Source organism: Gymnodraco acuticeps, unplaced genomic scaffold (assembly GCF_902827175.1).
Source record: "Gymnodraco acuticeps unplaced genomic scaffold, fGymAcu1.1, whole genome shotgun sequence".
In the NCBI taxonomy this organism is placed as follows: Eukaryota; Metazoa; Chordata; class Actinopteri; order Perciformes; family Bathydraconidae; genus Gymnodraco; species Gymnodraco acuticeps.
The window spans coordinates 88,297-151,450 of NW_022990720.1; the positions used below are offsets into that span (position 1 = coordinate 88,297).

At 42.1% G+C, this 63,154-nt stretch overlaps 2 protein-coding genes across 8 annotated transcripts; both read right to left on the reverse strand.

Moving 5' to 3' along the window:
• Positions 1-29,613: 29,613 nt before the first annotated feature.
• On the reverse strand, positions 29,614-45,279 carry ahcy (adenosylhomocysteinase). Its single transcript, XM_034231658.1, has 11 exons — positions 45,108-45,279; positions 42,099-42,289; positions 37,903-37,978; positions 35,914-36,066; positions 34,489-34,601; positions 33,654-33,861; positions 33,342-33,429; positions 33,113-33,230; positions 32,892-33,014; positions 32,366-32,437; positions 29,614-30,525 (listed from the first exon to the last, which is right to left on the reverse strand). The coding sequence occupies exons 1-11, from the start codon at positions 45,133-45,135 to the stop codon at positions 30,394-30,396; spliced, it is 1,302 nt and encodes a 433-aa protein (XP_034087549.1). The 5' UTR covers positions 45,136-45,279; the 3' UTR covers positions 29,614-30,393.
• Positions 45,280-47,762: 2,483 nt separating this feature from the next.
• Positions 47,763-56,262, reverse strand: LOC117556356. 7 transcript variants are annotated; one of them, XM_034231648.1, is made up of 4 exons: positions 56,215-56,262; positions 49,396-53,665; positions 49,063-49,282; positions 47,763-48,924 (listed from the first exon to the last, which is right to left on the reverse strand). In XM_034231648.1, exons 2-4 carry the CDS (start codon positions 49,940-49,942, stop codon positions 48,912-48,914), a joined length of 780 nt encoding a protein of 259 aa, XP_034087539.1. In that variant the 5' UTR covers positions 49,943-53,665; positions 56,215-56,262; the 3' UTR covers positions 47,763-48,911. The 7 variants fall into 7 exon arrangements, 5 of the variants coding, with proteins under 5 accessions (XP_034087539.1, XP_034087543.1, XP_034087542.1 ...); XM_034231652.1 differs by lacking the exon at positions 56,215-56,262 and having other exon boundaries at positions 49,396-50,589; positions 53,067-54,816; XM_034231651.1 differs by lacking the exon at positions 56,215-56,262 and having other exon boundaries at positions 49,396-50,589; positions 52,257-54,816.
• Between the last annotated feature and the right edge of the window lie 6,892 nt (positions 56,263-63,154).

The window sequence follows — 63,154 nt, forward strand, 5'->3', positions numbered from 1 at the left end:
GGTAATTAAAAAAGCTAAGGGGGATGATCTTACTTGGTGTGTGTTTTGCTCCGTTCACCGCTACATCACAGCGGGAGGAGCTGCAGGTGAGCAGAGCTGCGGGTCTCCGTCCTGTCAGATTAGACTTCACTCGCATTTATGTCCATATCGAGAGAAAGATAAATAATCTGAATTCAGTGTGCAGTTTACTTTGACGCGGGGGTGAGCAGCAGAGGTGGGGAGAGGCGGGGATATTGCCTCATCATTATCAGAAAATGATCGTATAGGCAGGGCATACACACGGAGCCGTTTGACCCCCCAGAGCTTTGCGTATGCCGTTCTATCCACCTTGGGACCCATTATCGTTACCGTAGTCGTTTAGTGCCGTATTCTGTCGTCCTAGTGTGGCCGAACGGTTTATATGACACTAAACAGTAACGGAAACTACCGTTATCGTCCTCGTGTGGCCGGGGCCTGAAGCTCATTAGCTAGCCAACATGTATCTAGCAAATGTTTAGCAAAATATTAGAAGTGAGGCTACTAGACTAACGTTAGGTCTACTGTAATAGCCTCACTTTTAATAGTTTGCAAAACATTAGCTAGCACTAGTGTTTTGCAGTTGCTAGCAGCTTATTGGGATTGTATGCTAGATAGACAGATATAATAAATTAAGCATTATTGTTAGTTAAGCATGTCAGCCTGCAGCCCCACTTCTTGTCTCTCTCTCTAACTCATTGCAGATGACTGCACTAAAGAAAAGGGCACAGAGAGGAAACCAGTTGTAAGATGTTTAAAAGTTAATTAAACATAATATATGCTTAAATGCATTTCAAAGAAGTTGAGTTGTGTTGGAGTTTGTGTTATTTTACATTTTGACACCAAGATTTTCAGATTTTACTGCAAATGTATATCGGTTCAAAATATCGGTTATCGGTCTCCTTGATTACTAATAATCAGTATCGGTATCGGCCTTGAAAAAGCCATATCGGTCGATCCCTACTTGTTCAAAATCTGAAAAGGAAAATTAAACAATTCTCAAAATGTTTAACAATCTGAAACGGAAAAGTTAGGCAAATATTCAAAGACTTTTGTAAAAACCTGGAAAGGAAGGTTTAAACGTTTAAAACTTTAACCATCATTTTAGGTCTGTCTGTGCATGGGTAATACATTGAAGAGTAGTGTTGTTAAGCGTGATTGCTGGACAATTAAGGATAGTAACATTATCTGTTATAATATTAGAAATATCTTATTGTTCAATACCTTTATAATCTGAAAATATCAATTAATTTATTTTGTTTAGTGTGAAAGTGTAATCTGATCTGACAAAATGTATTTATCACCACTATTTAACACATGTCTGTTCATCGGAAATATAAAAACAATCATTAATTGTACATCTGTAAACATCTGGTCATTCAATTCAAATGTTATCTTTGTACGAGAGCTGGAAGAACATGTCCTCCTGACTCGTTCTCCTCCTCTCTTTATGACACAGAATGTTTGGTGTGTAAAGGCATCCTGATACTGTATCGATTAGCACTGAGGTGCTGATTGGCTCAAAACTCTTCTTCATCAGAGTGCCATATTTCAACCCCCCCCCAATTGCTCTGCTTTTGTGTGGCTCATTCAGTGAGCACTGTAGTTGATCCCCCCAGTGAAATCATCTGCCTGCATTCCTTCTGCTATCTGCTTGAGAGCAGTGCAACTGCCTATTCCAAGTGGCACATCCAGGTGCCCCCCCGTGATGGGAGAGGTTAGGAAGACATCTGCTCCTCCAAGAAACATGGAACCTTGTAGCCTCTGAAGCCCTCGCTCGTCCTGCAGGGTTGTCTGCTTGAGCCCACCGAGCAGAAAGATGAAGAATGGTAAATGGTAAATGGACTGTACTTATATAGCGCTTTATCCAGTCTTTAAGACCCCTCAAAGCGCTTTACATACTACATGTCGTTCACCCATTCACACCCATTCATACAGAGCAGTGTATGTTAGGACATGCACTAACATACATACACATGCATACACATTCACACACCGTTGGCCATGCCATCGGGAGTAACTCAGGGTTAAGTATCTTGCCCAAGGATACATCGACATGTTGACTGCATGGGCTGGGATCGAACCCACAACCTTCTGGTTGAAAGACGACCATACTCCCTCGCAGCCACAGTCGCCCGAAGAAGCATCCCATCTCATCAGAAAGTTGAAGATTAGAATCCTCTCATCTCGAACGACCTCGTGCCTCCTTGCCCGTGGCTGGGGTGCTCTCTGCAGCCGGAGAGTGTGACCCTCTCTCTCTGACCCTTGGCCTTCAGAGCTGTCCTAGTTATTGGGGTAACACTTGATAGGGATATTTTCCTGAGTGCAGACAACTCAAGGTAATCGATTAGCACATTATCATTTAATTACAAAAATAGGATAGGCCCCTCAGAATTATTTGGGAGCCTTCCTAACACATGCACATGCATAAATGTAAGGTTTGTGTTAGTCATTTAACATGCAAGAATCATATACTCATCAGTCCAAAGCAGAGAAATGTTATTTTAAGTTAAAGGTGAGCTAGTCCCTGTGGATATCACCCCTTCTCAATGATTCTAAATGTTATATTAATTCACCATTTACCGTTTGATAAAAGATTAGTTTATCAGAAATATTTTCCTCTTCCATAAAACATAGGTTTGAGAAATAAATGTTCCAATATAAAATCAATTACTCAATATAATTGACTCTTCCCTCCCCTTTCTTACATATGTCTCATATGAAATAATAACTTAGGAGTCTATTTAAGCATGGTGTAGTTTATAATCTATTAATCGAGAAGACTCAGTATCACCTGTGTGCAGCTTACAAAAAAACAAACAATTGTGAGAAACATATATTATGCAGGAACTGTATACCTTTGTTAAAAAAACAAAGCATATCTGATTTGGGAGGAAAAGCTTCTTCCCCTTAACATCTGAGTTACCACTGAAAGCATAGCATAAATGATAGTGGGTGTCTGAGGGTGTTATTACTGAGAAATGTCAAACACATTCAAAACCTTACATTTGAAAACAGGTTTGCATTCCTCCACTTAAAATGACGTTATCATTGGAAACAATAAAAGCTAATTGTTTTGATGTAGAATCTATCAATTGAATCGTTAGAGCAGAACAGAATGGTCGTATTGTAGCCTGAGTACTGTGCAGCCTTTAGTTTCACCAAGTGGAAACATTGTCCATATAATGTGAATACATGTAGAACTAGACATTAAGAGGCCCCTGACATTAGGCCTATTTTAAAAATAGTAGGGGCTTTTAACAGCTTGCCAACCTACAGGCATCCTCTGCATAGCAGTATGAATAGCCTTAAAAAAACAACTCACTCTGCGGTAACGAGAGTCATATTTCTGAACCAAATGCCCTAAATTAAGCCGTTAGTCCCATCTGACTGACCCAAGGGTTGGTGCTGGTGTGACCGGGAGGCTTCCAGGTGTTCAAAGCAGATGTCAAGCTTTCAGTTCATGGCTTGGTGGGGGGAGTGGCCCACGTGAGACAGTATTGTTCAGTTTGAGGAGCGGCATTGTCTCTGGAAGCAGGTAATGGTGTCCATTCTCAGACCAGACCATTAATGTCATTTCATGTAGAGCAGCCATAGCATCTCTGTGACTGCACTCAGTCGGACTGTCAGAACTGGGTGATTCTTAGTGAAATCGTCCAAGGCCATAGACAGAATGGAACCACGTACCAACAAAAGGGACACAAGGTCATCAATGTGTCTCTTTACCATTGGCCTAATTGCACAACAAATTAGTGGGAAAAATGTGGAGCACTAATCCATCATGTGAAATGTTGAGTTAATCTAAATAATTCCTTATGGGTTGAAATCAAAATTAACATTAGAACTAAAGTCAGTCAAAATTGGACTTGCACGGATCAGAATCTAATCAATACACCATTTCCCAGCTCTGTAATGAAAAGGATAACAAGATTAGGTACATTACAGGAGTGTTAAAACACCCAAACATGCACACTTATCTTATTCTAGTAGAGATTAGAGGACAAGGTCTAATGTTGTGAACAAAATGATCAAGTCAAAGTTATTTTGTTTATTGTTATGTACCTAATTTAATTTAATAATTAATCTTGAATTACTAATAACTTTAAAGAAGGCAACAATTTACAATTTGGATGAAGTGATTACTCATCCAAAGTGTGTGTGTGTGTGTGTGTGTGTGTGTGTGTGTGTGTGTGTGTGTGTGTGTGTGTGTGTGTGTGTGTGTGTGTGTGTGTGTGTGTGTGTGTGTGTGTGTGTGTGTGTGTGTGTGTGTGTGTGTGTGTGTGTGTGTGTGTGTGTGTGTGTGTGTGTGTGTGTGTGTGTGTGTGTGTGTGTGTTTGTCTGCCCAAGGTTTAAAACATTTGGGACAGCACAGCAGTGAGAATGTTATGAGAACCAATCTGTTGTTTATACTAAACTTGAAGGAAGCTAGACTGGAACATTTTAAATAAATCAAAACACTTGCACATTAATTAAATACATTTGACATTTAGCTCGAGCTGGGTTCAATACTTTTCTTTATGGTATTTAAAATTGGGCTCGAGTAGAACCCCTGGATTTGGCTTGCAACACAAAGTGATACTGATCTCTGTAGGACTTGGAAGTGTTATGATTCAAAGTGCCTGTGAAAGAGAGGCCCTTGGAAAACAACACCTATTTTGTAACTGTAATTACTTATTTTAAAGAAATTGCAACATTATACTTTTAAAGAAGTGCTCAATTAATTTAACACATTTATTATGCACACAATAAAAACTTCAACAAATATATTGATCCTGGCTTAACCAGCAACCTTTACTCTATTGTTCATAAGCTCGGTTTCAGAAAACTTGTCAGTAGTTTAACAACTATTTGAATTTTAGTATTGTCTATGGAGACCAATTGGTTGATACTAGAAATAATTTGAAGCAGTTTAATAAAGAATGTTAAACTATTTTTAAAACTGTAATTGAACTTCAACTTATATTAATCATCTGATTCCAGTGGCCAGTTGGAACAGAATAATTAACACAGTTTCCATTTTGCAGCGCAAAAGGTTTCAACAACAATTAGTATTATGTCTGAGTCTAGTTCTGTCTTATCTGCTTTGTTTCGGAATGTGTTCAATACATTACGTTTGTATTCATTATTACTATACAATACATAGATTAAGAATAAATGAAACAAATAATACAACATTGACCTACAAAAACAGATTTTGCAACCCTGATCTCCTCAGGCAGGTCTCTGAGGGTCTCGGGGCGCAGGACGGGCATAGGGTTTATACAAGGTCACAAAGATATCTTAACATACCAGCAATACCATCTAAGAATGGATTCTTAAAGCAATATAATCTTATTTTCTTCTTACACCTAGCGCTCACCCTGAACAGTGTGCTTCTTGTTTACATTTTCCCCTGCACACTCAGAGGCAGGACATAAAAACACTTTTTTATTTTTCTCAGGTCATTTACTTTTGGTGAGATAACTAAAGTTTAGTTCATTTTACCCTGTCTATGGACTGATTCATTATTAGTTGTTACAAAACATACACAAGACGGCGGGACAAACCAATATAGACCCCCATACAAACAATCAGACAAACAAAACATGAACTCGTAATAAACACCAGCGCGACAGCAAAGCTCATCCAGCTCAATTTAGTCCGGATTTTAGAGATCTTAGAGGGGGTGGGGAATTAGTGGGGCGTCTTCTCACGCCTCACCCTTGTATACAAGTGATTTATCGGTGCCTGAAAGCCGTCCAAGAGCGGTAACTAGCTTATCCTCTTGCGACAACCACTAGGCTATTTGTTTCTAGTGGCGCTGTGCCCCCCCGATCGGAGCCCACAGACTTTTTCCCTGCCCTTTCTCTCCAAACAACAGCTCAGTTGACTGTAGTCCGTACGACCAGCCTATATATATACTTGCTATCGAGTTCACCTCAAGGTGAAACACAGTTTCCATTTTGCTTGCCACTACACACCTCTGATCAATTAGCCTATAATTTTATGTATGCACTCCTGACCGCCACCTGCTCCAGAGAACCGTGGCGCATCGGGTGATGCACGCACTTCGCGCTGGCCCGTCTAACCATGAGAAAAGCGGTCCTAAACAACGAGTGCTTTTAGACCGTCCCGTTTGAAGGACGGCGGTGCCGTGAGTTAAAACCTATACAATAAGCTGTGACTTTCTCCCTCTCAGCCTGCACTGCTCCAGCCCCACACACACGCAGTGAGGTTTCTTTTACACACACACACGCAAGGCTGCAGCTGGAGCCGTGTTTTTACAGAGAGGTGATAGCAGTAAATATCTCTGGCTGCTTATTTTCAACTGCTATGTTTGGCCGCTAAGACCCTCAAAATCCGGCGATTTGTCCAGTACAAATCTTTTACATTGCTTTCAATTCACACAGAAGCTCCACCTCACTGATGCCCTTTCTTTAAGGTCTCTTTAAACATGAGCTGTGCATGCTTGTATGGCACTTCCGTCCCGAGCAGCACACACAGAGGAAATAAGCCAGGACTGAGTCCCCAGACACTGATTCCCTGGGTTTATTATCCCCAAATGTTCATTAACCAAAAGGAAACGCAGCCGATCAGTTTCACAGGTAATTTTAGGATACTGTCAATTACAGATTATGATAAGGCAATGTCCAAATGTAGATTTGAAAACCACACTTACCAGAATCTGAAGATCTGTTGGCATCCTGCCGACAACGCCAATTTGTAGAGGAAACTTCTGTGTAGCTATGCAGTGGGAGTCACCGACTCAGGAAGGAGACACGGTAGGAGCAGTAGCTTTGATGTCAAACACTGGTGGTTTATTTGGAGTTAACGGTCGGAGGATTCACATCACAAGTCCAAGAGTCAGAGGTTCTGACTTCACGGTAGAGTTGCCACGTCAATTCTGGAGAGCCTCTCTCTTGCCAGCCCATCTAACTGGTTTCGCAGAGAGTAAACAACATATTTGAGGAGATAGCCTAAACAGTGTGGGAACACTGAGCTACTTGCGTCGGACACTTATGACCTCGAAGATTTCACCTTGGAGTCCACAAATACAGAGAAGGAAGTGTCCCAGTGTACCCACAACACAGACCATCTGTGACCCAGTATTGACCGGTCACAGAATGGGAACAATAACATTATTGGCTAAGCAGCCTGTGTCCTTAAAGAAGGTAAACAGACATCAAGGTTTGTCCTGTATGCTACAAATTGGCGTCTATGATAATTATTTCCATAACAATAGTCAATACCGTAACTACGGCTCTATGCTGTGTAAGTACTGGCCATAGTTACTACTGTAACTACGGTTCTAAGCCATGTAAGTACTGGCCATAGTTTATACTGTAACTATGGTTCCAAGCCGTGCAAGTACTGGCCAGAGTTACTACTGTAACTACGGCTCTATGCTGTGTAAGTTCTGGCCATAGTTACGACTGTAACTACGGTTCTAAGCCGTGTAAGTACTGGCCATAGTTACTACTGTAACTACGGTTATATGCCGTGTGAGCACTGGCCATGGTTACTGCTGTAACTACGGCTCTGTGCTGTTCTCTTCTTTAGAAGCTAGTTATCTGGTCTTAAACACGTGTGTTATTTGACTTGATCTCGCTTGATCGTTAGCAGCAGCGCTCGGCTAACGTCTTGCGTATACTGTTAAGCTTCTTTATTTTACCCAGCTAGGTGAAGGCAGTGCTCTCGCTCCCGCTCCCTCTACCGGTAATGCGGATGTAGCTACATCCGTTTTTCTGTTCGGCGAGTAGTAGCACCGCTCTACTCTTCCCGTAGCACCGCTCTACTCTTCCCGTAGCACCGCTCTACCCTTCACCAGCAGGTAGCTGGTGAAGGCTGTGTTCTCGCACCCGCTCCCGGTTACGCTGCATCTGGCATTCGTCTCTAACTCAACCAGTGAAGGCAGTGTTCTCGCCCCCGCTCCTGGTAGACGCTGAACTGCCTCGCTTTTCCGTTAAGCAGGTAGCCGGTGAAGGCTGTGTTCCCGCACCCGCTCCCGGTTACGCTGCATCTGGCGTTCGTCTCTAACTCAACCAGTGAAGGCAGTTCTCGCCCCCCGCTCCTGGTAGACGCCAAACTGCCTCGTTTTTCCGTTAAGCAGGTAGCCGGTGAAGGCTGTGTTCCCGCACCCGCTCCCGGTTACGCTGCATCTGGCATTCGTCTCTAACTCAACCAGTGAAGGCAGTTCTCGCCCCCGCTCCTGGTAGACGCCAAACTGCCTCGTTTTTCCGTTAAGCAGGTAGCTGGTGAAGGCTGTGTTCCCGCACCCTCTCCCGGTTACGCTGCATCTGGCATTCGTCTCTAACTCAACCAGTGAAGGCAGTGTTTTCACCCCCGCTCCTGGTAGACGCTGAACTGCCTTGTTTTTCTGTTAAGCAGGTAGCTGGTGAAGGCTGTGTTCCCGCACCCGCTCCCGGTTATGCTGCATCTGGCATTCGTCTCTAACTCAACCAGTGAAGGCAGTGTTCTCGCCCCCGCTCCTGGTAGACGCGGAACTGCCTTGTTTCTCCGTTAAGCAGGTAGCTGGTGAAGGCTGTGTTCCCGCACCCGCTCCCGGTTATGCTGCATCTGGCATTCGTCTCTAACTCAGCCGGCAGTGTTCTCGCCCCCCGCTCCTGGTAGACGCTGAACTGCCGTGTTTATTAATCCAGCCAGGTGAAGGCAGTGCTCTCGCTCCCGCTCCCTCTGCCGGTAACGTGGGTGTAATTACATCCCTCTTTCTGTTCGGCGAGTAGCAGCAACGCTCTACTCTTTCCATTAAGCAGGTAGCTGGTGAAGGCTGTGTTCCCGCACCCGCTCCCGGCTACGCTGCATCTGGCTACCTACAGAATGGTTCATTCATGTAGCGCCTGTATGGCTTCTCTTGAGCCCGAGGACGGCCACGACTGCTGCCCCTCCTGCCTCGGCCGCCTCTGGCGGTCAGTGGGGACGAAATTCGAGCATCTGAGGGAGGTTCTCACGGTAAACGCCTGCATGAGCTGTAGCTGCATGCCTCGGGCGCTCAGAGTGGCTAGAATCACTGAGGTGGAACGTCTGGCAGCAGCCAACAGACACCTCTCCTTGTCACATCCTCCTCCAGATCAATTCGGCCGTTCCCGGCGACTTGAGGGAGCGATGGCTATGTGTGCTCCCCCCAATAGAAGGACTAGAAACAGGCTGTCCTCTAAAGTGGATCGGCTAGCTGCCGATAGGGGCATGATGAAGTCGCCTCTTGGCCCTTCAGCCTGGGCCCAGTGTAGGGGCTGCTAGTGGGCCGCCTGTCCCCCCGCCCCCCCCATCCTTCGGTTGACGCCCCTCCTTCGATTGGCGCACCTCCTTTGGCTGACGCACCTCCTTCGGTTGACGCACCTCTGTATGAGGACGCCTTGTCGCTGGTACAGACTCGTCGCCAGGTTTCGCTGGCCCAGTCACCACTAACGGAGGCATGTAGGAGAGTCCTCCGTAGCGTACCAGTCGAGCCAGGGGAGCTGTTTAGGTCAGCTGCCCCAGAGCCTTACCGGCGCCCCCTAAGAGGCTCGAGGGGCCGGGGGGCTGGGCCCTGAAATCCCGGGGGCGGTCGTCGGCTGCTTTCCCAGCAGCAGCTCAGTTACTGGGCGGTCTGTACTCACCTTAACCCAGGGGTACGGACCGCAGCTCCGGCTGTCTAATTGACAGTCGTCAGCGATCCGGCAGGGGCCCTAGCTCTGGCCCAAGAGTTGTCCGTCCTTCTGTCCAAGGACGCAATCAAGCCAGTAAGACCCTCTGCTTAGCCCAGGGGGTTCTACTCGGCGTACTTTCTCGTGAGCAAGAAAGTCGGCGGATTTCGCCCGATCTTGGACCTCAGAGGAATCAACAGATTCCTGAAGGTGTTGCCATTCTATATGCTGATCACTGCATATGCACAGGTGGAGTGGTTCTCAACCGTGGACTTGAGGGATGCCTACTTCCACGTGGGCCGGGCAAGAGGGTGCCTTATATTCAGTTCCTCCGGCCCTTGGGCAGACTGGCAGCTGCCTCGGCCGCTGGGGCCTTAGGCCCGCTGTCGTTGCGCCCCATGCAGATGTGGCTGAACAGCCTTCACTTGGACGCCAAGTGGCACAGGCACAGGGAAGTCAGGGTGTCGCAGCATTGCCTCCACTCTCTGTCACGCTGGAGGGGCAGGGCCTATCTCCTGGTGGGCGTGTCCATCTGCGCCATCCCATCCCGCCAGGAGACCATCACCATAGGTGCATGTCTCTCAGGGTGGGGTGCAGTGCGGCAGGGCAGGACCGTTCAGGGTCAGCGGTCTGCCCAGGAGAGTGCGCGCCAGGTCAACGTGCTAGAGCTTCGGGCTGTGCAGCTTGCACTCACGCACTTTCTACCCCAACTGGGGGGCAAGAATGTGCGTGTTCCTTGGGGACAGCATGTACGTTATTGCTTAGACAACAGTTCCTTCTAGATAGTGGACGTTCTCACTCCACTCAGAACTTATGTGGCTGCGATTTCTGCCCGACATGTTCGGGTCGACGGCGCCACGGCGGGGTGCCACAGGTCGGTGTCCCACAGGTCGGTGTCCCACAGGTCGGTGTCCCTCTTTATGAGAAGGGCTTTACGGCAGCGTCCCCCTAGCACCCCGAGGGCTCCGGCTTGGGACCTGTCCCTGCTGCCGGATGCCCTATCATCTCCTCCCTTCGAGCCCCTGGCCCAGGTGGGGCTTAGGTGGCTGCCCACGAAGGCAGCATTTCTGCTTGCCATAGCCTCAGGGAAGCGAGTCGGGGAGTTGCATGTCCTCTCCATAAACAATACATGCCCAATGTGGCATTCCCGCCCGGGGGTCCTTCCACAAACCTGCCCAGTTGGCACGCTTTGACATTCAGGAGTACGGCACGTCGAAGTTGCTGTGCCCTGGGGGTGCCCAAAGGGCATATATCAAGGCTACTGCCTGTATACGGCAGGAGGAACAACTCTTGATTTTGCCCTGGCGGCACTAAAGGAGGTTATGCCCTCTAACCAGTGGCTGCCCCACTGGGTTGTCGATACCATCTCACAGGCTTACGGGGCCAGTGGCCGCCCCCCTGCCATCAGGCTGAGATGCCACTCTACAAGGAGCATCTCAACATCTTGGGCTGCCCTGAGGGTGGTGCCCCTGGAGACCATCTGCGCCGCGGCGTTGTGGGCGTCTTCTGGCACATTCTCCAGTTGTCATCAGGTCAATGTCGCCACTCCCCATTCTTTGGGCGTGGTCCTTTTGCCGAGCTCCGCTGCTTCCAGTGGTGAGCAAGGGCTTGGATTCTTCATGACATTGTTGGTATAAGTCATCCAGTGCTTAAAGCACCGCCTCTGGCGGTCAGTAGGGACGAAATAGAACGATAGTTACGTCTGTAACTACGGTTCTATGAGTCCCGGATGACCGCCAGAGTTCCCTGTCACTCAGAATTCTTGTGTGCTCGCGAGAAGATTCTGGGAACAGATCCTCTGACGACACCGGCTGATATAGCCGGTGTCACGTGGGTCACAGGTGACTTTGTTGTTATTGGTACTCGAGCTGCGCATGCGCGCGATGGACATATCCAGTGCTTAAAGCACCGCCTCTGGCGGTCATCCGGGACTCATAGAACCGTAGTTACAGCCGTAACTATCGTTCTGTTTAAAATACAACCTTCCTCCTCCACTTTTATTTTGACAGTTAAGATATCACCATGTACACTCCTCCTCCGATCGTTCTTTTTTGATTTGTCTTGTTTTTTTATGGCAATATATTGTTTGACATGTAAATGATCGGATGGAATATACCATGATGACATTTGGGATGCGGATTTCTATCTACCCGTCCCCTGTTAAGGAGGAAAATTATGAAGAAATGTATTTATTTTCAATGAGAACTGAGGATGGGAGCTCCAAGTTGCCAACACAAAGAGGACATTTCGTTAGATCTGAGATGTACATTTCTCTGACGTTTGTTTCTCTCTGGGCTACAACAAATTGGGTAGATGAATTGCCAGGGTCAGAAGACCCTGGTTTGGGTGGGATGTTATATTGTTTTCTTTTTGTGTTTTGCGTTTGTGTTAGTTTGTGTTAACATTAGTTTTTATGTTAAATAATAAAAGCAGTGACAATCCCTTTTGTGTATGGGGCCAAAATATACAACATATACAATATAATCCCACAGATATGCAGCAGTCACCAAAACATGAAAATATATTCTTGGAATATTAAAGGCTTGGGAAACCCCATAAAAAGGAATAAAGTATTATCTCTTCTTAAAAAAGACAAAGCTGATGTGGTCTTCTTACAAGAACCCTTTCTCTCAGATACTGAACATCTTAAATTGAAAAGAGATTGGATAGGTCAGGTGTATTTATCATCATATAAAACCCATAGTAGAGGGACAGCTATTGTGATAAACAAAACTTTCCCATTCGAATTAGAAAAATGAGTTACGGACCCAAATGGTCGGTTTGTTTTGGTTGTTGGTACTATTTTTGGAACCCCAATCACCTTTTTAAATATCTATGCTCCCAATATAGATGAACCAATGTTCATGTCAGACATGGTGCTGCTCTTCAATGAAAATTGTAAAGGATTAGGACTGATGGGCGGCGATTTCAACTGCACTCTTAACCCTACATTAGATAAATCTAACCAATCCAAGAGCCACAATCTTAAATCCTCAAAGGTCCTTCAGGGGCTTTGTGCAGAATGCGGCCTAATTGACGTATGGCGTCAACTAAATCAGGATGTCAAAGATTTCACTTTCTTTTCAAATGTCCACAACTCTTATTCTAGAATAGATTATTTTTTTATTCCTTCAAAATATATGCATAGTGTAAAAGAATGTAAAATTGATTCCATTAATATTTCAGATCATGCAAGAGTTTATTTAACTATTCACTTGGAGAGTGGAGAATTGGTATCCAGGCGCTGGAAATTTGATAACTCCTTACTTAGAGACGAAAAATTCAAATTAAAAATGCGAATGTGGATCATTTACTATATAAAAGAAAACAATGACCCCTCTATAGATCCGAATATTATTTGGGAAGCTGCAAAAGCTACTTTAAGAGGACTTATTATCTCATACACATCTTTTAAAAAACGTGAAAAAATTAAGCTCAGACAAGAACTTGAAAGAGAAGTAAACAGATGTGAAGTACTTCATAAATCTGCATCAACAGATGAAAACTGGAAACAATTAAACACAGCCAGAGCTAAATTAAATATTGACTGAACAAATGAAATCATAACACAAATGAATCTTATCAGACAAAAGAATTATGAATTCGGCAATAAACCAAGTAAACTACTTGCCTATCAATTAAAGAAGCAGCAAGCAGAAAGGGCTATAAAGGCAATTCGTCTGAAAGACAACAAGATAACCTACCACCCAAAACAGATTAACCAGACTTTTTATGAATTGTATAACAAATTATACAAATCTCAATGTGATTACTCACGAGATGAACTGGACAATTATCTCCATAACATTAATTTACCTACATTATCTGATTTAGATCAAGAGTATCTAAACTCATCAATTACAGAAGTAGAAGTTTTGGCTGCAATTAAATCTATGCCTTTAAATAAAAGCCCAGGGCCAGGTGGCTTCTCGGCAGAATTATATAAAGAGTTTTGGACTGAACTTCAACCTATATTTATGTCAATGGTTAACAACTTCTCTCACTACAGAACACTTCCTCAATCAATGAATCTTTCATATATTACTGTACTACATAAAGATGGGAAAGACCCCTTGAATTGTTCTTCATTTAGGCCTATAAGCCTCTTGGATCATGATTATACGATTATCACCAAATTATTAGCAAAACGACTGGAAATTATTTTACCTAAACTAATTAGTCCTGATCAAACAGGTTTTGTCAAGGGCAGATACTCTTCTGATAATATAAGGAGACTTTTGAATATTATAAACCATTTGGACACCTGTCAGAAGCCATCTCTGCTTCTTTCTTTAGATGCAGAGAAGGCTTTTTGACAGGGTTGAGTGGAATTTTCTTTTTGCTATCTTGAACAGGTTAAATATGGGCTCTCGGTTCATAGAGTGGGTCAAATCAATTTATAAAAATCCTAAAGCAGCGGTTATCACTAACTGCAGTTCCTCAGATTTGTTCCACTAACAAGGGGGACAAGACAGGGATGTCCACTGTCACCTTTGTTTTTGCAATTGTAATTGAACCACTGGTGTCATGTGTGCGAGACAACATAAGTATTAAAGGAGTGAAGATTAACGATGAACACAAAATGTCTCTGTATGCTGATGATATCACTCTTTACTTAACAGACCCAGAAAATGCAGTACCACACTTGCACGACACGATAGAGCAATTTGGAAGATACTCAGGATATAAAATAAATTTTAAGAAATCGAATGCTTGTTTCTTAAATATGACGCCAACAGCAAATTTGGAAAAGTCTTGTTCTTTTAATTTGTCACCAGGTGGCTTTAAATACTTAGGAATAAATATAACACCACACCTGGATAATCTGTAGAGAATTACAATCCACTCATTGACAAAATCAAACAGGATTTATCTAAATGGTCAACATTACCAATATCACTGCTAGGAAGAATCAATGTCATAAAAATGAATATTCTACCGAGATGTATTTTTTCTTTTTCAAATGTTACCATGCTATTTATCCGCTGACTATTTTAAATCTCTCAATAGACACATCTCAAAATGTATCTGGTGTAATAAAAAACCAAGAATCAAGTTACTTACTCTTATGATACCAGAAACTACGGGTGGTCTTGGTCTTCCCAACTTTCAACACTACTTCTGGTGGGCTCAATTAAGAAATGTACTATCTTGGTCTCTGGGAAAAAAGGATTCACTATGGGTTCAGATAGAAGCCAATATCTTTGACCCGTTGTCAGTGGAAACTCTTATATTTGTTAAAGACTTCAATACGGTGAAAAATATGGCCAAATGTTTTACAGTGGTCAATACACTTTTAGCCTGGAGGGACTGTACAAAAAAAGCTCATGTTAACTCAGGTATTTCGATCTTTTCTCCTATTTTGAACAATCCTGATCTTAGCAAATATTTGTTGTCAATTGATATAAACAAATGGACGAAAGCAGGTATAAAGCAATTGAAACATTTGTTCCACAAAGATATAACATTGAAATCATTTAATGATTTAAGAGCAGAATATGACATTTCAAATAAGGATTTTTTCAGATACCTGCAAATTAGGAACGTGATCCACTCAATTATTAAAAGCAATAAATTGAGATCGGGATTGTTGGAAGAGGAGGAGATATTGATGTCATCGAGCACGATCAAAGGTAAAATTAGAGAATTTAATGCAGTTTTTTCTAAAAGAGCTCAGTCATCCTTTCCAACTTTAAAAAAGATCTGGGAAAAAGACTTAGGGATACAGATAGATGAAACTACTTGGCTGAATATCTGTGAAAGAACACATTTTCCATTCATAAGCAATAAAATCAAAGAAGCAAATTTTAAATTTCTCAACAAATGTTACCTCACACCCATAAAGATGCATACAATTTCCAAAGAAAACTCTTCAAAATGTCCGAGATGTAAAGTAAAAGAAGGAACATTTATGCATCTGTTTTGGGACTGTGATCTCTTGAAACATTTCTGGGATTCGATTCATGCGCTCACAAAAGCCGTTTTAGGCATCGAAATGAGCCAAAATCCATGTTTTTTCCTGTTAAATGACATGCCAAACTTTAAACTGAACCCCAAACATTACAGAATACTAATCACAATAACATATTTTGCCAAGAAATTTATACTTTTACTCTGGAAGAATGAACGTCCTCCAACATTTAAACTTTTCATTGATCAGATAACACATTTTTTACCTGGAGAAAATGACATTGGAAAAATATAATCGTGGACATATCTTTCAAGCTCTACATTACATTACATTGCATTTAGCTGACGCTTTTATCCAAAGCGACTTACAATAAGTGCGTTCGACCAACAAAATACAAACTTGAAGAAAACAGAATCATATAAGTACATCAGGTTTCATAGAGCAAAAACATTTCAAGTGCTACTCAACTAGCTTTAGGTAAGCCAGTCCTTTATTAGTATATAAGTGCTTTGTTAATAGTTCTATTGCTCGAAGTGGAGTCGAAAGAGATGAGTTTTCAGTCTGCGCCGGAAGGTGTGTAAGCTTTCTGCTGTCCTGATTTCAATGGGGAGCTCATTCCACCATTTTGGAGCCAGGATAGCAAACCCACGTGTTTTTGCTGATGGGAACTTGGGTCCCCTTCGCAGCGAGGGTGCAGCGAGCCGTTTGGTTGATGCAGAGCGGAGTGCACGTGCTGGGGTGTACGGTTTAACCATGTCCTGGATGTAGGAAGGGCCAGATCCATTCGCAGCATGGTACGCAAGTACCATTGTCTTGAAGTGGATTCTAGCAGTTACCGGAAGCCAGTGGAGGGAGCGGAGGAGCGGAGTGGTGTGGGAGAATTTAGGAAGGTTGAAGACCAGACGAGTCGCTGCATTCTGGATGAGCTGCAGAGGTCGGATGGCACATGCAGGTAGACCAGCCAGGAGGGAGTTGCAGTAGTCTAGGCGTGAGATGACGAGAGCCTGGACCAGAACCTGCGTCGCTTTCTGGGTCAGCTGGGGACGCATCCTCCTGATGTTGTAAAGCGTGTATCTGCAGCAGCGGGTTGTAGCAGCTATGTTTGCAGTGAAGGACAGGTTGTTATCTAGGATCACACCCAGATTCCTTGCAGTCTGAGTCGGGGAAACAATAGAGGTGCCGATGTTGATTGTTAGGTCAAGAGTGGGACAATCTTCAGTCTTGTCAAGGTTGAGCTTGAGGTGATGAGCAGACATCCACTGAGAGATGTCAGCTAGACAAGCAGAGATGCGTGCGACGACCTGGGTCTCTGAGCGGGGAAAGGACAGAATTAGTTGGGTGTCGTCAGCGTAGCAGTGGTATGAAAAACCATGCGGGCTAATGACTGATCCGAGCGAGTTTGTGTACATGGAGAAGACGAGGGGACCAAGAACAGAGCCCTGAGGGACCCCTGTAGTTAATTGACAAGGGTCGGACTCCGACCCTCTCCAAGTAACCCTGTAGGTGTGGTCTTTGAGGTATGAGGTGATGAGGGAAAGTGCAGAGCCTGAAACTCCAAGTTCTTGGAGAGTGCGAAGGAGGATCTGATGATTCACCGTGTCGAATGCAGCAGACAGGTCCAAAAGGATGATGACAGAGGAGAGGGAGGCTGCTTTAGCAGTGTGCAGTTCCTCAGTGACAGCAAGGAGGGCAGTTTCTGTGGAGTGACCTGCCTTGAAACCAGACTGGTGCAGATCCAGAAGGTTGTTCTCATGGAGATAACAGGAGAGTTGTTTAAAGACAGCGCGTTCAAGTGTTTTAGACAGGAACGGGAGGAGAGAGACAGGCCTGTAGTTTATAACATCAGACGGGTTGAGAGTGGGTTTCTTTAGGAGAGGGTTTACTCTTGCCTCCTTGAGACTGTTTGGAAAGTGACCAGAAGTTAGAGAAGTGTTGATGAAATGGGTGAGAAACGGTAGAATATCAGGAGCGATAGTCTGAAGGAGGTTTGAAGGGATAGGGTCCAGAGGACAGGTGGTAGGGCGGGCAGAGGTAATGAGGGTAAGAACCTCACTTGGAGAGAGAGGGGAAAAGGAGGTTAGTGTGTGGGTGGAAGGAGGGTCTGGTGACCCAGCGGTGAGTAAAGGTGAGTCAGAAAAAGAAGAGCGAATATCATCAACCTTTTTTTCAAAGTGGGTAACAAAGTCGCTTGACAGAAGGGAGGAGGGGGAAGGGGGCTTTGGGGGGGGTCCAGGAGGGAGGAGAAGATGGAAAATAGTTTTTTTGGGATTGGAATAGGAAGATTGGATCTTATCTTGAAAGAAAGTGCTTTTTGCCTGAGAGATCGAAGCAGAGAAAGAGGAGAAGAGAGCCTGATAGGTTAGGAGGTCGTCTTGGTGTTTGGATTTCCACCGTTTCCGCTCTGCTGCCCTAAGGACGGTTCTATTAGCACGCAGTGCATCATTTAGCCAGGGAGCAGGAGGGGACTGACGAGCCTGCCGAGATGTGAGAGGACAGAGAGAGTCCAGAGAGGATGAGAGAGTAGAGAGGAGAGTTTCTGCAGCAGAGTTTGGAGGTAGGAGTTGGAATGAGTCAGAGGAAGGGAGGGCTGAGAGCACCGATGAGGCAAAGGTAGAGGGGGAGAGGGAACGAAGGTTACGGCGGACAGGTGCAGGATGAGAAGAGATTAATTTGTTATGTTTGGAAAGGGGTAGAGAGAATGAAATGAAGAAGTGATCGGATGTGTGGAGCGGGTTTACAGAGAGGTTAGAAGTAGTGCAGTTCCTTGAGAATATGAGATCAAGGACATTGCCAGCTTTATGAGTTGGTGGGGATGGAGACAGTGAGAAAGCAAAGGCGGTTAACAGAGATGTTAGTTCGTCTATCTTCCCTGTCTGGAGGTTGAAGTCTCCGAGAAGTACAGCGGGAGGGCCAGTTTCAGGGATGTGTGAGAGGAGATTATCTAATTCCTCCAAGAAGTCCCCCAAGGCGCCTGGTGGACGGTAGAGAACAACAATGGTTAATTGTATAGGATGGGTTACTGTGACGGCATGGAATTCAAAGGTGGAAGGAGTGAAGTTAGGTAGCTTGAAGAGGGAAAAGCTCCATTTGGGAGAGAGCAGGAGACCAGTGCCACCTCCTCTGCCAGTGGGTCTGGGTGTATGGGAGAAGGAATATGCTTTGGAGAGAGCTGCTGGGGTGGATGTGTTGGATGGAGTGATCCACGTCTCAGTGAGAGCAAGGAAATCCAGAGAATGCAGGGAGGCGTAGCCAGAGATGAAGTCAGCCTTAGGAACAGCTGACTGGCAGTTCCACAGGCCGCCTGAAACTAGATGTTGGATGTCAGTGGAGCATGTGGGATAGACGAGAGCAGGCCGGTTATATCGATTACGAGATACACGGGGCCAGTGATAATTGCGAGAAGACACATGAACAGGAATGGAGAAAATACACATGATTATAGCATGAGGGGCTAAACAACCAAATAAAATAAAACACCAGCGATACTTAGTTCAATCAAAGTAGGATTTGCCTCCTCTTTGCCACCCTCGTGACTCCCGCAGGACTCCAATGTCTTTGTCAGTCTTACTCCCGCAGGACTCTATTGTCTTTGTCAGTCTTCGTCTGTCTGACGCTCCAGGAAAAGTGCTACCTAAAAATGGACACCTGATTGCTGAGTTCTCACAGCTGTGGGGCCACGCACCTTTAATTAGTTAACTCTCTACAGCTGGTGGCCCTCAAAAGGAAATCTAGACTGGCTCCCTCCTGAGTTGATATTGTGTCTTTTCAGTGGCCCAATGGTTTTACAATTACATTAAACCCTAAGTTATAAAGTTATGAGTTTAACCCTTAATACAGTTACACCTACTCAATAAAGCTCTTAGTATTCTACAAATGTTTAAATCAAAGTTAACTCTAGCAGTCAGTTAGTTCAGTTTTAAGGTTTCAGTCAAATTACTTGTCCCAAGTTTCTGCCTGACAGATAGTGTAGCGGTTTTGAGATTTAAAATCACAATTTCAGTCAGATCAACTACAGAGCATGTATACAGAGTACACACACTGAAACAGAGAAGTCTAAAGACAGAATGTTACTCACACAATTCTAGAAGTCACCAGTTGTTATCCTGTCAAAATCGAGTTGCACACTGTTGCCATTGTTTTCTTATTTGGAAAATATATCTGAGATATGACCAGTGATGGAATGGTGCACTCTGTGGCTATTTTTCCTGACGGCCGGAAATACTAGTTGTGTTGTCATTGTCTATATTGCCGCTGTATTGTATATTTAATTGTATAATTATTTGTTTGTTTTACTTTGATGTGGGTTTATTTATTTTTTTCTTTCCATTTTATGTTTATCTTCATGGCTCTGTTGTTTAAGTTATATTGATAAGCATTTTTTTTTTTTTGCGGAGGAAGGGGGGAGTGTAGTGAGTGTACTGTGGTACTGTGATATTACAATATAAATGAAATGGCATCGATTACTGTACACTATAATGAAATAAAAAGACTTGTAAAAAAAACAAAAACAAAACACTGGTAGTTTATTACAAGTCAAACGGCCGGATAATTCATATCACAAGTCACAGCAGCAAAAGGTTCTGACTGCACGGGTGGGTTGTCATGTCAATTCTGATCAGCCTATCTCTCGATAGACCTTTCAACTAGTTTACAGAGAGTTAATCAGCATATTGGGGGAGGCGTAAACATCTGTGGAGCTACAGGAGATATCCCCCAACTAGAAATACTCAATCACTTGTCAGTGGTGTTTAGAAGCCAGCATTCTCACTGTAATGGCAATTTCCTTTTCCTATGTCCTATATATTTTTGCCGTTACTTTCACAGAAGGGTTGAAAAGTGATCCAGACGCAGACACAAACAGATGATTTTCCGGTCCTTAGTTGTGATTTATGATGATGTTTATTCGTCTTTACATACCAGGGTTAATTTAGCGTTCTAGTGATTCTATGAGCATCTGCCGGGCTGTTGGAATCGGTATGCTCTTCTCCTACTGTGTCCCCCCATCTCCTGTCACCTATGACCTCCTTATATACACCCGGTGCAGCTAAACCCCGCCACCCAGTGTTCATAAATAATATTGCACTATACATATAACTTAAATAAACTGACACACCAACATCACCCACAAAATGGCTCCTACACACCGGCCCCTAATTGGCTTTAGTATGAAAACAAAAACAATTACCAATAAATAATAAAGGAGCTATACAAATGGTGTGTATGTGTTAGCATGTAATTCTTAAATAATTTTTAGTTTATTTTCTTCTCCCTTATTTTAAGGGTCATCAGTCTTTGCTGTTCTTAGGTTGAAGCAGTCGTGTTGCCATCCCGTCCAGCGCCGAGAGAACCTGTGGGTTATATTTTCACCCAATTCCAAGCCTCTCCTTATAGGGCTCCTGCATTGATGAGTCAGTCACTTCTTCAGGTCTGTCACTTGGGTTCAGCCGGTGCCCTGCTACCATAGCAGCAAAATCGCAGATGAGCTGCTCGGTAACGTGTTTGTTGTTAGGCAAGCTGGGATTTTCTTGTCTGAATGGCAAGTCTAGGCAGTAGTGGCCATTTGACATTTTCACTTTCTCGGCCACAGGCTTGGCTTCTTCCTCAGGCACTGCGTCAGATTGGTGTAACTCGACATCTGCTGTGAAGTCAGGCATGCTGTGACAGGAGTCTGAAGTCGGCTGGCTTTCAAAAGGCTCGTCTTCTGCCTCTTCATAGTAATCACCTGAATCCCGACCCTCATCTTCTTCTTCTTGGGGGGCCTCAGTTTTGCCTTCAACATCCCTATCACTGTCTCCTTTGGCATCTGCTACAACATCGCCATCCTCTTTGGCGTCTGCTACAACATCGCCATCCTCTTTGGCGTCTGCTACAACATCTCCATCCTCTTTGGCGTCTGCTACAACATCGCCATCCTCTTTGGCGTCTGCTACAACATCTCCATCCTCTTTGGCGTCTGCTACAACATCGCCATCCTCTTTGGCGTCTGACATGTTTGCAGAGTGATTCATAATGTTCAGGAATTGTTTGTCTTCTCTGGACATTTCCTCTGTTTCCTTGCTTGTATTTTCCTTGAAATCATGCTTGTATTGTTTGACCAATAGCTCCACTAGGTGTACCATGGCTATCCGATTAACAGCAGCAGCAGGGTGGCCATTAGCATCTCTGCTGTCGTTGCTTCCTTTTAGGGGACCATAGAAGACCCACCCCAGTAGGGTCTTTACAGCGTACGGTCCTTCTCCTTGGCTATTGATCAGCTCCCAAGGTTCCAATACCGTAGGAGAATTTGTCCCAATGAGTAGGTCAATGCCAGAAGCAATTTCATTAATTTTGATGTCCTTTAAGTAAGGCCATTTTTCCAGATCTTCTTGTAGAGGAATATTGTGCTTGGAAACAGGCATGGTTTTATGTGTAAACACATCGGATAGTTGAAGGAAATTGTTTTCGTCCAGACTCGATATTTCCAAACCTGAGATATGATGACTAGACACAATCTTTCTCTGATTCATTGTCTTTAGGAGAATGTTAGTCCTTTGTCCTGTAAGGTTTAGCCTCCTCATTAAACTTTCTGAGCAAAAGGTGGATGAACTTCCATGGTCCAGAAATGCATAAGTTTGTAACACTTTGTCCCCTTTGTGGCTCTTTACTTGTACTGGTACAATGGAGAAGATGGAGTTTTCATCACCGGCCCCAATGTGACCACATGTATGAGGTGAGATGACACTATTACTTTCCATTGGCTTCCCATTCTGTTTTGTGTGTTCTGCTTCCTCTCTTTTGCCTTTTTGTTCAATGTGGAGTATTTCAGGATGACTTTGATTGCACACATAACATGTCAAACGACTGTGGCAGTGTTTGCTCATGTGTCTTATTTTTAGGCATCCGAAACACACCCCTTTTCCTTTCAAAAAGTCAATTTTTTCTCTGTGTGTTTTCTTCAGGATGTGTGGACACTGCTCCAATGAGTGACCACTTCTTCTGCAGAACAAACACACATGTAGGGAGTTGTGGCTTGATGGAGGTATTTTCATTCCATTCGTTGTTACATGTTCTAGCACTGGTGTTCTTGGGCAGGTAATAATTGTTGCAAAACTACTTGCTCTTAGGCTTGGTTTTCCCTTTGAAAAGGTAGAGATAACAGTTTTGATAGCTGCAGTTGGTTTATCATCCTGGATGCTTCCAAACAGAGGATCTGACAGTATCTTCACTTGCCTTTCTATAAAGTTGACAAGGTCAGGAAATGTAGCTCGATGCCCACGCTCTTCCTGTAGCTGACATGCTCTATTCCTCCACTTGTCTCTGAATTTGTAGGGTAGTTTCTGAAGTATGTGTTTCATGTTTGAAACAACATTCATTTCATCCATATAGGTGAGATGTTCCATTGCATTGCAACAACCTCTTAGGAACAAAGAGAAGGCTTGCAGTGCTTTCACATCTTCAGCTTTGATCATTGTCCAGGTAAATGCTTTGTTCATGTATGCAGTGGCGATCTTATGTTCATTACCAAAGTGCTCTTTAAGCAGCTGTTTTGCCCTTTGATAACCTTGAGCTGGAGGCAGATGTTGGCAGCTGCGCACTAGGTCCTGTGGTTGTCCTCTAGTGTATTGCTCTAGGTAATGCAGGCAGTCACTTTCATCATTAGTTTTCCGCTCTACTCCTCTTTCAAATGCACGGATGAAAGCTTCAAACTGCAATGGGTCACCGTCATAAACAGGAATGTCTCTTGGAGGTAAAGTAGAAGTGAGATGTTGTTGAGCCAGCATAGCAGTGTTGTCATTTTGCCTCTGGATTAGGTTATAGATGTCACCTTGATTACCATTGTTGATTACAGGTGGTGTGATGTCAACATGTCCCCGCACATGTGTCTGTATACTTTGTCTGGGAATAGAGGTTTGGGCTTGATGAGGCAAGAATTCAGTGGCCTGTACGTTAAATCTTGCTGTAGGGTTTCTGTAGTAAGAGCTCATCCCATCTGATGCTCTAGAGGTGTGTCTTGATCCCATGCTGAGCACGTTTAGCCTGGCATTGGCTTCTGCCAGCTTAGTTTGTATATCCAGTTGTTCCTTTTTCCGTTTCACCTGTTCTTCCTGTTGTTCCAACTGTTGTTCCTGTTGTTGTTCCAACTGTTGTTTCTGGTGTTTTAATTGTTCCCCTTCTACATCAAGCTCATGTTGTTTGTTCAGTGCTGCCGCCCTTTCGATTAAAGCCGCCCTTTCTGCCTGGGCTTTAATTCGAGCAGAAGAGGTAGATGATGCGTGTGATGAACCAGGTTTGTGTTTTGACTGAGGGTGTGATGCCTTTGAAATGCTGTCATCAGGTCCGATGTCATCTGAGCTGACACTTTGTTCTATGGCACTTCCCACAATAGAGTGTCTAATTGCCTGTCCACTCTCAGATAACCACACATTTGCATCTTGTATAAATCCATCAAATATATGCATCTTTTCTTGCAGCCACTGCCTTTGCTTTCCCATTTCTTCTTCAGGCAGTTGAAGGTCAGTTAATGATTTGTGATTTTCTTTTAGTTCATCACACAACTTCTTAAATTCAACCAGTTTCAACTGTATTTCCTTTGCATTGTCTTCTGAGCTCATAAGCTCTTTCAGTACTTCCATTAACTTCTTTACTTGTTTGTAACTGAAGTTTCTTGCTTTTTGGCAGTTTGCAATAAATAATTCCAATCCTTTGGCAGTGTGAGTGATAATCCTTTTTTCTCTCACAGATTGCAGTCCAACAGCGCCATCTTGTGACGTGACGTCAGATGTCTCAGATGTCACAGACATGATTAATGTTCACTGTCCCTTTAAGTTTCGTTCTCAGGAATTGTCCGTTAGCTGACAGGGCGCTGTGTCAAACAGCTGACAATGTTGCAGCACCACATCTATTTACTAAGCCATTGTCCAATACAGCTTAATATCTCCAAAACAATCTACTTATCATGCTGCACGGTGCACATACCCGGCCGCTTTCCCAGTCCTCTCTCAGCCTCTTCGGTCCTCGCAGGTGGGAACAATCTCCAGCTGATTGTGGCGTGTGCAGCTGATCCGTGATGAGAAGTCGATGGTGCAATAATCCAATTATTTGTTTTCCCCGAAAACGATCCTTAATCCAATTTGAAGTGAATCCAATTGTCCAGTTTCACTCAAAAGTACGATTCCACTTAATGTAATGGCAATTTCCTTTTCCTATGTCCTATATATTTTTGCCGTTACTTTCACAGAAGGGTTGAAAAGTGATCCAGACGCAGACACAAACAGATGATTTTCCGGTCCTTAGTTGTGGTTTATGATGATGTTTATTCGTCTTTACATACCAGGGTTAATTTAGCGTTCTAGTGATTCTATGAGCATCTGCCGGGCTGGTGGAATCGGTATGCTCTTCTCCTACTGTGTCCCCCCATCTCCTGTCACCTATGACCTCCTTATATACACCCGGTGCAGCTAAACCCCGCCACCCAGTGTTCATAAATAATATTGCACTATACATATAACTTAAATAAACTGACACACCAACATCACCCACAAAATGGCTCCTACACTCACAGTCGTAAACCCTCCCTATGCCCTGTAGGTCAAGCTGTAAAACCTAGTATCAACATACGACTGCATCAACACATTCCTTACGGAAGATAAGTAAATGTTAAATACTTAGGAGTAAGGAAGAATTATTATTTGACACTTAGGAAGAGAGAATAAATATTCTCTAACACCCTCCATAGTAGCCTACATAATAGATGTTTTCTGCTATCTTTGATGAATGATAAAGACAATTTTACCATTAGTTCTTAATGATATTGACTGCGGTCAACTCAGCCGTCTCTCGCATTTGTTTGGTCAAATGAGCAGCTCTTCATTTTGGAGTGCGCGATTAATAGCGTCTTTACGGTAATCGCAGAGAAGGGGCACTGACGGTAGTTCAAGATCTTATGCTATATTTGATGAGGGATAAAATGATTTTTAGCCATAAGTTCTTAATAAAATTGGTACCGTTGGACTCAGTACTTGTTAAACTACTACCACAAATATAATGAAGTACTTTTACTGTATTTGAGTAATACTCTGTCAAACTCCCCTCCAGAGTACAATAATGCATGTTTTCTGCCCTCTTTGATGAAAGATAAAATGATTTTTTTGCAATAAGTTCACCCCCCCTCGCTACACTGACCATTAGACCATTTAGTAAGGTAAAAACCAAAAGGGCAAAAACGCCTCTCAGACGATCTTCCGTTTACTTTTTTAATAAATAAAAACAAATGGTCCGTAGATACACGGATTCATCTCCCTCCATCGTGTTGATTTGAATCCTAAGTTCTGAACATGAGCCCGCCCCGCTCGACCTTCTGAGCCAATCACAGCGTGATAATGACCTGCCTTCCGTTTCAACCATACTCCTTCCGTTTCCACTATACTTTCTTTCACACATACATACATTCTTCTCTTGCATGCACATAGTGTCTTCATACATACATACATTCTTCTCTTGCATACATACATTGTCTTCAGACATGCATATATTATTTATAATATTAAATGTAAACATTGAATGAATGTGCATGAGAGCAAAATGTATAAATATGAGCATTAAAATATATGAATATGAGAACAAAATGTATGAATGTGACAGTGAAAATGTGTGTATGTAAAAGGAGAATGTACGTGCGTGAGAGGACCAGTATGAATTACGGCCTGTACGGCCCCTCATAAGACGCAGCTAGTGTGCATATTCATGGAGAGACATCCTGTTTATTTGTGTTATTAAAAAGTTTAAGAATATCACTAGGCACTAGAAAAAAATGTTTTACGTGGTTTCACTTTAGTCGGGAAGTATTTCAAACTGAATGTGTCCAAATGCTTTCCAAAAGTCCTTCCATCACCTTCAACCCTTTAGAGCTCTGCATTCTTTGATCCACTGCTAAAGAATAAGATGTGCTGTGCATTAAAGCAACAATATGTAACCTCTCCCCCTAAAATAACAACAATTATGTTTACATTTTGATGCTGGACGAACTTGTATTATGGAGTCAGTACTTTTAATCTAAAGTTAGTAAAGGAATCAAGGATGTACAAACCGAGGAATGATAACAGACAATAGTGCGTATATTCATGAAGTGTGGTTCATTTGTTTATAAGACTAGAAAATCACTAGAAACATCTTTTAAATGTGTTAATGCCGCTTTACTTTGGTCAAGAAATTAATACAATGGATCGTTGCCCACTTATTTCCACAGTCCTGCCATCACCTCCAACTCTTTAGACTTGAAAGCTGTGCGTCAGCGCGGTGCCTTGCTCAAGGGCTCTGAATATAAAGATGTGCTGCCCAGATTACAATATTATGTTACTCTCCCTTACAACAAAAGCTTAGGATTTGTGACATCTTGGATAACTCGTAACCTGACACTACTATATTGAATACAAATACAGCTTCTCATCATTGTGATGCCGTGCTGACCTGGAATAGGGAGTTCTGCAATATGTAACTTTCATGAGTGAGTCATACAATCTGTAGCTAGAAGTGGAAAGATCGCATTGTTTTTATTGAGAAATGCTTCCTGGTTTTCCTCTGATGTACTAATTTGCTTAAAATAGAGTGCCTTGCAAAAACAGTCTTCCGATTATTTCATTTTGTTGCATCACAACCCGGAATTAAAATGTATTTTTGTGAAGATATTCACTGTAAATCAAATGGCTTTTATGTGATAAGTCTAACAGGTGAAGTGGAATGAAACATTTAAATAAAACAACAAGTGTGTGCAGATCGCTGTGAAGCCTGTGTAACATGTGGTGCTTTCTTCAGAAGTCTCATGACTTAGTTTAATAAAGCCCACCTGTGTGCAATGTAAGTGTCACATGATCAAACGGGGCACCATTAGAGCTAGTATGGCTTAATGGAAACCACGAGAAACCTGTGGGGAGAGGAGCCGGCAGAAAGGCAACCAGAGGCAACAAAGAGAATGTCCAAAACACATTTAAACTTTGAACTAGGGCTGCACGGTATTGAAAAAAACTGACATCGCGGTTTCCCCCCCCCCCCCCCCCCTGCGGTATATATTGCGTTTTTTTTTTAAACCTGTTAAACCCCAAAGTCCCGGCGGGTACTTTACTTTTTTTTTCACGACAGTGTCTCAGGGGATCGTAATATTTAAGAACCTATTAATGTGTTATACCAGATTAACGGAAATAATCTCAGCTAACTGACGATACAAACCATTTTATACCAAAACAAAACACAAGTCTCATAAGAAGCATCTAAATTACCCCTGAGCGAAAAATGCTAACGCACTTTGGCACAGAACTCAAGATAAAGGTACCCTTATTATTACTTATCGTAGCTGCACTTACAAGATATCCGATTAAAGATGAGGTTCCACAGATTATTTAGGTGTATAGTATCATCACTGAGTGATCTGAACTCGGACAGGGGAAGCAAACACAGACATCACAACACGTACCTTTACGTAGCTTCGAGGGGAGATGTCTCACCGTAGCTGTCAATCTGATCAAAAGACGTGCTCAATGGCATTAAAACGAGAAAGAAAAAACGCGGCTGAATCGGTTAATCCATAGGTTTTTAACGTCTCTGTATAAAAAAATGATTTAATTTATAATCCATAATTCCATTTTTATGTAAATATCGCAGAGCAAAAGTTAGCTGCTAATGGTAGCCACCATAGTGGCTGCTGCTTCCGGTCTTGGCAATGCGGAAGTCTCTCACACACACATTACCAAATAAGGACTGTGATTTCCCCTCGATTCCATTGGCTCTGACGGTGAGAAAGAGATGTCACATGTCAAAATCCAGCAAGGTGGGCCAGAGATATGGAAAATCCACCCAAATGGCCCCAAAAGAGGGTTTTTTTTGTGCTAAATCTGTCTAAAAAGGTCAAATATCAGGGGAAGTTCTACACACACCAACAAATAAGGAGTGAGAGTGACGACGCGTAGCCAAAACCGGAAGCTGCATACCACCAAGGTGGCTACCATTAGCAGCTAACTTTTGTGATCCGATTTTTACATAAAAATGGAATTATGGATTATAAACAATTGCTTCAAAGCCACAGATACATCATCAACCTATGGATCAACTGATTCAGCCGCGTTTTCTCTTTCTCGTTGTAATGCCATTGAACACGTCTTTTGATCAGATTGACAGCTACGGTGCGACGATCTCCCGTAAAAGGTACGTGTTGTGATGTCTGTGTTTGCTTCCCCTGTTGCGAGATCGGATCGCTTAGATACTATACTTAAATAATCTGTGGAGTCTCAGCTTTAATCGGATATATTGTATGTGCAGTTTCGATAAGTAATAAGGGTATCTTTATTTTGAATTCTGTGCTAAAGTGCGTTAGCATTCTAAAAAAAAAAAGAATAAAACCGCACGTCCCTGCGGTGTGAATACCGCGGTTATCGCCATGACACGGTATATCGTTCAGCCCTACTTTGAACGCTTTATTCCATTTTTACCAAGCACTCCTTAAGCAAGGCACTGAACCGCTAACTCAAACCGGACACTGAGACGTAGCAGCCCGTTTGTTTGAAAGCTACCGTTTGATTCATGCATGTATTCGTTCTGTAGATACTGACATAGTGGAAAGTGAACCTGCCCTGTGTGTCTGATTGACGCAGAGGCAGCAGAGGTTACTAGGCATTAAGGCAGACAGGAAACGTCAAACCAAATGTTCCTGAAACATGCATTGGTTCCAGAAAGTCGCTACAACTAAAAGCAGCCCTCCTATTTAATGGTTTATTCAAATGATTGACACCACTTTGAAAACTAAAGTCAAACATCCATAATAATCCCATGCTACAGTGTGCATGCCAATCTGCTGCATGTGTGTTTTCCAAGAGTTAACGATGAAGCTGGCATTTTAACTGTAAGCAGAAAACAAAATAAAACAAAGGTAAAGATGTGCATGTTCTTTTCTGGGGATCCATGTCTGAAATGACATTTACTTTGTGGTTGTTATTGAAGTGCACAGCATGCGTGCGTTTCAGTGTGAAATCCTAATTTTGAACAGTCGTAGGATTTAATCGTGAAATGCATTTTACTGCCCAAGCACAACAGAAACAATTCAGATTTAACATGTTTTATTTTTCTCATTCGTCACTTTCAATTCCATCGTATACAGGCAGTTGAACTCAGGCTGTAACCGCTGAGAAATGAGCCAGCGCCTGAACGTCACGCTGACACCGAGACATGACAGAAGTGGAGGTGGGGGCACTGCTCATGTTTAAGCCCTCTGCGTCAAATATAATTACATTCAAAAGAAATTAGGCGACAAAAAAAATTAAGACTTTTTCTAGAAATCGAGCAGAACATGACATGACGTGCTTTGGTGGTGATTTTGGCAGCAGTGCTTCTCTTTGCACCGGACCTCTCAGTAAACACATCCAGAAACAGCATCTCATCCTGTGGTAAGAGCTACACAGGGCAGCGCTAAAGCAAATCCATTGGAATAAGGCCGCTGTACACTTAACCGTTTAGTTTGTAATCACCTTCCACCTCGAGACAGAGGGGCTCAGATAGAGACGCATCAGGGTGGGCTTTATTCCATAAAGGGACAGGGAATGACAGAGTAAGTCTAACAGCCACTGTAGAAATGTTTCAGAAGAGTGATGATGAGGAGGAAGAGGAGGCGGAGGTGGTCTGAAGGTATTGGCGTTTGAGCATTAAAACTAAGATGGTGTCAGCTGAAGAACAGGGCTGGACTTTGCTTTAGAGGCCCCCCCTTCGCCCGATATTAAAAGGGGAAGAAACACAATCGTCTCTGTCCCTGAAAATCTGACACATGGGGTCCAAAATGTAAACACCAATCTATCCACACTTCCTCTCCCCCCCAGGGGTGGGCGCTCAGTAGCGGTAGTGGTCCGGTTTGAAGGGCCCCTCGGTGGGCAGACCCAGGTACTTGGCCTGTTTGTCTGACAGCTTGGTCAGCTTCACCCCCAGTTTGTCCAGGTGGGCGGCGGCCACCTGCTCGTCCAGCTGCAGAGACAGAAAGGTCACATTAATCATGTGCATCCTTATAGTTCTGATGTGGTTACTGATGCAGTTGGGTTCAGGCTCTTTGAGGATAGGACATCATGTTTTACGGTTGTCCTACCTTGCATGCTTTGCTTTGGAAACTCTGTTTCTATGGTCATGACAATAAAGCTTTGAGCCAGGTTTTGTTTTAGGCCAAAGGTGGAATGATATTGCCACCTAGTGGTGAACTATGCAGTTTACAGTCAGTTAACAAACAGATGTTTGATTCCCTATCTGCGAAGGCTTCTCAATGCATTTGAGTTTTGATTCTTTTGTTTTGACCACTTTACTTTAATATGTGGATACAACTTTATTTTGATTTAACACAAGCTCGTTTAAAAAAAGAAATCTGAAGAAAAAATAAATAATTACATTTTCTTTTGAAATTGTCACCAAAATAAGCAATTATAGTTTACTCTGACAGCAATGCCGTCTTTGTCTTTTTACTTAGACTAAGATTATGAAAAGGGCAGTTAATGAAATTGCTGATTGTGTCCAAAAACAGTTATGTAAAGCAAATGAGCATCAAATTAAATACTGTGTGGTATTTGTGTTTGATAAAGTACAATGATGACTCAATCAGGGTCAATTGGGTTTGGAGCTTTTGGAATTCAAAGTCAAATCAGGGGAAGACTAACTTTAGTGAACACATGCATGATCTCAAGTTTACAGCCTCTAATTATTTGTTGCTCTGAGAAAAACTAAACGTGTGCGTCACCCTACATTGATAACATTTGGAGTAAGACTCACTTGAAAGCAGTGGACTTTCTACAGATGTTCTCTAAATATTTACAAACCTGCAGGTTTACAGAGGATGAGGTCAGACCTCATAACAAATGTCATGGTCAGTAATATTTGGAGCATAAGAAAGAGTCCAGAAGATGAACTGGATACGACTCAAACACGGCAGTCTTAACGGATTTGGAAGTGATCTGTTTGTGTATGGAATGTGTTCTATTCTTCCAGCAGGACATCCGCGAATAGAAAAGTCTGTTGGCTCAACCCGATCCCTCGAGCTCTACACGTGTTCCTGCTGGTCAAATGATCTTCTTCAACAGCAGCTCCCCCTTTCCGGAATTCATCACATCTGGAATTGACTACTCTCGTTTGTTCACTGGTTTTCAGGCTTATTCACCTTTTGCCAAATCACTGACTGACACCTGAGAACGTCCTCAAAACAAATAGATTTGAAGACATCTAGATCCCTCTTTCTTTAAAAGTCAGATTGTTTTCATTTGATCCTGAAAACACTTAGTTTTGTACTCGTGTGTAAAGAAAGAGGGCACATTTAGCCTCAAACTACATTTGTATCTTTCTAAATGTATGACCAATCAGAACACTCCGTGATCCTCCTTTTGGGTATGACCAATCAGAACACTCTGTGATCCTCCTTTTGGGTATGACCAATCAGAATACTCCGTGATCCTCCTTTTGGGTATGACCAATCAGAACAATCCGTGATCCTCTGTCATTTTAAGCTCATTTTCTTTAGTTTGACTCATTTTTCAAACAATCGAAACCTAAATACAATTATTGTCAAATTCACTATCACCTTGACCGCAAGGTCACTTATTTTTAAATAGTTTTAATATGCTCTTTTACAGAACAGTAAAAACATGTTGCGCAAAACAATGTTTTCTCTTTAGCGAAAGGTAGGCTAGCATGACCGTTTGTCAACAAGTTGTATACCGGTAGTTATCCCCATGTATTCCAAGCTGCAGTGCATCAAGAGGAGCTACATCTCGCACCCTTTGTCCACATCAAATACACAGCATTATCAACATGTGGACAGGACACTGACCTTCTTGGGCAGGAAGTGGACTCCGATGGGGTATTTGTCAGTGTTCTTCCACAGCTCGATCTGAGCCAGAACCTGCAGGGGGGGGGGGGGGATCAGACTCTTTCACAAACCGTTTCATAAAGCAGATTAAGTGACATTATGTTAAATGGTGTTTGTTGGAGACTTCGAAGTATGCCTTTCACATGATCGACCCATCCTATGGATATAACTAAAGATCATTTTCTCTGACCAAGTCTTTGCTTGTTGCATTAGCATGCGTGTTCATTTGCACAACAACGTCATTTTTAAGTGAACAACATTCCCATAACCACTGTGAGACATTTCTGTAAACATCTCCTATTCATTGTTTGGTGGTTATTTTTAAGATTTATTCACACGCCAATTCAGTTGAATATTCTTACCATGCAATAAAAGGGTGTCCATTATAATCATTACATTAGCGATATAAAGTGACAAAACTATTGTTTATCCCTCCAGTCGTTATGGTGACCGGCGTACTTCCATTATTTCTCTCTGGCCTCAGTACCTGGTTGGTGAAGGAGTTGCTCATGACGAAGGACGGGTGTCCCATGGCGCAGCCCAGGTTCACCAGGCGGCCCTCGGCCAGGAGGATGATGTGACGGCCGCTCTTCATCCGGTAGCGATCCACCTGAGGAGGAGGAGACACAGATAGATGTTACTGAAAGATACAGAAGAGAGCAGGCGCTAAACTCTGAAGATAAGCCTTTAATATAGAAATGTTCCTACCTGAGGCTTGATGTTGATCTTCTCTGCAGCGTTCTTGTTGAGCCAGCTTATGTCGATCTCACAGTCAAAGTGTCCGATGTTGCACACAATGGCGTCGTCCTTCATGCTCTCAAAGTGACTGAAGGGCAACACAAAATAATTACCACTCAGCTTGTTAAACTGCAGTAAGCATCATTAGACACTAATATCTAGGATATTTTAATCATTTGGAGTTTGACTAGAAACGTACTGTCCCACGATGATGTCCTCGCAGCCGGTGGTGGTGACGAAGATGTTCCCTTCCTTTGAAGCTTCATCCATGGTGGTCACCTCATAACCTAGAGAGCAACAGAAGGAGAGAGGAGATCAGTCAGTAAATACCCCACTCCGGTGTGAAAGCACCTATTGTGTTGTTGGAGGAGCTTTGGCCTTGATTTTAATTGCCAATAACTTCCATTATGCAGGGGTTGTGCATACGACAATAAATCCTTTAAAATCAGACGACTTTGAACTTATATGTGCTGCCTCTCTCCATGATGTTGTTTAGGGAATCATCCTCTACCTTCCATGGCGGCCTGCAGGGCGTTGATGGGGTCGATCTCTGTGACGATGACGCGGGCTCCGAAACCGCGCAGAGCCTGGACGCAGCCCTTACCCACGTCCCCGTACCCAGCCACTACCGCCACCTTACCGGCAATCATCACATCCGTGGCTCTCTTGATGCCGTCGATGAGACTCTCCCTGCAGCCGTACAGGTTGTCAAACTTACTCTGCAGGGAGGGAGAGTCACATATATATTATATATTTGTCAACCGGCTGTCAACTTTAATTGCAGATGATATACCAGGTCACATTGAGGGCCTGGTGTCAGAATCGGACTTTGTAACGATATCCCCTCATTCAAAGTCACTAAAGCTCAATAATGATGATACAATAATACTTTGTTGTCAGATCGATTCATTACAAATGTTTCTCAAAACAATGTGAAGCATTCAGACAGATCATTCCATCTGGGAGCATTTGATGTATTTATGGAATATGAGAATATGTCCTAAGCATTGAAAAATATATATTTTTTAACTAAATTCACTTATAAATTATAGTTATGAATTTGTATTCATTTTATAATCCATTTAGTATTGCTGTTTGTTACTTTCAAATGTGGAAAATTAATAAAGACCAATTATTAAAAAAGAACAGTAGTTGTCAAGACATGAGAAGTTTGATTGAATAAAAGACTGCAAACGCTCTCAGAACCTCAACAAACGTGCTTAAAATGTAGTATTTTATACATATTAACTTAAAGCTACACAAACAAGAATTACAAGCTATTTTGTCCATCTTCTATTCGCACTATAGATACAGCTGAAGAGGATAAAAAGGTGGAGGCTGCGTACCTTTGTGACGGAGTCGTTGACGTTGATTGCAGGCATTTTCAGCTCGCCCTTCTTCATCATCTTGTACAGGTTGTGTACACCTGTAGTGGTCTCCTCTGAGACACCACGGATACCTAAAACACAGGGTTAGTGAGAAATATCATTATAGATATACTTCTCCTGATGAACAAGTGAAGAAATCCCCCTGATGGTGAGGACAGCGAGGTTACTAGAATCACTTTTAGAATTCAGAAAGCCTGACTGCACTCGTGTTTCTAAAGTACCGGGGGGCTAGAAGAGAATAGCTAGTTAATGCTATCTGCGAGCAAGTGTGCAGCATAGTCCTTGTGGCAAACTAACACGGCTAAAGGCTAATTTTAAAAAGGTTGCATTGAGATGCATTCGAGTTATATTCTGAATAATGTATTATTCGGTGAATTAAAAAGTTCTGAAGAATATCATGTCATAAAAACTATGAATACCGTCTGTTACACATCGATGGTATGGTGGTCTGACATCGGTATTTTTGCTTTCAACAGTTGCGCTGGTTTTAAAAAACAGGCTTGCATATTTACAAGCATGCGAATACAAATTAACAGAACGTGTTGGTGGTGAGACTCACTCCCAGCTCTCAGAGTGAGTCTCAGTGCAGACTACCACTGTCTGCCTCCCTGTGACACAGCTGAACACATCACGTTTATTATCACCTTTAGATGCATCAGTGTGCTGGAGAATATCTTGGAGCTTTGTTTTATTTGCTACGTTTTTTTAAAATTACAAGATACAAAACTATGGTAAAGTGTACAAATGTATGGTTTATATATAAAAATACTTGCTGTGAATGAAAGTTCAAGATAGTGTAAGATGAATGAACTCTGGCAACTAATCAGCTTGTGTCAGACCACTGCTGCCATCTAGTGTCCAAAACTCTACATGTCATTCATATGGTCCAGAGAGGGAACCCTGCTCCAGCCTCTGAATGCCTTCACACGCCAGCAGACATTTATGAACAGAAATGCAGCCAAAAACAATAACTACCACACTGAGATGCCTGGTGGTGAAACTCAGGGTTCCTAAAGTCATGGTGGATTCAAAACCGTGACACTTTTCAATGCCACCCATTATGAAACATGTTCCCACCGCTTAGATCCACGGGATGTTAATGGTTGAGGCATAAGATAGATATTACCCATTTTTGGAGATTTTAAATTGTAACTTAAAAAATATTAATTAAAACCCTATTTCCCATGTCTTTACATTTGGAATACTTAAGATGAATATGTATAAAAGTAAATCAAAGTGACATTTTAGATTACCACAATTAAAGTGGCAACAAAGGAGAGGAATAACAGGAAGACAGTATTGTCATCAACTTCTTATTTCTATACCCTCCTTAGACTAGGGAACAAGGGATAAACAAACATCATTATAACGGTGTAAACCCACCTGCGAGCAGTTTGGGGTATTTGGTGTGGACCATGTTGGTGAGGTCTCCTCCGTCGTCCAGGATCATGTTGAGGGGCTGACCGTCCTTGAAGAACAGCGTCTGCTCGATGCACCACACGTACTCCTCATCAGTCTCTCCTTTCCACGCGTACACTGCACAGACACAGGGATAGATTCACTCATCTCTTTCTGCAGAGCCAGGTGATGATGCCCATCCTGAGGCAGGGGGTCTGGATCTGTGGTGAGAACCACTCTCAGCTCTCAGAGTGAGTCTCAGTCTGCCTGTGCCACAGCTGAACACATCGGCTGGGCTGCAACGCCTCAAGGGGCCATACATCACACATAATATCTGGTAATAAATATGCTTTTTTATTTCATCTCAAATTATTTTCCTGTAGCAGGGGTTGAGCTAGATTCATTTACTGGTATATTGACATCAATTGGTAATAGCTAATTATTTGAGACTCCATTATTAAGGGTGAGAACTGTTTCTTTTCATATCAAAACACACAAAGCCTTCACATCGACAGTGGAGGCAGTTCATAAAGATTATTTTGCCTCAACAGGCAAATATGAACAATGCAGTTTTTTTTTATCTTTCCAATAAACGTATGACTGCATCCAAACTGAGCTGGCTTTGGTTTCTTAAAACACTGGGAGTTTTTCCGTTATGTTAATCTTCTTTATTGTCTTTTCTTGGTTGTTACATCAGCTAAGTCAGACATCCACAGGAAGTGTGCATACAGTGCATGAAAGGGAAGGGCATCACCAGCGCTAACAATTGAAAATACTTGCTGGCGTTTGATAAAAAGAAAAAGCTCTTAATGGACAGTGAGCCTCGGCTGGTTTAATCTCCCTTTTGTCCCCTCCTGCTGTGTTTTTAGAAAGCCAAAGTGCACTTCTTTCCATTTAAATATACAACAATCACAGGGTGTATGCAGGAATCCTGAAGTCAAATGGAAGACCTTTTTTAGACCCTTTCCATACATTTTAAGACCACTTCGAGTTCTAACCGGTTACATTGGCGACACATTGACTATATACAATATTGATTGTCCTTCCTCCTTATCTTCCAACCATTTGGACGCAGACTTGCATTTCCCCATAACGATGTTTAACAACCGGCGTAAACGGAGCTCCGCGCTATCAAGCAGTGAGCGTGCGATGTCCTGTTCAGATGACGTCAAACCCAACGGGATGCCATAAATAAACTCCACAGAATCACACTACACACCTACGCCATGATTACATTCAGGCAGACTGTAGAACACAACCTCTTTGGACCATTTATATACTTATTGAAAACAAGCTACAAAATGTAATACTTTGGAAAATGCCGTTTAATACTTTTTAATAGCTATAATTTTCGCTAAATTGATTTATCAACTTTTAATACTTTTTAAGACCCCGCGGACCCCCTGAATCAAAACAACTTAATGACAGTCATTTTGTGACTTATAAAGGCAACCTGTTAATCAGGCAAGCAGTTATTTCTGTACGGCTGCACTGAGAAGTATTAAAAACATCCATAATGAAGTCGTCTTTGCATCTGGATTGTGTGATTGATTGAAAATGAATGACTTATATGTCACATAGCTCCAAAATGCAGGATCACTTTCAAAAGTGTTCCTAGTTAACACTAGAGCAGCAGGCTGGCATTTTAGTGTGGAGAGAAAGGAAGCATTTACCAGATTAGCCAGTATGGTTTGGATGTTTGCTCAAGGCACTTAAACTGTCACATTTCAATGAGTGACTAATATTTGTAATCGCTTTTTAAAGCCTATTAAGAATTCATTTTAGTACACCCGTTTTATTTTCAACAGGTTTAATTAGTTTATTTACACGATTACGCCTGCTGAAGGCCTTCATTCTTTTTAAGCACTTTGTACATGTGTCTATGGAAAGTGATTCTTTTTGCAGAGGGAGCTAGAAAGTCATAATCAGGTATTTTATCATTCAAATAGAGTATCCACAGAGGGTGTGTGTTACCTGGAACACCGGTCTTGGCGATGGCAGCAGCGGCGTGATCCTGAGTGGAGAAGATGTTACAGCTGGACCACTGAACCTGAGGAGGCAGAAGAGAAGCGGAAAGTGAGTCATCTCAACAACAAATAGGATTACTGCTATAGTTGTTACTTGTATTTATGTCCCCAAATTCCAGTAGTCTTGTAATGAAAGGGTTTTGAGGCAGTGAACTTCACCTTGAAAACAATGTAATTCTGTTTGGGGCTGTAACTGTAATACTCTTATATGGTACAATAACATTTCAGAAAATGCCAGTTTTAAACCAATATTATTTTCATATAAATCAAGTATGACCCTTGAAAAGGGATAAGAACCTCGTTAGAAACATGATAAGATAGCATCCAACTCGTGTCATATACCTAAAGCTTGTTAGCGGCACTATAGTATGAAACATTAACTGAGCTTTTAAAATATGTCCCTATGATTATTGGAAAGGACTAGCTCTACTGTACATACCATAGATAAGCAAATGTATACTGTATGATAACTGTCAAATTTAAATCTGTATTATTTGTATACATATGCCACTGGGATTACTGATAGTTTGCCCTCTAAAGGGGATTTAGTAATGCTTTGAAATAGTGGTCTTGTTTCATAGTCGTTTGTTTGGTGTTTTACATGCCTGTATTTAAAGTAGGTTTAATGCGTTTTTTTACAGGTCCACAGGTATCTAATGAGACACTATACAAATGTTTATATCCGTGACAACATCTTTAGGCAGCAGTTGTTATCAAATATGAATCTAAAAATAAATATAATTTGGACCATTGTTGTCCCTTTTTGGACCACTAGCAGATTGTTACATTTTAAGAACCATATCCTTATATGCAAACATCGAAAACACAAATCTTATGTATTTTTTAGTGGTGCACGATAATTATCGGCCCGATATTAGGACGTCATCCCGATAAAAGTATTAATAGCCCCGATAATATACAATATATTTTTTGGGTGAAGAAAAAGAAAAAAAGACTGCGGTGTGGGTGGATTGGGATGAGGGGCGCTTGTTTTTCACTCGGCTCCTCCCGTTTTGCCAGTACTGTGGTATTAGTGGTTTAGGAAGAGGGGAGTTCTTCACAAATCCAGCGCTCCCTAACTCATGCCTGGCTGTGACGTAAATGGTGTGCGGCCGTGAAGCCAGGACAGTAAACAAACATGTCGTCGGTAGTGTGGGACTATTTCAAAGTTTCAGAGTTAGATAGTTCGCTTGCTATTTGTATTAACAAATGCAGAAGTTCCACGAGGAGGGAAAAAGGCAACGAGCTATAATACTTCCAACCTGATTAGTCACCTGAAACATCGCCATCGCTACGATGGTGTGTTAAAAGCGTACGAAGACGCCTGCGCTGCTAAACTAGCGGCGAATCCAAAGCCAGCTGCAAAGGCACCGGGGCTTTTACCCATCGACGAGGCTTTTGAAAAAGGCAAGAACTTTATTTGGGAAAATAAATATGGTCACTTTGAAGAGTCAAAACTGTTCTTGGCTTTGTTTTGTTCATAGTAGTAATGCTCATGTCATTTGCTCACTACTAGTCTTTGTTTTACCACCAGGTGTGCAAAAACTACAGGTACATTTAATATATATATATATATATATTATATTATTATCGGTCTTGAGAAGCAGGAAGTTATCGGTATCGGTTTCAAAAAACCAATATCGTGCATCCCTAGTATTTTTTATTTAAAAAAAAAAAGAAATTGCCCTTTTAGAATACAAAAGCTAAAATAAAGACCAGAATCGTGTGCATTGTGGAAGCTGCATATTTAGTTAGAGTATCATGAGCAGAGAGAAGTGTCACGTATTGAGGGGAAGAGCTGAGAGTGGGTTATTGATTCTCCGTTGGTGCTGGTTCCTGCAGGATGAAACCAGTCCTGCTCTGATCAAACAAACGCATGATAACAGAAGAGCGGCCTGGGGCAGTCAGTCTGGAACCCTCTCTTCCCCTGTCTGTTTGAGTGAGTGAAGATAAATGGGTGGGTAAGATGACCTCTTAGAAACCACTGATGTGGTGCCCTTTTCAAGTCAGAAGACAACAGAGGTTATACTGAGCAGCTAATGCTATCAACCAGATGCATTTTTGGAAAACTAGAAACTGCATTTTGACTTGCACCATCTATTTCTCTTTTTAACCTTGTGTTTGCTAAACGAAACAAGGGTAATACCAAGCCTCTGAATTAGCCCGGAGCGAAAAAATGCTAACGCACAGAACTCGCGGTAGAAATACTTTATTACTTATCGGATCCGCACAAACAAGATATCAGATTAAAGCTGAGATTCCACAGATCCTAGAGGTATAAGTATCATCACTGTGCGACACAACTCAGGGCAGCGAAGGCAAACCCAGACAACACACAACGTAGCTTTACGCAGCCAAAACGGCAAATACATCTTTCTTATCAAAAGTTGTGTTCAATGGCATTAAAACGATAGAAACGCTGCTGAAGGTTAATCCAATGTGTCTGTCACTTTGAAATGATTACTGATAATCCATCATTCCATTTGTCGTCAAAAACTGAGATTTCATATTAGCTGCTATGAGAGCTACAACCCAGCTTCCGTTTTGGGCGCGCTGGCATGCATTCACCAATGGGTAATGTTTAGATGGATTTTAGGAACTTCCCCTCGATTCTATTGGCTCCAACGGTTCAAAAGAGATGTCAATCATCAACATCGACAGAGATATGGCAAATACACCCAAATGCTAAATCTGTCTAAAAAGGTCAAATGTCACTTGTTTTGCATCAATCTTGATACAGGGGTACTTATTATATGTTATAGTTTGGATTCCTAAAGCTTTTAGTCTACTATCCCATCATTCAAGGGTGGTTTTCACTAGAAGTAATGTTTTCTTTTGGACGGACACTATCATTTATATATTTTTTTACTATGTTCAATCTGAATTTACTTTAAAATAAAAAACATCTATATTCAGTGATGCAAACACAGGTATGGTGAAAAGAGAGAGAACTATTCGAAGCAGAAAAAAAACAGCGTAATATACCATCTGACAAAGGCCTGTGCTATAATGCTTCAATTAACTGCTATTCTTTATAATATACTCAGATCAATAGAGACAGAGATGTTAAGTTAAAAATCAAGGGTTTTTATTATTACTTACAGCAGGGGAACCTTTTTCCTTTCAATCTTTACAACATCCTCCGAGGGCCGTACAAATGATTGACCTCTGCTTAAAAATACTAAAATCACTGCCCTTTCATTTGGCCTTTCTTTCATGCTGTGCAAAGAAAAAGCAACCTCTTCATCCAGATATCTCTCCATGACTCACGCATGCATGCATGTGCACGGTGTGGCATGATTTAAGTGAGGGGACCTAACCTCCTCTAGGGGGGTCCGGGAAGATTTTTTTTTTTTTTTTTTAATATTGAAGTTAAAAGCATCAATCTGGTGCACTTTGAGAGCAACATTAAGAGATCTATGGAAACATCTCTCAACACCCGTATGAAACAGAACTGTAAGCAGATTCTTCTTTTTGGATATTTTACAAATCACTCCCCTTTTAAACTGTATTCTTGTTATTTTTAACAACTTTCTCGTTACTGTCATATAGTATTTTATACCTGTTTTTCATTTAGTCTCTAATGTCTCATTAATAACTATAATGATCATAGCAAGGTGTGCCTTAACCTCACTGAGGTTATTTGAGCCTCTCAGGAGAGAGCTCTCTTCCACCTGGTTGTAGAAAAGCTCTTTAAATTCGTTAGCATAGCTAGCTAACCAGATGCTAATAACAACAGCTCGCCACTGTGTGTACGGCTCCTTATGGGTACTGCAATATTTGAAGAGCCGTTCCGGTGCTCTCCGTCGGCACTCTACACTCCTTTCAGACGAGACATAACCACGTGAAGACACGTTACGCTCGTGTTGTGTTCAAGGAACCTGTCGTTGGCCAGGAAAAACAGGCACTCACTTGTTGTAATTATTTTTGCGATCGAGATTTCTTCTTCTTTTTTGAAGTGAGAAGTTGTACGTCAGTCGGACGGACCCCCCCACTTTTCCATTTAAAGCCGCAACTGTTTAATAAACTCTTGCAAGCAAGTTGAGTCTAGTTTATATATTACATGTTCTGAGAGTCTTGCCTGATGAGTAGATTCTCTCTGGAGGAATACATCTGAATAAATAGATGGTAAAAACATTTCACCTCAGCTCCGATGGCGGTGAGGGTCTCGATGAGCACGGCAGTCTGCAGGGTCATGTGGAGGCAGCCAGCGATGCGGGCGCCCTTCAGCGGCTTGGACTGACCGTACATCTCCTTCATCTTCATCAGACCCGGCATCTCGTTCTCTGCGATGTCGATAGCCTTACGCCCCCAGTCGGCCAGGCTGATGTCAGCTGAGACGGGAAAAAGGACGTCAAAACACAAGATACCAAAGCTTCTTCATCCTGCACTCAAGATTCCAAGGGTTTGTAGTCATATTATAAAAGCTACAGTGTAGTTGATGGCAATGAGAATATGAAGTCCCATGCCCTGCCAAAAACGCAACCTTAAACGTATGAAATAAAGAAATAAGGAAGGGTACAAGTAAGCAGATCCGTCACCTCAAGCTTATTTCAGATGCAATTTCTTTATAAATCAGCTTTGGATTTTTTTTTTTTTTTATAAAGAACATGACATTATTTCAATTGAATGTCAAGAACAGTATAATACAACTTATCCCTATGAAACAACTAAAGGGTTTTTTGATCAATATCAAATGTTTTATTTTAAAATCAATAACATAATATAAATGTTTGCAAAGGACACTCAACATGTCCATATTTGCTGCAGACTTGGATCAAAAAGATTTTTAAGAGACACAGCATGGAACAGGTTCTTAAATCTCTTCCTGAAAACTAATCACGATTTGGAATATTGCTCTTCTACAAATAATGAAGTCTTGACAAAACCCAATACATTTCAAGTTATCTGCAAAACTTTTTTTTTTCGCGATGCATGTTATTTTTTTTATTTTTGAACGTGTGAGAATATAATGGTTTCCCTGCTAACCAAGTTGCTGCCGTACACTCACTGCTCTCCTTTCAGACAGCTGCTACTGCACATGTGCAGTTTTGTGTTTTACAAGAGCTGTAGTAGAAATGATTGTTTTGAAGCTTTCTTTAAGTGTAATCCTAATTAAATGCAACTTTACACACATTTTATCCTAAAGTAATGTTACCTTTGAGACTACTTTGATGTCAAACTGAAATGTATTTATTCTTTGAGAAAACATGTGTTTTAGAATTCAGATGAGGTGTGTTGTTACTGCAGGAGGTTGAAGACAAACTAATTCCAAAGGGGCTTTTAATATTAGTGTATAGCTTCAGGGGACAGGATGAAGGTCATGGAGTGCAACCCACCCTCCTCCTCCTCCACCGCAGGCTGCAGCCTGTGCAAAATCCTTATACAAATACAGTCTATGGTGCAAACTGAGTCTGTAGTAACTGCACCAAACCGGCACTGGCCTGAATGACCGGCCAGAGACAGGATTAGTAACCCAAGTTCACCCCCAGGTCAAGTGGAGTGACTAAACTAAACTTTAGCTACCATCACCAGGTGTGAATCATTGCCGAGTAGGGCAACAGTATTGGCAGGAATGTTGGTTCAAAGCCATCTATAAACAAAATAGCATTTAAAGTGCAGGTATCCTGGCACATGTGCCTTAATAACTGAACTTTGCTGTGTGCCCAGAGTTCAAATCAGGTCAGTTATTTGAAAAGAAAAAGCCAGCATTTTATAAATGTTAAATAGTCTTTCTTTTTTAACTAATCAATTAAAGTATTATGGTATACAAAGTGCAGAAAATAAATCTTATTACCAACTATTACAGCTCTAATGAAATAACACACTCCAGCAATGAGTGCCCTCCACCCCCTCCTTAATCCTTAGAAAAGTACAAAATGTACATTCCATGGCCATGGGACAATGCTTGGTCTACAGACAAAATGTTTGAATTAAAAAAGAGATATTGCATCAATTAATCACTCAGGACTTGACTAACAGTCACTGAGGAACTGGTTGACTCTTGACTGAATGTAGTCAATAGAGAATGTTTAGACTTTGCCCCACGCTTATCTGTGAACAGGACATTGTGCAACTGCATCTGCTTCTAACCAGCTGCTTCAGGCCAACAAGTGTCACGTTTGACACTCACCGAGTGCCGTTACAACTACTGGAGATTTTAATGTATAATAACTAACATTATCTCCCATTGTACATACATTACCAGGTTTTCCCAAATGTAATATTAAAAAGTCTATGGCGCATTATTTCCCTATGCACTGCTACCTTGAATTCTTTGTTTGTTTTTGTCTCATCGTATACAGTGCTTCTCCATTTCTGGAGCCAAATGAACATACTGGCAAATCAAAGAAGATTGTTCCAACTCATCAAATAAAGAACGGCAACTAAACACTTTTGAATAACAAATAGTTAAAAAAGAAAGAAAATTGCAAGTAATTAAACATAAGAAAAAAACGATGTTCAAAAGTGACATAATTCGAAACAATATTTATTTTAAACCATTTAGCTCGTAAAGCGGCTACACAGCACCACCACGTGTAGTCCCAGCTTTACTACCGTATGTAAGGTGCATACAGTGCAGATCAGTCTCTGCCTGCTGCTGTCACTCATGCACAAACTGGCGGCGGGTTGCAATGCTTCACGGGAAGTGAAGTTTGCAAACACAGCCATGGCATTACGGAGATACCCAAATAAACTACAATATCCAGAGACTGGACGTCGTTTCTGTTCACAGAGAAAAGCATGCTCGGCGGTAGTACGGCGGTCTCATTTCTATTCATTCTCAGATTTAAACAAACTGTGAATACTGAGAGTATAGAAAATGGGAAAGAACATGCTAGAATCTAATAGACGAATAACAAAATTATGATGAACACGCTAAAAGAAAACATCATAATTGAACACATGCTATCAGGTTATGGCTAGCAATAACAAAGGCAGGAAATAACTACAACCTAAGCCATGTAATAATAAAACCGTTTTAAACCTCTAATTGTTTTTCGTCTAACGATTAGGTTTTTGGCTCAAACGGGCTGCTCGACATGCACGGAACCACAAACTTCACAACAAGCTAGCTAGCTAACCGTACGTGTTACCAAACAAAACATATGATTAGTAGGTTTAAATAAAGTCAATAAAACTGACACTTACCAACTTTGTAGTTAAGTTTGTCAGACATGGTTGTTTTCTGGTGTGTTGTTTTGGGTAGGTTTAGTGCAGCCTAGCCGACGAACAGAGTCAGAGAGGGAGGGAACGACACATGACCGCTCTCTTTTTATATCCAGGGAGGCCACATTCAAACCGGCTAACGCGAGGGGACGGCTCGAACCCGCGTCTATTCTTGATTCCTATTGGCTGTCGAAGCTCCCGCCCCGCGTGTCAGAGATGTTATTGGATGACGGTGTATGTAGGAAAGACAGCCAATCATATCTCGAGTTGTAGTGTGGGGCGCCCACAGATTAGGCAAATGTTACATTAGACAAACATTAGGCAAGTAAAACTAATCCTCACTATAGGCCTCGTTTTTTACGAATTTCAAGAAAGAAATATTTTCATGAAGATTTAAAAATGTACCAATATTTTCTTTCTTTCTTTCTTTCTTTCTTTCAGTCTTTCTTTCGAACAGATTAAAAAATAACAAATGTGAAAAACAGAATACCGTATTGTTATAATACAGTATTTATCCACATTCATGGTAATATTTGTATATTCAACAAAAAAACAAAAAATGTCTTCATATTAATAATAAATCATATGTGTCCGAAAGGGAGTAGGAGGAAGCAAATGCTTATTAATTCCCACCCCTTACTTGATCAATGATTGTCCTTTAGATCATTATACAAGTTATTCCTACATACATTTACATGTATACATACATATACAATCATTTCTCATCTTCAATCACCTTTCTTCATTCTCATAGTTTTCCAAAAAAGTGTTTCTGTACATCCTTTTAAACTGAATGATGCTTGTGCTTTGTTTTAACTCCTGCTCCAAACCATTCCATAAAATCACCCCACAGATTGTTAAACTCATACTTCTCAGAGTTGTTCTGACCTTGAGTTGTTTAAAATGTAGATTTCCTCTCAGATGATACCCACCCTCTCTGTCTACAAACAATGTTTTTAATTTCCTAGGAAGTAGATTATGTCTGGCTCTGTACATGATTTGTGCCGTTTTAAATTTAACCAGATCAATGAACTTCAATATGTGTGACTTCAAAAATAATACATTAGTGTGTTCAAGATATCCAACATTATTGATAACTCTTATAGCCCTTTTTTGTAATGTGCATAACGGCTGTAGGTTGGTTTTGTACGTGTTTCCCCAAATCTCCACACAGTAAATCAGATATGGCAATATTAGTGTGTTATATAGAGTATACAATGAGTTATAGTCCAGAATGTATCTAGCACTTTGAATTGCCTTGTGTTGAAAAGTGCTATATAAATAAACTTGCCTTGCCTTGCCTTGGCTTTTCCCAATATTGCGATAGTTTTAGCCAGTTTTGCTTTTACATGAGTGATATGAGGTTTCCAGCTGATTTTGTGCTCTAAAACCACACCAAGGAACTTCATTTCATATACTCTTTCTATGTGTATGTTATCTAGTATTAATTGTATCTGTGGATTTGTTTTATGTTTTCCAAATAACATAATCTTTGTTTTGCTTATATTTAATGATAATTTGTTTGTGTCAAACCAATGTTTTACTTTAATCATTTCTGCTGTTATCACTTCCATTAGCTCTTTCAAATTGTCACCGGAACAAAAAATATTAGTGTCATCTGCAAATAAAATAAATTTCAATATATTTGATACTCTGCAAATGTCGTTGATGTATATTATGAACAGCTTTGGACCCAACACGGACCCCTGAGGTACTCCACAAGTTATGTTAATGTATTCTGATTTATGTTCACCAATTTCAACAAATTGTTGTCTGTTGCTTAAATAATCTCTCAGCCAGTTTAATCCCACCCCTCTGATGCCATACCGTTCCAGTTTTATCAGTAAAATATTGTGATCTATGGTGTCAAATGCTTTTTGTAAGTCTATAAATATTCCCACTGCTTGTTTTTTATTGTCCATGCAGTTTGCTATTTCCTCACTTAATTCCATTAGTGCCATAGATGTTGATCTATCTTTCCTGAATCCATATTGACTGTCATCCAAAAGCTGATGTGTTTCCATGAAACTGTCAAGTCTTTTTGTAAAAAGCTTTTCAAGGATCTTGGAAAACTGAGAGAGCAATGAAACAGGTCTGTAATTTGTGTAATGGTGTTTATCCCCAGTTTTATATAATGGTATAACTTTTGCTATTTTCGTGTATGCTTTGATGTATTATTATTTATAAAGATATTAATGAGGAATGCATCAATGCATGGTATTATAGTAAAGATGCAATGTTAAAAACAGGCACTGTTTTGTACTCCTGTACTAATAATAGCCTCAACTCTAACCTGGCCTTTGCTCCACACTGGACCCTGTCTCAGTTTCCCTGAGGGTCCTCACACTCATTCTTTCACAACAACATTTCATATTCACTCTTAATACTTACACTAAAATCAACTGATGTGGGTTTTCGGAAGCAGTGCACAGGATTATTTCCATCATTTTCAGTGGCTTTACACACTAAAAACCCTTCACTAAATGCAGAGGAAAGTGTTTGTTGGATTTATTTTGAGCAGTGGTCGAATGTAAGAACATTTACTCAAGTATGGTACTTAAGTACTTTATGACTTCTAAATTCATTTAATACAACTCTAGTCTTCCACTCCACTATGTTTTAAAAGCCAATATTCCGTTTTTTACTGCACTTCATTTATTTGACAGCTGTACTTTACAGATTCAGATTATTAGCTAATACAATACATCTAATACATTTGTACTTCTGCTTAAAAGTAAGAGTTGGAGTACTTTTATTTGTAACAGAGTATTTCTACAATTTACTTTTGCTACCTAAGTAAAACAATACACCTCTGAATTTTTTAATGAAATACTGTCATTTAGACACTATATTTAATGTGAAATTCACAAAACGGTTGAAATGCAATGCGTAAAGATTTCTAACTGAACAGTTTTATTTGTTTATCTTAGGGCTGGGCAATATTAGAGTATTATATCCATATGGTTAAAGAGACATTAATTTAGGGGTCTTTGATTAGATACATTTAATTTTTTCCATATTGCACAGCCCTACTTTGTATGAACTTAATGTTAAATAAATACAAGTCAACACATCACTTTTTCTTGACTCTGAAGAGGAACTAGTCATTTTGACATTTTCTTGAGTAAACATTTGAACTCACACATTTACTCCTCAAGTAGTATTTGTATACATTTTCTCAACAGACATAAGCATACACAAATATGCACAGTACAAGAAGAAGCAGAGCTGCATTTAAACCGTAAAGAAGAGTAAATATCACCAGTAGAGTAGCAGTAATTAAACAAATTAAAAGGAATTGGTTAAAATGGTCTTGATAATACATTTGTTAATAACTTTATGAACTCAAAAAGGAAGGATATTGTGAATGAAAAATATGACATGGAAACAATAACTACAAGAATTAGAAATAAAGTGTATATATTTGAAGAACAAATGGGGAAAATGGCTGCGATTGTTATGGCCTATAGAATCTTGGACCCCAAAGCAAAAGACTGGAGAGAGATGGTAAAAAACAAAAAGCTTTATTCAAGCAGAAAACAGAAAAAAGACGGCAGTGGAGTCAGGAAGTTGGCTGGCACTGAGTCGTCAGGGACAGGAGGCAAAAATCCAAACAAAGAATCCAAAAGACGAGGAGAGCAGCGAGACACACCGGAGGGTCGAAACACAGAGGAATTATCTGGCAGGGAAGTGGCATGAGGACCGGGCTTTTATATCTACAGGTGAAGAGGTGAGTGGAAACAGGTGTGCCTCATCTGCTCCTGGGAGGAGCTAGCCAACTCCCTGTCACACACCAGCCCTGCAGAGGAAAAACAGAGAAGGGAGGGGTGAGAACAGGAAAAAAGCACACAACAAAAACAAAACTAAACAGAATCATAACAGTTACCCCCCCCCTCAACGGACGCCGCCTGGCGTCCTACCAGGCCTGTCCGGGTACCTCTCATAAAAGTCCCTAAGGAGAGCAGGGTCCAAAATCAGGGAGCGGGAGATCCATGAACGCTCCTCTAGCCCGTACCCCTCCCAATCCACCAAGTACTGGAACCCCCGGCCTCGCCTTCGTACATCCAACAACCGCTGGACGGTGAAAGCAGGATGATTGTCAATACTCCGGGGGAGAGGAGGGGGCTCGGCCGGAGGAATCAGAGGACTGGAGGAAACTGGTTTGAGAAGTGAGACATGAAATGCTGGGTGGACATTCAAGGCAGCAGGCAGCTTGAGCCTAACCACAGCGGGGTTAACAATCCGTTCAATGACAAACGGGCCAATGTACCTGGGTGCCAGTTTGCGGGAGTCAGTCTGGAGTGGCAGATCACTGGAGGACAGTCAGACCTTCTGACCGGGCTGGTAGTCCGGGGCTGGAGTGCGATGGCGGTCTGCAAGCCTCTGGTTGCGAGTAGCAGTGCGAGCGAGAGCTGCTCGAGCTTCGTGCCAGACTCTGCGGGCCCGCCGAAGATGCCCCTGTACTGAGGGGACTGCCACATCCCTCTCCTGGGTGGGAAAGAGAGGGGGTTGGAACCCAACAGAAGCCATGAATGGAGACATTCCTGTGGCGGAGCAAACCAGGGAGTTGTGGGCATATTCAACCCAAGGCAGGTGGGAGGCCCAGGAGACTGGATGGTGAGAAGAGACACAGCGAAGGGCTGCCTCCAGGTCCTGATTCGCACGCTCAGTCTGGCCGTTGGTCTGCGGGTGGTAACCTGATGACAGACTGGCCGACACCCCCAACGCCCGGCAAAAGGCTTTCCAGACTGGAGAGGCAAATTGCGGACCCCTGTCAGAAACAATGTCCAGAGGAATGCCATGCAATCTAAAAACATGCTGGGTGATTAGTGTAGCAGTCTCCAGAGCAGAAGGTAATTTTGGTAGGGGAACGAAGTGTACGGCCTTGGAAAAGCGGTCAACAATAGTCAGGATAACTGTATTTCCTTCCGATGGGGGAAGACCCGTCACGAAGTCCATGGCGATGTGAGACCAAGGCCGATGAGGAATGGGAAGAGGGCGGAGAAGACCAGCAGGGGCGCGGTGGGATGCCTTACTGCTGGCGCAGATGGAGTAGGCGGCGACATACTTCTTGGCGTCAGAGGACATGGAGGGCCACCAGAAGCGTTGTTGGAGGAGGCCTAGAGTCCGAAGTGCTCCTGGATGGCAAGCTATCTTAGAATCATGTCCCCACTGGAGCACTGAAGATCTGGCGTGCGGTGGAACGAACAGCCGACCCGGTGGACAATCCTCAGGAGCTGGATGGTCCTCTTGTGCCTCCTGGACCACCCTCTCAACCTCCCACCTGGCTGCTCCCACCACACAGGAGGATGGAAGACTGGTTCCCGCGGATGGCTCCTCAACCGGAGGAGCGAACTGACGTGACAGGGCGTCTGCCTTGATGTTCCGTGAGCCTGGCCGATAGGTGAGGGTGAAGCTGAACCGGCCCAGAAAAAGCGCCCACCGAGCCTGGCGAGAGTTGAGCCTGCGAGCAGAACGGAGATAAGATAAGTTTCTGTGGTCCGTCCATACCACAAACGGATGAGTCGTGCCTTCAAGCCAGTGCCTCCATTCCGGCAGGGCTAAGACTACTGCCAGAAGCTACCGATTTCCCACATCATAGTTTCTTTCTGCCGGGGAGAGCCGGCGGGAAAAGAAGGTGCAGCGATGCAATTTCTGGTCGGAGGCTGGGAGAGGACTGCCCCTACACCAGTGTCGGAGGCATCCACTTCGACCACTTGTGTGAGATAACACAGGATCAGAGGAAAACAAACACTTCAACATGGCAAAAGCAGCCTCAGCTTCAGATGACCACACAAAGGGAACTTTAACTGAGGTGAGCTTGGTGAGTGGGGCGGCTGCTCGACTATAGTCACGAATAAACCTGCGGTAAAAGTTGGCAAAACCAAGGAACCTTTGGAGTTGCTTTCTCGTTGTAGGAGTGGGCCATTCGGCCACTGCCATGACTTTGGCAGGGTCGGCTCTGACCTGTCCCTTCTCTACCACAAAACCCAGGAATGAAACAGAGGAAACATGAAATGCACACTTCTCAGCCTTAACATAAAGTCTGTTCTCCAGAAGTCTCTGCAGCACCAACCTCATGTGTTGGACATGTTCTTGGGGGTCACGAGAGAAAATGAGGATATCATCAAGATACACAAAGACAAATCTGTTAAGCATATCACGAAGGACATCGTTAATGAGTGCCTGAAACACAGCGGGGGCGTTAGTTAACCCAAAAGGTATAACTAAATATTCAAAATGTCCCAGGGGCGTCTTAACGCAGTCTTTCACTCGCCTCCCTCCTTTATCCTAACTAGGTGGAAGGCATTTCGGAGGTCCAACTTAGAGAAAATGGTGGCTTGATGGAGGAAACCAAAAGCTGAGTCTATGAGCGGGAGAGGATACTTATTCTTCACAGTAATGTCATTCAAGCCCCTGAAATCAATACAGGGGTGTAGAGTCTTATCCTTCTTGTCAACAAAAAAAAAAACCTGCCCCCAATGGAGAGCGAAAAGGGCGAATGAGACCAGCAGCAACAGAGTCAGTGATATAAGTCTCCATGGCCTCCCTCTCAGGCTTGGAGATATTATAAAGTCTGCTCGAAGGCAAGGGAGCACCGGGGAGCAAGTCAATGCCACAGTCATAAGGTCGATGAGGTGGTAGAGACAGGGCACGATCCTTGCTGAAAACCTCCTGGAGGTCATGATACTCAGAGGGAACTGACGTGAGGTCAACAGGTATGGGGGGGGAACAGGTTTGGAAGTAACAGTAGTGGGTATGGCAGAGTGTAAACAGTGAGAGTGGCAGAACAAACTCCAATTGACGATGGATAAGGTGGCCCAGTCTATGTGTGGGTTGTGGAGTTTAAGCCAGGGGAGACCTAACACCAGCGGAGAAAGGGGTGAGGGAATGAGATAAATGGAAATGGTCTCGTGATGATTACCTGAGAGTAACAATGACACTGGGGCAGTACGGTGAGTTACACGGGCAAGAAGCCTACCATCAAGGGAAAACAATTCTTGGGCTCGGGAAGGGGTTCTGAGGAGAGATTAGACTGGAAAACCACGTCAGAGTCAATTAAATTTTCATCAGCCCCTGAATCAACTAAGACTTGGAGGGGAAGGGAAACTTGGGAACTAGAAACCGTACCCTTTAACTGGAGACGATTAGCGTGGGAAGGGGAGACAGAAGTATGGCTCACCAGCGCCCCTCCCCTGGCTGCTGAGCCTGCTCTTTTGGCCGAGCGGAACAGTTGGATCGAATGTGGCCAGCCTGACCACAGTATATGCAGAGCCTCTGGAGGGAAACGGCGTTCCCGTTCAGCAGGTGAAAGCCTCATTCTCCCCAGCTGCATAGGCTCCTCTGGGCTTAGGGATGAGGAGACGGTGGGTGGGTCCCGGTAGGAGAAAGGCTCCAGGCGTTGGTGAGGAGGTGCAGACTGTCCAGGCGGACGTGGTGAATCTCTGCCTGTCTGTTCTCTCCCTACGCCTCTCACGGAGGCGATTATCTAAGCAAATGGCCAACAAAATTAACTCCTCAAGGGACGAAGTCTCATCTCGAGCAGCTAGCTCGTCCTTTAACTCCTCGTTTAATCCACAGGAAAAAGCTATCTGTAGAGCCGTCTCATCCCACCCGCTCTCTGCTGCGAGAAAATGCGGAAATCAATTGAGTAAGTGGAGACTGACTCAGAACCCTGGCGTAAAGAAAGGAGCCGATTACCGGCCTCCTTACCCTGAAGCGGGTGGTCAAAAACTCGATACATCTCGGTCTCAAACACAGGAAAGGAGTTATAGATAGCTGGGTTACTCTTGGCTATGGCCACCGCCCATGCAGCTGCTTTACCCGATAACAAACTCATAACGAAAGCTACCCTAGTTCTGTCAGAGGAGTAAGTTAAAGGCTGCTGATCAAAAACTATGGAGCACTGGTGAAGAAACTGACTACATGTCCCTGAATCACCTGAATACCTCACAGGGGTGGGGATGAATGGTTCACGGGGTTGGCCGGGATGAATGACTGGAATCTCAGGAGCTGGAGCCGTCAGCATGTTGAGCTGGATGAAAGACTGGTCCAAGCGGCCGCTGAGTTGAGTGAAACCGGCAGTAAGGTTGTGGAGGGATTCCATGATACCTTGTAGCGCTTGTTCGTGCTGCCCCACACGAGCTCCCTGTGTCGAAATAGCTTGCTTCAATTTCTCAGTCTCTGCGGGGTCCATGCTTTAGCCAGATAATTATGTTACGGCCTATAGAATCTTGGACCCCAAAGCAAAAGACTGGAGAGAGATGGTAAAAAAACAAAAAGCTTTATTCAAGCAGAAAACAGAAAAAAGACGGCAGTGGAGTCAGGAAGTTGGCTGGCACTGAGTCGTCAGGGACAGGAGGCAAAAATCCAAAAGACGAGGAGAGCAGCGAGACACACCGGAGGGTCGAAGGAATTATCTGGCAGGGAAGTAGCATGAGGACCGGGCTTTTATATCTACAGGTGAAGAGGTGAGTGGAAACAGGTGTGCCTCGTCTGCTCCTGGGAGGAGCTAGCCAACTCCCTGTCACACACCAGCCCTGCAGAGGAAAACAGAGAAGGGAGGGGGGAGACAGGAAAAAGCACACAAAAGCACACAACAAAAACTAAACTAAACAGAATCATAACAGCGATAACAAACACACACATAATGACCCTCAGGTCAGAAATAATTATGTATCCATCATCTGTGAATGATTTCAGATTCATTTAAGTTTATCATTCTCTTAACCTTTGTCTCGTTCTGCTTTCCCTTACATTTGTTGATTGTCATTTTATAATGTTTAACTGTACAGTGTTTGTATTTGATTATGTTTGCATTATAATAACATTATGTCTTAAAAAAAATAAAGGAATAATATAACTGGTGTAGCTAAACAATAAAACATGGCTGACTTAAACAATAATGTTTCTGGTTCCCTGTTTCCTGGAGTGTTTGTCGGAAAGGAGGTCACTGATATGAGACAGCTCATGAACAAGTACTATCCAAACATCTGAATACTTATTGCTGCTATTTCTGTGAAGCCTAAGTTGTAGTAGAGATAAGATAAGATACAAATATAGACAGAGATAAAACTCCACCAGGTAAATTAAAGGTGTCAGAGTGAGTGAAACAGGACAGGTTAGGGTTCACACAAGGTTAACAAAAACAAAACATGTAAGTAAGAGTCAAATAAAAATAACATCAGTAAAAAAGGTAAAGCTGTAGCAATGAGGAAGAAAGGCAGGGAGCGAAAGCATGCGTTGAAGGGGCTATATACTGAGGCAACTGGTAGAAACATTATACTTGAGAGTACTATATTTAGGAGCAAGTTTAAAGTGGTTTACTACAGCTTGTGTCACCCTATATCTCTCCAGGTTAAAGGTCAAATTATGTTTATCACCCAGAGGCAGCAGGGAGGGAAGTGAGGTCTAAAAAACGAACCGCTGTCACCAATAGCTGCAATTCCATTGCTTAACTGTTGAAGTACATACCATATAGGTTTTGGGGAGCAACAGGTTACATGACACAAGAGGTTACGTGTCATGTAACCTCTTGCATAACGACCCAATTCAGAATCATATAAAGTACAGTATTATCAGCTAAATGTACTTCAAGTAAAGTAAAAGTAATCATTCTGCAGGATGGATTCCCCAATCTGATCAATGATGACATGTATCATGTCATCATTTCAGCGCTGGTTGTCTTGGTGGTGCCCAGCAAACAATGTGGGCTTCGTAAATAATTGGACAGCCTTCTGGGGAAAACCTGGTCTGATTAAGAGTGACGGCATTCATCCTACTTTGGATGGTGCAGATCTCATTTCAGCAAACATTTCAGGGCTTTGTGGACTTAATCCATGACAAACTGGAGTTGAGACCAGGAGGCGGAGTCGCAGTCTTACACGCTTCTCTGCGCTCTCTCCTAGGCAGTCATCCATAGGAATCCCGAACCCAATAAAATACCCAATATTAACGGTGTGTGCGTCTGCCCAAGGACAATTTAAGGTAAAACCTAATAGAGGTGTCACACATAATAACCTAATAAAAGTAAATGTAACAACTACTACAGTGCAACAAAACAGGAAGATTAAATGTGGTCTCTTAAACATAAGATCTCTAGCATCTAAAGCAATATTGGTAAATGATTTAATATCAGATTATAATATTGATATATGCTGTCTCACTGAAACTTGGTTGAGACATGAAGAATATGTCAGCATAGATGAGGCCACTCCACCCAGCCATATCAATACTCATATTGCCCGAGGCACGGGCCGAGGAGGTGGAGTTGCAGCAATCTTTGACTCAAGTTTACTTATCAATACTAAACCAAAATTAAATTATACCTCCTTTGAAAGCCTTGTTTTTAGTCTTACGCATCCGACCTGGAAAACTTTGCAGGCAATCTTATTTGTTACAGTGTACCGTGCACCAGGTCCTTATTCAGAATTCTTATCAGAATTCTCTGAGTTTTTATCAACGTTGGTTCTTAAGGCCCTGACACACCAAGCAGTCACCAGAGGACTCGCCGACGCCGACGTCGGCTGTTGTGTCGCGGTGTTCTCCTGCGTCTTGGCCATGTGTCGCACGGGAACACACCGCAAAGACTTCAGTGCGTGATTGGCAATAACTCTCCTTACCAGCAGGCGGCGGTAGTGTGTATTCGTCATTAAAAATAGGCAACAACCGGAAGACAGAGAAGAAGACCAGACTGCGTGATATAAACAACAACAAATAGCGTGTGCAAACTGCAGCCTGGTTATGATCCACTGCTGTCTGCCCGTCTTTGGTGCTCCACAACTACCCGAAGGGGCAAGTCTCCTGTACCGGGTGTACTGGGTTCGCAGAGAATCCCACTTCTTCCTCAGCTCTTTCTCTGAAGCACACAAATAAACGATGTAACCATTGTGGCTAGTTAGCATGTCCAATTCATATCTATATGCAGTGCCAAACTGCACAGCTAGCAACAGCTAGCAACAAGATAACAACAAAACACAAGGTTGAAATAACAAATTACATTTCACGTTAACGTCACTGTACGCTGGCAAACAATAAAAAGCCAACAGTATCTGCTAAAGAGCTCAATTGATGAAAAAGATAATCTTACCCGAGAAACCAAGTTCCGTTTCAATCTCTCGCCAGAGTCCGGTTTTCACTACTCGGTTCGAGTACCTTTTCTCTGTGATGTCGTACAGAGCTGGCCTCTCCTGGATCAATGTGATGAGCAGGTCTTCGTTTGCGTCATTCCAGATCGCCATGATGAGATGAAAATGAATATCAGTCTGTGTGTGCCTTCTTAAATCGTTTGTTTACGTCCCTCACTTCCGTTTCGCTTCTCATTCACTGATTCGCTAGCTGAACAGCCAATCAGAGTGATTGTTTGGTCCGACTGCCAGACCCGATGCATGGCCGATTCAACATGTTGAATCGGCCATGCATCGGGTCTGGCAGTCCAAATAAGGCGTGTCACGGTCGACGGTGCGGGACACCCCAAATTGAGTTTGGGCGACAGGACACGCTTCGTCTCCCGACTTACGAAAACAGCCGAAATCGGCCTGGTGTGTCAGGGCCTTTAAACAGATAAAGTAATTATCGTAGGTGACTTTAATATTCATGTTGACGATGATAAAAAATAGCCTTACTGTTGCATTTAACTCTATATTAGATTATGTTGGTTTCCGTCAGAGTGTAAATAAACCAACCCACTGCTATAATCACACTCGACCTTGTTCTGATTTATGGTATTGAAATTGAGCAACTATTAGTCGAACCGCATAATCCTGCTTTATCCGACCATTTCTTAGTAACTTTTGAAGTACTGTTACTAGACTACAAAGCATTAGTCAAAAGCTCCTGCAGCAGAAACCTATCTGTTAGTGCTATAGCCAAATTTAAGGAAGAGATTCCACCCATACTTAACTCGATAGCATGTCTGCATGTAGGGGAGGAAACGTATACAAAATGTACACCACCCCAAATTGATCATGTTGTTGATAGTGCTATAGATGTGCTGCGAATAAAATTAGACTCTGTTGCTCCTTTGAAAAAGAAGAAAATAAAACAACATAGAATCTCGTTTAATTTGGCATATTACTCTCAATGAATATAAGAAAGCACTGAGTAAAGCGAGAGCAGCCTACTACTCCTCATTAATAGATGAGAATAAGAATAATGCAAGATTTCTTTTCAGCACTGTAGCCAGGCTGACAGAGAGCCATAGCTCGATTGAGCCTTCTATTCCCATAGCACTCAGTAGTAATGATTTTATGTGCTTTTTTAACGATAAAATTGTTACTCTTAGAAACAAAATTAATGACCTCTTGCCTTTGACCAGTATAGTGTTATTAACAGCTCCCGGAAACCTAAGTTCTAATATTACACTAGATAGTAAACTAGAATGCTTTTCAGCCATTAACCTTGAACAATTAAATTCAATGATTTTTTCTTCTATCTAAACCATCAACGTGTATCTTAGACCCGATTCCAACTAAGCTGTTAAAAGAAGTGTTTCCATTAATTAGCACTTCTTTATTAAATATTATGAATGTGTCTTTATTATCAGGCTATGTTCCACAATCATTCAAAGTAGCAGTGATAAAACCGCTTCTTAAAAAGCACAACCTCGATCCAGAGGTTTTAGCCAACTATAGACCTATTTACAATCTTCCGTTCCTCTCAAAAAATTCTTGAGAAAGCGGTCGCAAAACAACTGTGTGATTACTTAAAAAACAATGATTTATTTGAAGATTTTCAGTCTGGCTTTAGAACACATCATAGCACAGAGACAGCTCTGGTTAAAGTCACAAATGACCTTCTAATAGCCTCAGACAAGGGACTTGTCTCTATTCTTGTTTTGCTCGATCTCAGTGCTGCATTTGATACTATCGACCATGATATCTTATTGCAAAGACTAGAGCACTTAGTTGGCATACAGGGAACTGCTTTAGGCTGGTTTAGGTCCTATCTATCTGAACGCTCTCAGTTTGTACGTGTCAACGATGAATCTTCCATGCAAACCAAAGTTAGCCATGGAGTGCCACAGGGCTCAGTGCTTGGACCTATTTTGTTCACACTATATATATATTCCGCTAGGCAATATTATAAGGAATCATTCTGTAAATTTCCACTGTGATGCGGATGATACTCAACTATATTTATCCATCAAGCCTGATGAAACCAATCACCTAAATAAAATTCAAGACTGCCTTAAGGACTTAAAAACGTGGATGACCTTACATTTTTTGATGTTAAACACGACCAAAACTGAAGTTATTGTACTCGGCCCAAATAATCTACGAAACAAACTATCTAAAGATATACTGCATTAATTTGGCCTCCAGTGAGACTGTAAGGAATCTTGGTGTTATATTTGATCAGGATTGATCCTTTAACGCCCACATAAAATCAATTTCAAGGACCGCCTACTTCCATCTACGTAACATTGCAAAAATCAGGCATATCTTGCCTCAAAACGATGCAGAGAAACTAGTCCATGCATTTGTTACTTCAAGGCTGGATTATTGTAACTCTTTATTATCAGGGAGTACCAAGAAGTCAGTTAAGTCGCTTCAGCTGATTCAAAATGCTGCAGCTCGTGTACTAACCAGAGTTAGGAAAAGGGACCACATTACTCCTGTTCTGGCTGCCTTACACTGGCTCCCTATATAACACAGGATAGAATTTAAAATTCTTCTTCTCGCCTACAAAGCCCTTAATGGGCAGGCGCCATCTTACCTTAAAGAACTCATTATACCCTACTGTCCTATTAGGGCATTGCGTTCCAAGAATGCAGAGTTGTTGGTTGTTCCTAGAGTCTCTAAAAGTACAATGGGAGCCAGAGCCTTTTCTTATCAAGCTCCACATTTGTGGAATCAGCTTCCAGTTTGTGTTTGGGCGGCAAACAGCCTATCCGTTTTTAAGAGTACGCTTAAGACCTTCCTTTTTGATTAAGCTTATAGTGATAAAATAAAAATAATCTAATAAGAGTGCATTGATGTAGATACGTTGTGCCTCTTCACCTATACATTTTAGTTCTTACTCTTTCACTTAAATCCTAAAAACTTAGATCTTATATTTAAAACTTTATCCAAACCTTTCCCCTCTATGACCTCTCAAGGTTTATTAGAGGGTAACAGGTTGCAGAGAACGCCTAGCCCGGCCGGGGAGTATGGAACGTAGTCACTGACCCACTCCTACTTCTGACAAATTCAGGTTCCAGTGGGGACCTTTCTCCCTGTGTGCCTCTCCACCTCTGTTTCCTACTTCTTACTTGCTACCCTTTTCCCTCAACCTATCCTAAGGGAGTGCATGTATGTAGACACGTTAGTTTAGCTGCTATAGGCTTGGACTGTTGAGGGGGGCACCTTTCTCCATCTTTCTGGCTGTTTGTACCTGTGTACTCTCATGTTCCGATCAACCCAGTTTCCCCCAAATCTCTTTTTTGTGTCCATATATATATATGCCGGGATCCTGAGTCGAGGCTAATCATGTTGCTGTGGTCGTGTGTCCTGGATCCTCTATCCTGAGCACTGGATCTGAGTCCTGGACTTCGAGTCGTGGCTGAACAACCCAGTCTCACAAAAAAACGTGTAATAACTACGTTGGTCCACAACGTAGGACGTAGTATTTCTACAAAAACGCCTCTGAAATTGTAAGATCCCTACATTTTTTTTCACCATTCATTCCAATGGAATGTCACGTCTATGTCACGTGATCTTCACATTTCTCCCTGCAGAAAAAAAAAACATGGCCGAACTTTGTTTTATTCTCGGTGGAAAATGCCTATTTTAAAGTTAGTTTGGCCATTAAAATGCCTTTTGATGTCATTTGATGCGAGAAATATGAGTTGTTATTTCAGATTATGTGTGCAGTGGATGTAGCCTACATGATCTTTAGTTTGCTAGTTATTACGAAGATTACTTCAGGAAATTGTGTCTATACAACATTTTCATTGTTACCAAGGTGGTTGCTAGGGATGCTGCTATCAATATTATTTCTGTTATGTTGTGTAACTGTTTAATGGTGTTATCTTTATTGCTACCCCCTTCCCCGCCAATGTATAGTGTTGGTCCACAGCGCAAACTTATTAGTTTAACAAAATCCGCATCTAAAATTGTGGCATAGATACGTTATTTTCCCCTGTGCAATTCTCCATTTACTCAACAATAACACATAATTATCCTTGTGTTTATTTATTTGTTTGATTAATAAACACAAGTTGGAGTCCGTCAGGACCGAGGGTCGGAGCAGCTCATTTGCTTTAGAGAATATTACACCCGGAAGTAAGTATTCTCTCCGCTTCGCTTGACAAACCCCGTGATAGTCCTCAAGCTCTGTGATTGGAGAGTGTGCCGAGCGTCGAACAGCACTTGAAATGGGATGGAACCACGGCAGACTGTCCAAAACTGGATTTGAACGGCTCCCCCCCGTCCCCCCCTCCCCCACCCCGTCCCCAGAACTTGTGTGTTTCGCAACATGTTTTATGGCACGTCTCTACTGGGAGTTGTAGTTTTAAAAGACGTTTTCGTATTTCCCATAATAAGAAGTTGCCAGTATTAAACTGTGTACATCCCTGGAGGTTTAGGGGATAGGAACACTCACATTTAAAACATATAATTAATAAATGGGTGAAAATGGCTTGTGCCCATAATGGGCAGCATTAATATATATACCCACATGCCAGCTAAGCTCAGAAGAGCTTTATTTAACAGCTGGTCTTATGTTTGTGACCCCTCCTGTTGTTAATTGATGAGCCTGAAACATGCACTTGTCAAGGTTCAGAGGCACATTTTGCAAATATGGCAGTAGCCATCGATCATCTTAAGATAAGATATACTTTATTGATCCCAAGTTGGAAACATTTGCGTTACATCAGCATGTGTAACAGTTGTAAATATGTAAATCATCATGTAAATAATTTAGTATAATCACACAAATTCTGTGTTTTATATTTAATAATTCTGTGTTCTTTATTTATTCATTGTTCAATACCTGACAAGGTCGGAGATGAACAACTTGGGTCGCAGGTTCCTCAACAGTGCATTACAAGACATCTATCAATATGTGTGCATACCTCCACCATTAAACTGTCATATTCTGCACATTTCTTATACTATCTACATACATCTTATATACGAGTATAATACATGTATAATATCAGTTAAAATAAGTGCTTCAACATAGTTAACATTGCTGGAGGTATATACAAAGTTTTTCATTCATTGCATAACTACACCGTAGTTGTGTATATGATATGTCAATAAACCTTAGAAAATCTTGAAATCTTGAAAGGGATGTGCAAAATAGTCATTATATACAGTCTTTAATTATCTATTAGTAGAGAATAACAAGTAATGAATATACTTTATAGGGATCCTATTAATATCTAATAATAAAAATAATGAAATCCAATAACATGCTTTAACCACTAGGTGTCCCTTTATATCAGCTGTGCACCTTTATGGTGTAAATACAGCCTATCTACCAATTGGATCAAATATAAAAGTCAGCCGAATTAGTGTTGATACTGCAAGGAGACGTATTGTGTGAAAATAAATGTAATATGTTGTTTAACTGCTGATATATTTATGATCCACGTCACGTTTTCAGTGTTGGCGGCAGTTCCTCATGTTTGTCCAGAAGTCTTCTCATCAGGGCTCTATAAATACAGAACTACGGCAGATATGTAATATTTAATGCAGCCGAACCCTGTATTACAATGCCGTTATGTGATGACTTTCAAAGAGAAAAGCAAGCACACTCGGAATAAAGTGTTTTCGGTCTGTTTCCGGTATTTGTTAATGACGATGTGCTGTGAGATGTGAGACTGGAATTGCACAGGGGAAAATAACGTAGATCTTTGCCACAATTTTAGATGCGGATTTTGTTAAACTAATATGTTTGCGCTGTGGACCAACACTATACATTGACGGGGAAGGGGGTAGCAATAAAGATTACACCATTAAACTGTTACACAACATAACATAAATAATATCGATAGCAGCGTCCCTAGCAACCATCTTGGTAACAATGAAAACGTTGTATCGACACAATTTCCTGAAGTAATCTTCGCAATAACTAGCAAACTAAAGATCATGTGCATCAACTGCACACATAATCTGAAATAACAACTCATATTTCTCGCATCAAATTACATCAAAACGCATTTTAATGGCCACACTAACTTTAAAATAGGCATTTTACACCGAGAATAAATCGAAGTTCGGCCATGTTTTTTTTTTCTGCAGGGAGAAATGTGAAGATCACGTGACATAAACGCCAGCCATTGGAATGAATGGTGAAAAAGAACGGAGGGATCCTACAATTTCAGAGGCGTTTTTTGTATAAATACTACGTCCTACGTTGTGGACCAACGTAGTTATTACACGTTTTTTTATGAGACTGGGTTGGGCTGAACCGGTCTCTGCGGTCCTGCCTGACTCATCATACTACTTCCCTGATGGCTCCCACAAGATTGCTGACATCCTCGTGGATTCATCTTCTTCTTATAGACACATGCATTTCCAAACATTTGGTCTACCTACGTTGTAAATGTATTCTCTCTTCGATTTACATACGGGCATCTATTGCACGTCTGTCCGTCCTGGGAGAGGGATCCCTCCTCTGTTGCTCTCCCTGAGGTTTCTCCCATTTTTCCCTTTAAACTGTGGGTTTTCTCTGGAAGTTTTTCCTTGTACGATGTGAGGGTCTAAGGACAGAGGGTGTCGTATTGTCATACTGATATTCTGTACAAACTGTGAAGACCACTGAGACAAATGTAACATTTGTGATATTGGGCTATATAAATAAACATTGATTGATATCTTCACAGTATTATATTATCCAGTTTGTATCACTGACAAATACATCTAAGAGCATTTAAGCATTAATAGCCTACTTAAAATACTCTACTGTGTAGATTAGTAGTACAGTAGCCTACTACATTATACCATATCAGCATATCATGTTTTTATATTTACAAAGTATAGTGACAGCAAGTGTTAAAATAAATGTAGTGCAGTAAAAAGTATGATATCTGCCTCTGAAAG

What these genes read in the sequence shown, in the direction of transcription:
- ahcy (XM_034231658.1), bottom strand. Translation starts at nt 45,135, where the DNA reads ATGTCTGACAAACTTAACTACAAAGTTG. An exon ending in ATACCCCAAACTGCTCGCAG is followed by an intron (nt 34,602 to 35,913) that starts GTGGGTTTACAC and finishes CCTGTGTTTTAG; the next exon opens with GTATCCGTGGTGTCTCAGAG. An exon ending in CCTGCAGGCCGCCATGGAAG is followed by an intron (nt 33,430 to 33,653) that starts GTAGAGGATGAT and finishes GTTGCTCTCTAG; the next exon opens with GTTATGAGGTGACCACCATG.
- LOC117556356 (XM_034231648.1), bottom strand. Translation starts at nt 49,942, where the DNA reads ATGTTTTTAGATTGCATGGCATTCCTCTGGACATTGTTTCTGACAGGG. An exon ending in TCCCGCAAACTGGCACCCAG is followed by an intron (nt 49,283 to 49,395) that starts GTACATTGGCCC and finishes TTCTCAAACCAG; the next exon opens with TTTCCTCCAGTCCTCTGATT.